At 39.5% G+C, this 72,089-nt stretch overlaps 1 protein-coding gene and 1 non-coding gene across 2 annotated transcripts; both read right to left on the bottom strand.

Moving 5' to 3' along the window:
• Window positions 1–43,275: 43,275 nt before the first annotated feature.
• Window positions 43,276–66,660, bottom strand: LOC113890517 (putative selection and upkeep of intraepithelial T-cells protein 1 homolog). Its single transcript, XM_027538365.1, has 7 exons — window positions 66,580–66,660; window positions 56,847–57,194; window positions 52,796–53,074; window positions 49,993–50,103; window positions 47,463–47,570; window positions 43,608–43,730; window positions 43,276–43,325 (listed from the first exon to the last, which is right to left on the bottom strand). Exons 1-7 carry the CDS (start codon window positions 66,653–66,655, stop codon window positions 43,306–43,308), a joined length of 1,065 nt encoding a protein of 354 aa, XP_027394166.1. The 5' UTR covers window positions 66,656–66,660; the 3' UTR covers window positions 43,276–43,305.
• Window positions 57,420–57,491, bottom strand: TRNAR-ACG. Its single transcript has one exon. It is a non-coding gene; the product is annotated as a tRNA-Arg (tRNA).
• Window positions 66,661–72,089: the final 5,429 nt, after the last annotated feature.

The raw sequence follows: 72,089 nt of genomic DNA, 5'->3' as shown, positions 1-72,089 counted from the left end.
TAGATGGCAGCCCACCAGGCTCCCCTGTCCCTGGGATTCTCCAGGCAAGAACACTGGAGTGGGTTGCCATTTCCTTCTCCAGTGCATGAAAGTGAAAAGTGAAAGTGAAGTCACTGAGTCATGTCCGACTCTTCGCGACCCCATGGACTGCAGCCTACCAGGCTCCTCCATCCATGGGATTTTCCAGGCAAGAGTACTGGAGTGGGTCGCCAGTGCCTTCTCCTTCATAGATAGTTTAAATTGATCCAGATGACATGTTACATAATAAACATTGTTTCATGCTTTACTTTCAAGGGGAGGCAAGTCAAGTTGAAACCTGTGCTTGCTTGAGAATTGTTGCATCCTAATGGTAAAAATGAGTTTGAACAAGCAGCCGTACACATTGGGTGAGACCGCCACTTTCGCACTTCTTTTGTGAGGGGAATATACATTTTAGGCTGGAAAACTAAGCTGTTGCACACAGGCATCCACTGGGGTTCTTACAGAAAGCCCTGTGGGTTCCCATGTGACCACAGCACATCTGCTTGCAGTTTCTGTGACAGCAGGAGCCCAGCTGATCCAGGTAGAGATCGGCAGGCATTTGGGTGAGGTCCTTTCTGAAGAGCCTGGAGTCTTTCTTAGATCTGTCTTTTATTTTGGGGAACAAGTAAATGAGAAAATTTGAGATGCTTCTCTTTGGTTTATTTCCTTCATTACTCCTTTGCTTGACTATATAAGCTGCATAGGAAGCTACCCAGTATTTTTGATTTTAGGTCCTTTTTATTCTGTCTGGGTTTTGTTTTGATGTTTATTTGTCTTTGTTTTTGTTTTTGCTCCTTTTTCACTTCTTTTCTTCAGAGTAATTTGCTTTAGAGGTTAAGAAAAGTTGTATGTCCAGTAGGTCTCTATTATTTTAAAGAGTAAACTTATTTCAACTTCCATTAGAAATGAGCTTAGAAATAACTCTATGTATACTGAGTACCAACAAGTATGTGCTACTCATTCCTTTGGATTGATGATAATAATAAAAAAACATAGATCTGTTCAAGGTATCTCTAAAATAGACTAAACTAATTGTTCCATTTCTAGATAGAGTAGAAGCCAAAATTGTGCCTTAAGTAACTAAGTCTCTGAAAATTAAAAAAAAGTTGTAATGAGGTGATTCACTTTATATATACATATTTGCATATATATTAATATGCTTCATGTCTTTTTATAAATCATAAATATAAATCTCCCACACACATAAGATATAATTTCAGTGATTCTTAGCCTGCATGTGTGTTTAAGAGTGGGTGAGATACATTCAAAGTATCTGGAAGGAAAGTAGGTCTTTAAGCAATTTTGGTAAGCTGGCTCACCAGTCTTGAAATGCTTGCCTTTGGTCTTTCATTTTAAGAAAACTTTAAAGATAAATATTTAATTTGTATAAATATTATTTATAATATATTTGCATTATACAGAATAACAGTAAACTGAACAACCATGTAACTGCAATCCATTTAAGTAAAAAGACATGTTTCATCATTAAATGAGGTAAAAAAAGACCCAAGTTAGTTTCCAAGAGACAGCTTCCTAAAGTTAAGGACCAGGCTTATATTTTACTTTCTGCTCCATCTTCAGCCTGTGGCTTTCACCTCAAGGTCCAGGTTCTATCTTAGGTATAGCCAAAGGATGGGCTTCAGTCTGGCTGTAAAGAGGAAGGGAAGGTTTCTCTTCTGAATTTAGGGATTAAAGTAAGTTCTTTATAGTTCTGTTTACATCACACTGACCAGAAATCAGTCCTATAGCTCACCTGGCTGCAAGGAATCTGAAAAGTGTAGTCTTTGAGTTGTCCCAGTTACTCAATGAACATTGGATAGTCTGTCTAAGTAAGGAAAGATTTGTCTTTTTTAAAAGACAACAGGCGATTTGAATGGCAAGGATTAATTAATATATTTTAGATATTGAGCCTTTTGAGCTCTAGTTGTTGTAAATGTTTTCTTTATCAGGACTTGTCATTTTGCTTTCTTTATATCTTTTGATATAAACACACTTAAAGTTAATGACGTTGAATTTAACATTTGCCATCATTTTATTCGGTCTGAGGAATTTGTTCATATCCCAATTACATGAAGAGTCTGTTGTTACCAAGTGGTCTAATATTTGCATAGATTTGGTTTTCACGTCCATGTCTTTGATCTGTGTGTGGTGTGAATGGAGATTCCAAGGCTCTGCTTCTCTGTGCATTGTCTCTTGTCTCAGCACCATTCACAGAACAGCAATTCTTTCTTCAGTTTGCAGTCCTAGTGTTATCCTGGATCAGGTTTCCACATGTTTGAGTATAATATTGGAAGAAGAAAAAAAAATCTTACTTCTTATTTCTTGTATCTGATTGAGCCAAGATTTTCTGCCAGGCAGTTAGCACACTTTTATAGCTGAGCTTTTTTCTGCAGGCCCTCTGGGAAGCTAATGGGGAGTCCAGCTCCCACCTCTCTGATGTGGCGTTTCCTTTGAATGTGGAAGTAGTGGATGGAGCCAGAAGTTCGTAGATCCAGGCAGACCCTGCCTGTAATAGAGGAATTATGAATGTTTTGCCAAAACTGGCCTGTTGCCCATAGTAGAAGGCACACGAGTGTTTCCATTAGGAAGTGAGGCAACATCAGAGGCAGCAGACGGGGCTCCGAGTGAATGGCTTAAGCCAAGATGCAGTTGAGGCCAAGTGAATCTGGGATGTGCGTAGCTGAGTTCTGTACACTGTTCACGCTCTTGTCTACCACAGCTGCCCTCCACAGTAGTCATTTAATGAAGGCATGAGCCACGGTAAAGGCACAGGGAAGAGGGAGGAAAAGACCTAATCTCAGTGGGTCTGACACCTGTGGTTTGCTAAGTTATTCAGTGGCACATCAAAGAAAATTCCCTCAAAAGGCAGGATTTCAAAATTGTCTCTGTTTATCATTTTCCTATGTTACCCACAATTGCTATTTCATTTTCCAGGTGTGATGGAGCCTGCATTTTCCTATGTAACTGGATACTCTGTAGCCATTCTCTTACAAATGGTAGTACTCCCCTCAGGTAGGGTTATCTACTTCTTTTTCATGGTAAGTTAGGTCTATAAGGGAAAATAATGAAGATAAAGGACATGGAAGGAAATGAGGAAGCTTTTCCATTGCTGTTCTCAGATTCTACCTTTTCTGTTCTAGTCTTGAGGATAAAAAATGAGTGTTAAAACAACTTATAAGACATTATTTTAATTTCTGTGTCTTCCTGAGCCCCAGCTCCATGCCACAGTGCTGCTATGATGTACCAACAAGGGAGACTTCCCTCGCCGGCTGTCCAATGGTTAAGAATCTACACTTCCACTGCAGGGGCCGCAAGTCTGATCGCTGGTCAAGAAACTACGGTCCCACATGCCATGTGCTGTGGCCAAAAGAAAAACAAAACAAAATAAAACTAGCCATATGTTTAAAAAAATAGTGATGTGCTAAGGAGAAGAGACAGATACCTGTCCAACATCCACCTTTGGGAGCCTCAAATTCTCACTGGCAAATCATAATAAATAGATCCCTTATGTTTAAGAACAAACCATGGTCATTTATGTGGTAATATGAATTGTAAGTTTAGTAGGACCTCAGATAAAGAAGTTGGTATGAACTGGAGCTGTTCACAAATTTTCTTAGAACAATAGGCCTTAAGTCTGATAAATCAGATACCTTATAGTGAAAAGGATAAACATTGGTGGCAGAGAAATGAACGAATCTGGTATACTTGAAAGGAGGGAAAAGTAAGATTATAGGAAGAGCTGTGTGATAGCTTCATAGCAAATTATCTCCAAGATTAGTGATTTGGAGTAACCATTTTATTATACCTCATATCTTGTTGGTCAGGAATTCAAGTCAGTGCTCAGCTGGGTGAATCCTCTGAGGTCTCTTTGTATATTCAGCTTGTGGGCAGAGTGGTGCAAAGAGTTCAAGGCGGCTTCATTTATATGTCTAGCATTTTGGCAGAGTAGGCTGGAAGGCTGGGGTCCCTTGGCACTGTCAACTGGCATGTTAACACATGGCCTTTCTGTTATGATGGTTTCAGGGTCATCAGACTTTGTATATGGCTACTGATGGCTTCCAGAAAGAATGAAAAAAAAAAAAAAAAGGAATGAGACCTGCTCATTTCTAAGACAGACCCAGGAACGATTACAGGTAGTCTTCCGCCATATTCTATTGAGCAAAACAGTATCAGAGGACAGTTTTAAAAGGAGGGGAAACGGGCACTTTCTGTTCATGGATGGAGCATCAGAAAATTTGTGGCCATCTTTAATGCACCAAAAACTGATATTGAAAAAAGAAGCTGGTGTATTTGATAAGCAAAGGCTGTTATTCAGCCATAGTGGTCCACATCCCTCCTCCCAATGGTGTGAGCTATTCACATTCCTTTATTAAATATTTATGGAGTACCTCCCATCTTCAGGCAATGTTTTATGCCCTGGGGATAATACAGAGCATTTTTTAAAAGACAGAGACTCTGTTGTTGTACAACTTACATATTAGTTGGTTATAAGAGAAAATAAAGATAGGAATTTAAAATATCAGCAATAATAAGTGCTATGAAGATATGACTAGGGGAAATGTTAAGTGGGTGGTGATAAAATTTTTCCCTAAGAAGTTGACATTGAAGCTGGGACCTGAGAAGGAAGAAGGGAGCAGGGATGGGAGAGTGTGAAAGAAGAGCACTGCTGTCAGGGGGAAGGTGTCTTTGAGAGCAAAGTTGAAAAATCAGAAAGGACTTGGCATCAAGAGCTAGGAATTAGGCCAATGTGTCCAGAGCAGACCTAGGTAAAGCTTTCTCCTGTGGCCTTCAGAATAAACCCTTGACCTCCGACTTCCTCCACAGAGCAGTTCACTGTGAGCAGCTCCAGGAGCCACCAGGTGGCCTGGGGGGTGGCCATGCTGAGCTCAGCTGCCAGCTGTCCCCACCACAGAGTGCAGAGCACATGCAGGTGGGCTGGTTTCAGGAGTACTATTCCCAGCTGGTTTACCTGTACAAGGACAGGGAAGAAGTCTCTGGAAAAAGCACTTACAACTATGTGAATCGCACAGTACTCCTGAAGGACACCCTAGGAGAAGGCAGAGTCACCCTCAGGATCCATAATGTCAGTGTTCTCGATGGGGGACAGTACCACTCTTTCTTTAAAGATGGTGACACCTCTGAAGAGGCCATCATGGATCTGAGGGTAGCAGGTTAGGACAAAAAAAGTAATCTCCATGTTTCCTTGGTAACACTACCCTGAACCACTTCCGGAGATAGTTTGCTTATTTATATATGTGCATAATGTACGTATACATACATATGTGTATGTCCTTGCAAACATATAGACATACAAGTATTTATCCTTATATAAATATTTATATATCCATAACTTCTTTCCAAATGCTAATACAGTATATACTTGTCTTGCAACTTGTTTTTTTAACCTAATAGTGTAAACTGAAGTCATATCAGTGTATTGATTTTTTTTCCTAGCCCTTTCATGGTTGCAAAGTTTTCCATTGCGTGGACGATTCAGAATTATTTTACCCATATCCTGTTAAAGGACATATAGGTTGCTTTCAACCTTTTGATAAGCAAGCAATACTCTATTTAATTATTTAAATAAATTACTACATATGTAATTTCACACATGTCCAAGTGTATGTCTGTGTTTAAAACTTTAGCATCAGTTTGTCAAATCACACATATACTCACACAAACACGTGGACACACACTCACTCATATTGTTTGGGCTTTTAATTCAGTTCAGTTCAGTCACTCAGTTGTGTCCAACTCTTTGCAACCCCATGGACTGCAGCATGCCAGGCTTCCCTGTCCATAACCAGATCCCAGAACTTACTCAAATTCATGTCCACTGAGTCTGTGATGCCATCCAACCATCTCATCCTCTGTCATCCCCTTTTCCTCCTGCCTCAATCTTTCCCAGCATCAGGGTCTTTTCCATGGCATCAGTTCTTCCCATTAAGTGGCCAAAGTATTGGAGTTTCAGCTTCAGCATCAGTCCTTCCAATGAATATTCAGGACTGATTTCCTTTAGGATTGACTGGTTTGGTTCCCTTGCAATCCAAGGGACTCTCAAGAGTCTTCTCCAAAACCACAGTTCAAAAGCATCAATTCTTTGGCACTCAGCTTTCTTTATGGTCCAATTCTCACAGCCATAGATGATTACTGGAAAAACCATAGCTTTGACTAGATAGACCTTTGTCAGCAAAGTAATGCCTCTGCTTTTTAATATGCTGTCTAGGTTGGTCATAGCTTTTCTTTCAAGGAGCAAGTGTCTTTTAATTTCATGGCTGTCGTCACCATCTGCAGTGATTTTGGAGCCCAAGAAAATAAAGTCTGTGACTGTTTCCATTATTTCCCCATCTATTTGCCATGAAGTGATGGGACCAGATGCCATGATCTTAGTTTTCTGAATGTTAAGTTTTAAGCCAGCTTTTTCACTCTTCTCTTTCACTTCCACTAAGAGGCTCTTCAGTTCCTCTTTGCTTTCTGCCATAAGGGTGATGTCATCTGCGTATCTGGGGTTATTGATATTTCACTCAGCAATCTTGATTCCACCTTGTGCTTCATCCAGCCCGGTATTTCGCATAATGTACTCTGTATATAAGTTAAATAAGCAGGGTTATTTAATATATATAGCCTCAACATACTCTTTTCCCGGTTTGGAACCAGTCTGTTGTTCCATGTCTGGTTCTAATTGTTGCTTCTTGACTTGCATCCATGTTTTTCAGGAGTCAGGTAAGGTGGTCTGGTATTCCCATCTCAGAATTTTCCAGTTTGTTGTGATTTACACAGTCAAAGGCTTTGGCCTTGACTCAATAAAGCAGTAGTATTACTCAATCAATAAAGCAGAAGTAGATGTTTTTCTGGAATTCTCTTGCTTTTTCTATGGTCCAATGAAAGTTGGAAATTTCATCACTGGTTCCTCAGCCTTTTCTAAATCCAATTTGGATGTCTGGAAGTTCACAGTTCACATACTATTGAAGCCTGGCTTGGAGAATCTTGAGCATTACTTTGCTAGCATGTGAAATGAATGCAATCGTGCAGTAGTTTGAGCGTTCTTTGGCATTGCCCTTCTTTAGGATTGGAATGAAAACTGACCTTTCCCAGTCCTGTGGCCACTGCTGAGTTTTCCAAATTTGTTGGCATATTGAGTGCAGCATTTTCACAGCATCAACTTTTAGAATTTGAAAGAGCTCAACTGGAATTCCATCACCTCCACTAACTTTGTTCATGGTGATGCTAAGGCCCACTTGACTTCGCATTCCAGGATGTCTGGCTCTAGGTGAGTGATCATACCATTGTGGTTATCTGGGTCATTAAGATATTTTTTGTATAGTTATGTGTATTCTTGCCACTTCTTCTTAATATCTTCTGCTTCTGCTAGGTCCATACCATTTCTGTCCTTTATTGTGCCCATCTTTGGATCAAATCTTCCCTTGGTATCTCTAATTTTCTTGAAGAGATCTCTAGTCTTTCCCTTTCTATTGTTTTCCTCTATTTCTTTGCACTGATCATTTAGGAAGGCTTTCTTATCTCTCCTTCCTATCCTTTGGAACTTTGTATTCACATGGATATATCTTTCCTTTTCTCCTTTGCCTTTAGCTTCTCTTTTTTTTCTCAGCTATTTGTAAGGTCTCCTCAGAAAATCATTTTGCCTTTTTGCATTTCTTCTTCTGGGGTGTGGTTTTGATCACTGCCTCCTGTACAGTGTTACAAACCTCCATCCATAGTTTTCAGTCACTCTCTATCAGATTTAATCCCTTGAATCTATTTCTCACTTCCACTGTATAATTGTAAGGGATTTGATTTAGGTCATACCTGAATGGTCTAGTTCTTTTCCCCACTTTCTTCAATTTAAGTCTGAATTTGGCAATGAGGCATTCATGATCTGAGCCACAGTCAGTTCCTGGTCTTGTTTTTGCTGACTGTATAGAGCTTCTCCATCTTTGGCTGCAAAGAATATAATCAATCTGATTTTGGTATGACTATCTGGTGAAGTCCATGTGTAGAGTCTTCTCTTGTGTTGTTGGAAGAAGGCGTTTGCTATGACCAGTGCATTCTCTCACCAAAACTCTGTTAGCCTTTGCCTTGCTTCATTCTGTACTCCAGGGCCAAATTTGCCTGTTACTCCAGGTATCTCTTGACTTCCTACTTTTGCATTCCAGTCCTATATGATGAAAAGGGCTTTTAATTAGACTTCATTAAATTGACAGAGAAATTTAGAGAGAACTGATATTTCTTTCTGCACCTGGTACAATTTATTCTCCTGCATCGGTATGAACTCTACAGGATCCTAATCCATAGCATCACTTTCTATGTTGAAATTTCTGTGTTGATAGGTGCCAAACTCCTTTAATGAAGGGTCTCTTCTACTTTTAGGGAACTCCAAGCTGCTCATTATTTTCAAATTGCCTCTAGGTGATCAGAAAAGGTCTCCCGGGGGAAAGGCCAATAACTGTCTGGTATCTATACGGGTATGGAGTGGGGTTGATGTACCAAGATCTTCACCCTCCTGGGCCTCTAGTTTCCAGTCCTTTCTCTTCTACCCCCAGAAGTTCTCTTAAAAAAAAAAAAAAAAAAAAAAACACGGTCATGAGTTACCTTCCTGACAAGCTATGACCAAAGGCAGAAATGGCTACACCCTCCCTGAATTCCAATCCATTACCTCTCCATGGACTGTAGTCCGCCAAGCTCTCTGTCCATGGGGATTTTCCAGGCAAGAATACTGGAGTGGGTTGCTATGCCTTCCTCCAGGGGATCTTCCCAACCCAGAGATTGAACCCTGGTCTCCTGCATTGCAGGTGGATTCTTTACCATTTGAGCAACCAGGAAAGCCCAAAAATACTGGAATGGATAGCCTATCCTTTCTCCAGGAGATCTTTCCTACCCAGGAATCAAACCAGAGTCTGCTGCATTGCAGGAGGATTCTTCACCAGCTGAGCTACCAGGGAAGCCCTATACCTCTCCAAGTCCTGTAATTTCTCTGTCTTGTTAGACATTCGAGAAAATCTTAGGGGATGAGTTTTTGTTATTTCCTTCACCAATCTTCAGCAGAAAGATTGGTTCAAAATACTACATCATCATCACTACTCTAAAGACACCATTGATATTTTTTAAGTTGTATTTATTATTTGTATACTTGTCTACTCCCCCAAATAAATTGATTCCATTTCTGTGCTCAAAGAGTGATGCGAATTTCAAAATAACCACTATAAAGACGGGGATACCTAGTGGAATTTGGTTTTAGCTTTGGATTAAAAAATTTTTTTCATTTTGTATTGAGGTATGCTTTATATACAGTAGAGTGCACAAATCTTAAAGTACAGCTCAGTGAATTTTTACATATTGGGATACCCATGAACTTGCCCTTCAGATGAAGATATTACCCAGATGGTTCCATCTTGCTCCTTTGTAGTCAATACCATTCTCTTCCTACTGAGGGAAACAGTCCTTTAACTTCTATCACCATAGATGAGTTTGCCTCTTCTAGAACTTGATATAAGTGAAAACATATGTTTAATATTTGTGATTACCATTACCTGCTCATCATTATTCATTTATGTTGTGACTAGCAAAAGTTTGTTCTTCTGTATTTCTTGTAGTATTCTATGTTATGACTGAACATTTGGGTTACTTTCAGTTTGGGGCTATTAATGAATAACACTGCCATGAATATTCTTGAAAATCCTTTTAGATGGACATTAGTACTCATTTCTCTTACATTGTTAAGTAGGAGTGAAATTGCTGGGTCATAAGTATATGCTTAATGTCCGTAGATACTAATAATTTTCCACAGAGATTGGACCCATTTACCTCCCTGGAGCCAACCGTGTAGAAGACCTCTGCCATCCCCCTGTCCCTTGGTAATGCTGGTCCCAGTCCTGTGCATCGTAAACATGTTTACCCCAGACATTCTGTTGGGGGTAAAGTGGTATCTCATTGAGATCTTACTTCGCCTTTCTCTGAGAGCTGGTGATATTGAGCATCTTTGCATGTATGTGTTGACCATCTGAAGATATATATATGCCGGAGTCCAGCTCCAGCAGCCAGGGATTCAACCTGAAGTGGTGAGTGGTGTTGGCGAGAAACTGAGGCAGTCCCTCAGTTTTCTTGGACTGCCTGTTTATTTCAAGCTTATGATTCTCTTTTATACTTTTACAAAAGCATTAGGTCAGAGGTTTGATATTTTTAGTTCCCACTGACCCAGATTTGTTGTCTCCATAAATCATTGTTGCCCCTCAAAAGGAGTTTTTGCCTCAGCGATTCTCTTATCTACTTTTTCTCATGTATCCTTGTGAATACACTGTAACTCATGCTAATGTCTGGGCTGCATACCACATTCCTCAGTTTATTTCTTATCTTTCTAAATCCTGTTTGCCCCTAGAATCCTAAGCTCACTATTTCTTAGAAAGGGCTTCTAGCTAATAATATCTCTAAAGTCCCTAATTTTTATAAGCTATAGTAGAATATGCTAACATTACAGCATCCCTTAAATTTTTAGCTTCTAACTATTTTAATTATTCCTAAGCCCTAAATTCAGCAAACTCCTTTGCCATAAACACTTTCCTCACAAATAGGCTTCAGATAGCAATCCCTCCCATGGTCTCAAGCTATGGCCTGTGTGTTCACCCTGGAACACTTTTTTGTAAAAGTCCTTGAACAAATGTCAGTGTTAACTTTATGAATTATTCTCTGAGCAGAGCGGCAGAAGGCTTTGTGCCTTCTCATGCTCCTCTCAAAAACAATAAGCACCTTAATATTCCTTTTCAGTCAACTCAGCTGAGGAGAGGAAAAGACAAGTCAGAATTACAAGGCCTAACTCCTTCATCCCAGGACCATGCCTGCAGAATGAGGAGAGGGGTCTGGGGCCATGCCTCCATTTTGTCAGTAATGCCTAATGCAGTTCCCGACATATATACATACATATATATATATGTATGTGTATATATATATATATATATATATATATATATATATATATATAATCAAATGCTTCAAATCTTTGCTAATTTTAACAACCAGGTTTGCTGTCTTATTGATTTATAGTATTTTAAAAATATATTTTAGATTCAGATTCTTTCTCAAATGTATCATGAACATCTTCTCCTAGTCTATAGCTTGCTTTTTCACCTTCTACCTGTTGTCTTTGGATAAACAGAAATTATTAACCACTGTAAAGTCTAATTTATGAATTATAAACATAATGATAATCTTTTTGTCTATGGTTCATACCTTTAGTGTCCTGCTATCCTGGATTTGGATTGGAGTATTCAGTTCAGTTCAGTTGCTCAGTCGTGTCTGACTCTTTGTGACCCCATGAATTGCAGCATGCCAGGCCTCCCTGTCCATCACCAACTCCCGGAGTCTACCCAAACCCATGTCCATTGAGTCGGTGATGCCATCCAACCATCTCATCTTCTGTTGTCCCCTTCTCCTCCTGCCCTCAATCTTTCCCAGCATCAGGGTCTTTTCAAATGAGTCAGCTCTTCTCATCAGGTGGCCAAAGTATTGAAGTTTCAGCTTCAACATCAGTCCTTCCAATGAACACCCAGGACTGATCTCCTTTAGGATGGACTGGTTGAATCTCCTTGCAGTCCAAGGGACTCTCAATAATCTTCTCCAACACCACAGTTCAAAAGCATCAATTCTTCAGCACTCAGCTCTCTTTATAGTTCAACTCTCACATCCATACATGACCACTGGAAAAACCATCGCCTTGACTAGATGGACCTTTGTTGGCAAAGTAATGTTTCTGCTTTTCAATATGCTGTCTAGGTTGGTCATAACTTTCCTTCCAAGGAGTAAGCATCTTTTAATTTCCTGGCTTCAGTGATTTTGCAATGATCTGCAATGATTTTGGAGCCCCCCAAAATAAAGTCAGCCAATGTTTCCACTGTTTCCCCATCTATTTGCCATGAAGTGATGGGACTAGATGCCATGATCTTCGTTTTCTGAATGTTGAGCTTTAAGCCATCAAGAGGCTCTTTAGTTCTTCTTTACTTTCTGCCATAAGGGTGGTGTCATTTGCATATCTGAGGTTATTGATATACTCCCGGATTGGAGTACTACCCTTGCCCTAATCTGCCCATCTGTATTAAACTTACGCATATAGCGGACCACAGAGAATCAGAGGAAACATTTATGTTTCAGCTTTTGAGTCTACAACAATAATTATAATGGCATTTCTGTCTTCTCCTTCAGCTCTAGGCTTGGATATACAGATTAATGTTCAAATTCCTGATGCAAAAGGGCTCATGCTGGAGTGTAACTCGGGAGGGTGGTTCCCATCACCCCAGATGGAGTGGAGAGACAGCAGGGGAAACGTAATTCCACACTCATCAAAGTCCTCCTCAGTGGATGGAGCTGGATTATTGCACCTGAAGATGAGTGTTCTTCTCAAAAACAGCACCCACAGTCCTGTCACTTGCTGCGTTTGTAATCCAGTCACTGGTCAAGAGAAAAGGGCAGGTGTTATCCTACCAGGTGAGTGCTTGTGGCTTGGCTCTATCAAGGAGAAACTATTTTCATCTATGTGACAGATGAAAGATAAAGCTGACTGAAATAAATAAACGTGAAATTGCTTTATAAACTACAAACTGCTCTAGACATGTAATATTTAAACCTTATTAAGTTCCCAGGAGCAGGGAAAACATAGGATGTGAAAGGGGATATTTCTTTAAATGGAAATAATTACATTAATTAGATAAAGAGCCCTTACTCTGTTTAGCATGTTAAGGTTTCAAAAATTATATGTCATTCAAATGCTAGATCCACTATTCTCTAGCTTTGTGAACTTTGTTCTTTGAGTGCAATATTCACTCTTTCTAGATTTCTAGATCCACTTAACCTTTAAGACCATTCATTTTTCTCGTTTGGAAATGATAGCATAGATAGATGGCATTTTGAATTTGAAATAAAACATTGCAAATGAAATGGCTTTACAAGACATAAAGCAAAATGCAGAACTAAGAGTGACTTAACAATTACGGATGCCACAAGTGGTCTTTATTACCACCTTATGCATAGATATACAGAACAGTTAGTAGATATCCAGCAACCAGGAAGTGACAAATCCAAGATTTGGGCCCAGTTCACACGGTGAGTACCTACAATCTGAGCAAGGCTGTTTTTTTTTCTGACAAAGGGTAAGTGTGACCAGGGAAGTCAGAGGTGAACACAATAAACTGTGTCCTTTGTTCTTCGGCCAGTGACCAGGAATAGTCCCCAAAGAAGTCAAGGTGGATGGAAATGACAGGAGGTGAGAAAAGGCCCATTTAGTTAGAACAACAGTTCAACTGTTACACAGGAAGATTACTATCCCCAGCAGTAGTTCAAACACAACAGAAATAGCCAAATAATTTACGAGGCTCTCGGTACTCCTTGACATACTCAGATACCTGGGTTCTTTCTACCTTACTGCTCTGCAACCTCAAGGGTTCTAGTCCTCCTTGCATGGTTAGGTCTGATTTTCATCATTACAACTTTATCCCAAGTCTTGGGGATGTAGAAAGGGAAGAAGCAGAAAAAAAGCAATTTTCTTTCACATTTGGAAGTTGCATAATCACTCCAGTTGTATCCCATTGACTTAATATTAATTGCCACAGCTAACTGCCAAAGAGACTGACGTATAATCTTTCACTTGGTGACCACATGTCACTGTAGTAGCTAGAATTGGGGTTTCTGTCCATGGGGTTGCAAAAGAGTCAGACACAACTTAGCAATTAAATGACAATTACAGGTCACTGGCAATTGATAGTAGTGTTGGGCAAATGCTGGCATTACACTTTTCTGCACTTTGGGGAGTATGAGGACTTCCTTGATTTATTTCCACTGAGAAATTCGTAGCTTTACAAAATATTTTGAGAAGGATATTGGGTTTTCTTTCCTAGGAGAAGTTTTATCATGTCAGTCCTAAACTAGAGAGAATTTAAACTGTGAATTTAAACTCTGAATTTAAACTCCTTGATTTATTTCCACTGAGAAATTCGTAGCTTTACAAAATATTTTGAGAAGGATATTGGGTTTTCTTTCCTAGGGGAAGTTTTATCATGTCAGTCCTAAACTAGAGAGAATTTAAACTCTGAATTTAAACTCTGAATTTAAACTCCTTGATTTATTTCCACTGAGAAATTCGTAGCTTTACAAAATATTTTGAGAAGGATATTGGGTTTTCTTTCCTAGGGGAAGTTTTATCATGTCAGTCCTAAACTAGAGAGAATTTAAACTCTGAGAATTTAAACTTTAAATAGGTAACTCAGTTTTATTTCTAGAATTTCAGAGATTTTGTATTTTTGAAAACTTTCTAAAATTCATTGAGGCACATCCTGATCCAGTTCCATGGCCATTGGCAGCCCCAAATGTTACATGTATTGTGGTGCCCGGGTCCCTGTCCTGTAATTTTTTTCATTTCATGGATTTGTCCCCTAGAATTAAAAGGAGAAAAGTAGGAAGTTATTCCCCCATCCAATCCAAGCCTGTCCCATCCTTGGCCCCCAAATTCCCTGATTTTAGTCTGTCCCCCAGTCCAGCTTCATAGGACAGTAGCCTTCATCTGAGCCCGGTACATAGTGCAGAGTGTAATGGGGGCCTTGAGAGTGGGTCCTGCTTCCTTAGCAGCAGTAGTCTATGCCCAGGGGAGCCTTGTGATACCACTGCCCTGCTTATCACGTCTTTCTCTCTCTTTCAGATATCCTGTTCAAATCAAAGTCTGTGGGGATGTTATGTGAGAACTTATATCTCCTGATATATCTGATCATTTTACTTGTTGTTTCATGTATTTTACTCGGGACAGGTAAAAAGCTCTGAAGTCACCCCATTATTTACCTGATATCAAATGCCTAGGGAAGGCTCATACAAAACTGTAAGCCCACTCCTCAATGTATCCCACTCCTCTTTGTCAAAGAAGGTCTCAGTGCCTTGAGTTACGTCAGGTTAGGCTGCCAGCTTCTCTCCTCGTGATTCTCCAGCACTGCTGCTGCTAGAGGGTCTATCACTACCAAGACCTCCTGGTCCTTTCAGATACTGTTGCCCATCACTTGGGCCATTTTCTGAAATCTTAATAATCTGTCCTTTCCCATAGACAGCCATGGATCTTTAAACTTATCACTAGAATGGTTCAGAATACTTTACCTGATAACAAGAATAAAAGGAAAACATATGGACTAATGCCCAGATTTCTGGCCCTTCTCAGTTTGCTCTCAACGCCACTTTTTCTCTTCCTATCAATTAACCTGAACATGCACTCTTTTTCCCCATTAGAAGTAGGAAACAGGCTTAATTTAAGTGAACTGAAAACAGAGGGCAGTTGAAGTTATCAGATATGTTGGAGAATGACTTTGGCCTTAGGAACTTCAGACCATGCAAGATGAGTAACAGAAGTGACTGCTTATGACATCAAATACTTTAGACTTTCTGAGAGAAAGAGGCCGTCATACATTCTAGGCTTTTCTGAAAGGAGGAAGAGATGGATCAGGAGACTTTGGGAGATTACCTGATATATGGTGAAAAAATGACAGAAACACAATTCACAAGACAGGTTCCTTTTGAGAGCTGTCATGAAAATGAGACTTATCTATGATTCAGGAAATATAAGGCTAAAAAAGAGCATGGGATTCAACTTGTCCAGCCTTCTACCCAATTCATAAATCCCTCTATAACCTTGAATGAGTATTTATCATATGTCAACTGATGAGACAAACAATAAGTAGTAAACCACTTACTAACTCACCCAAACGTTCCTACAAGTTAGGCTCTATTTATTATCATCATTCTTTAGATGAAGAAATTAAGGAGCAGAGTTTTTAAGCGACTTGGTCAGGCTCAAACAACCTATAAATACAGAGGCAAAATTGGAACCCAGATGTTTCAAACGTCAAACACTTTGCTCCAGCCACCATGCTCTTCTTCATGTTGACTTTGTGTCTTATCAAGACTATGCTTTGCTTATTTTACAATGATGGGGAGGTCACTGGCTTATTAAAAAATTGACTTATTTATTCAGCATATTTATATTAAACCTCTCTTAGATACTAGGTACTGTTCTAGATATTGACAATAAAGTACAAGAAAAAGCGAGAAAACTCTTCCTTTTGGAAATTTCTTTTTGGTAATTTCTGCTATTTGTGGTTTAAAAAACAAAACAAAGAACTAAGACAAAAATAAAAGCAAACACTTTCTGGGCCTTCTCTATTCTAAGCCAAGCATTCATAGTTATTTGTTCCTTGCATAGTATATTTCAGGATTACCCAATAATCTTGTCATTTTCCTCTAGAAATGTTAAGAATCAATAAATGAATCTTTTTCATCTTGCTTGCTGTAGGAACTCATGGCTTAATAAGAAGAGTTGTCTAGTCTTGAAATGATCTTTCTTACATTGTAATAAGCTTCTTAGTATATGAATATTCAAGAAAAGATTAAATAGCTAAATGACAGAGATGCTGTGGGGGAGAGGCTTTCATTTTACCTTAAGGCTCTTACATCTGTTAAATTCTTGGCTTCCAAGGTACTTTTGTCCTGTTAGCTAATTCACAGTTTCTGCAAACTACCACTTTGTTGGTTCTATAAACTTTAGACCCTTAAGCATTTACAAGGTTATAGTGACCAGGCCCCTCCTCTTTCTAGATCTTTTTCCAAGGCTGATCATGTGCTGCATTGTGCAGAGGGAGGTAATTCTTCCTAACCCTTCTCTATCTTCAATGTAAATGCCTGTAATCCCAAACTTCAGCCCAGCTCCTAATTTTTATGCCTGAGCTCTGACATAGGTTAAACACACGTGAATAGAAATAGCAATGAGAACTTTCCAAAGCTTCCTGTAACCAGAATATTTGTTGTTATTCCAATGTATCCCCAAAGACCTATCTTCCTAACTCTCTTTCTTGTTTTTTTTTTCAGTTTCACAGAATAGATGGTTTGTTCTCTTTTCATTCTGTATCCCTTTCGTGATATATGCTGGCATCTCACCTGTCTACTTGAAATTCAAGATTGGAGGTAAATGGGACTATGAAAATGGATCTCTCTCGCCTGGTACCCTTGTGATTAGTAGTATTTAAATAAAGCTGGGTGATCTTTGTAGCATCAACAGGATAAGGAGTTGGGGTTTAGGTGACTTGCCAGAGGCTTTAGATTCTGCTCCCTGAACTGATTGAGGCCCAGAGTTTTAGGCTGTATAAATAGCTGTATCTCTGCCTCCACTTATGATCATATTTGCTTGTGCTCCAAGGGAAAGTATATATTCCTTCAGGCCTTATAGCCATTTCATCCAAATTTATCAAATCCAGGCACTTATTTAAAAAACCCAATTATTATTTCTTTGAAGTGTCACTGATATACAGTATTGTGTTAGCTTCAGGTATATAGCTAAGTAATTAGCTTCAGTTCAGTTCAGTTCAGTCGCTCAGTCGCTCAGTCGTGTCCGACCCCATGAACTCCATGAACTGCAGCACTATGCAAAGTCGTGTCTTTGTGACCCCGTGAACTGCAGCACTCCAGGCCTCCCTGTCCATCACCAACTCCCGGAGTCCACCCAAACCCATGTCCATTGAGTCGGTGATGCCATCCAGCCATCTCATCCTCTGTTGTTCCCTTCTCCTCCTGCCCCCAATCTTTCCCAGCATCAGGGTTGTAATTAGCTTATATATATATATATATATATTTCAAAATTATTTTTCATTGTAGGTTATTATAAGATATTGAGTATTTTAATAACTCCCTGTGGTGTAGACTAAATCCATGTTGATTATTTATTTTATGTATAGTAGTTTGTATCTGTTAATCCCATACACCTAAGTTATCCCTTTCCTGCCTCCTTTTTACCCTTTGGTAACCACATTTGTTCTCTATGTCTTTGTTTCTATTTTATATATAGATTCATTTGTATTTTTTTAGGTTCTACATATATCACATAGTATTTGTCTTTGTCTGATTTCACTTTATATGATATTCTGTAGGTCTATCCATATTGCTGCAAGTGACAATATTTAATTCTTTTTTATGGCTGAGTAATTTTCCTGTGTGTGTGTGTGTGTGTGTGTATCTCACATCTTCTTAAACCAATCATCTGTGGAGGGGCACTTGGACAAAACCCAATTATTTTTTTTAATTTCTTTTATTGAACTATAGGTTATTTACAGTGTTAAGTTACTTTTTGCTGTAAAGTGATTCAGTTACATGTTTATATATATCTTTCTGTTGTAAAACCCGATTATTGATGTTACCTATAGACTGACTCCAAGTCATGATTCATAAGCACTTTTGGGTTAGAGATCGTCTTTGAAAAATTAATGAAAAAATTAAAATGTAAAATTTTGCTTATTTTTATTATATATTCAGTTTCAAGACTGTTGAAAGCTATCTCTTAACCCGCTTTACTATATATTTAGGTGTCATTTAGAAGTGCAATTATACTATGCCATATGCCTTGTGATGCTAACATCTGAGAATTTAGCAATACTTTTCATTAGTTTGCAATTACTGGGAAATATTTACATAGAACAATGACTGTCAAAGTAAACAAAAGAATCCATTTATTATTTGCTAGGGCATTTTCCAATCTATTACATATTTCTTAATTGCCCACAAATTAAGGACATTTTCATCTCCAGTTTGCATCTCCAGTTATATATAAACTATTTGCATGTCCAGGTATATATAAACCATTTGCACCTCCATTTACAAACCCAAGTCTCAAATCCTTACAAAGATGAACACAAAGGCCAACCCTATGAAGTTAATTAGAAAGTAGTAAAACTATGTAAGACTGTACAAGATGAAATTCTAACAGTATGGGAAGTCTGAGTACCCTAAACAATGTCAGACTACAATATACATGCTCCAATACCTGTCTATGTATCTACCTATTTATCTAACCTTCTGCTGCTGCTGCTGCTAGGTCGCTTCAGTCATGTCCAACCCTGTGTGACCCCATAGACGGCAGCCACCAGGCTCCCCCGTCCCTGGGATTCTCTAGGCAAGAACACTGGAGTGGGTTGCCATTTCCTTCTCCAATGCATGAAAGTGAAAAGTGAAAGTGAAGTCGCTCAGTCGCGTCCAACTCTCAGTGACCCCATGGACTGCAGCCTACCAGGTTCCTCCATTATCTAACTTTCTAACAGCTACATATTTATCTATCATCTATCTAACATGTACCTACCCACCATTGGTTTCAGGTTAGCTATTGAGAAGCATTGCTAAAAGAACATTTTCAAACAGAAGGAAATATGAACATTAGGAATTAAGGAAGAAAAATAGAAATGGTGGGCTTCCTGTGTAGCTCAGCTGGTAAAGAATCCACCTGCAATGCAGGAGACCCTGGCTTGGGAAAATCCCATGGAGGAGAGCATGGCAACCCACTCCAATATTCTTGCCTGGAGGATCCCCATGGACAGCAGAGCCTGATGGGCTACAATCCGTGGGGTCACAAAGAGTCGGCCACGACTGAGCGACTAAGCAGAGCACAAGAAAAATGGTAAATAGTTGGATAAACCTATTAGAATGTCCTTCTTATCTTGAGTTCTTGAAAAACCATTGGCTATTTCTCTCCATGTTGTCCTACGAATTGACTCTGGACAAAGTACCATCACTGGAAGTGTATAACAAATGGCTTGGTCTTAGTCCACTGAGGCTACTATAACAAAATGCCACAGATCTGGTAGCTTATAAACAATAGAAATTAATTTCTTACAGTTCTGGAAGCTGAAATGTCCGAGATTAAAGTGCCAGGAAGATCATATTCTAGTGAGGGCCTTCTTCCTGTTTCATAGCTGGCACTTTCTCACTATGTCCTAACATGGCAGAAGGGACCCGAGGAACTCAGTGTGGTCTCCTTTATAATAACACTAATCCTATTCATGAGGGTTCCAACCTCATGACCTCCCAAAGGCTATACTTCCTAACACCATCACATTTGGTGTTAGGATTTTGACATATAAATTTTGATAGGGACACAAAAATTCAGACCATAGCAATGGAACTAAGTAAAAAACAAACATACAAAAACAACCTTCAAAAATGTTTGATGGTAGAAAACAAAAATCAATATTGTCCCACTGGATTTTAATGTATCTAGATATAGATGTAATATATAAGACAACTACAACATAAAGTAGTGACAATTAAAGGGACCTAATTGTAGTGGTAAAATTGTGATTCCAAGTAGGTTGTAGAAAGTTGAATATGTATATTTTAATGTATATTTTAGTGCAATCATCAAAACAAACAAACAAAAAAACCCCAAAACTGTGTAAAATGATAGAATTTCAAAACACAAAAGATAAATTAAAATACAATAATAAAAAGTTCAAAGTATCTCAAAAATTCAGTAAAGGGGAAACAGAAATAAGAAATAGGGAAAATATAGAAAGTAAATTTAAAAAATGAAGAAAACTTAAATCCAAAATATCAATAATTGCATTGAATATAAATGATTTAATTTGTCAATTTTTCTTTACACTTCTTTAATTTGAAGCCATATTAAGTATACACATTTAAAATTGATAAATGTTACTGATGAAAGAGAATATTAATCATTACAGTGTAGGTAATAATGCTTTCTTGCCTTAGTATCTACTTTGTTAAATGTAGTATAGCTACACTGGTAAACTTTTGTTTGCCTTGTGTATCTTTTTTTAAACCTCAATCTAATAAAAATCTTTATTTAAATTTGTCTGTGTGCTCATGCTTTTATATTCTTCTTGCAAAAAATCATATAATTAAATTTTAATTTTTAAATCGATATTGATGATAATTGCCATTTAAATGGATCATGTATCCCTTTTGCTTATTGATGTTTCAAATCTCTAACAACATTTTGTGTTATTAATATTTTGTGACCTTCTTCTTTTATGTATGTTTCCATTCTTGCATTCACTTTTGTTGTATATTTTTTGTAATTACATTCTTATTTTTATAATTTCAAACAATTCCATCTGTTTGCACTTATAATTGGCATATAATTTATACAGCATTTCTATTATCTAAGTGATTCCCTTAGAAATTGTTAACATGTACACTTAACTTACCAAGTTCAAAGTGAATTAATACTTTAAACACCATTAGAAGATAAAATGACTTTAGAGTAATTCAATAGCATTTAGCCTTGTTGAGTTACATACTGTGGTTGCTGGGAATTTTAATGCTGTATATAGCTAAGCCTCAGAAGAGGTTATTATAACCATTGCTTTATATATCATTGTTTATTTAAGTTTATCTATATATTTACAGTTTTTTAAAAACATTCATTCTTTCTTGCATCTCAGACTTTACAAATACTAACATTCTGAGTGGCAACATTTACCTCAACTTTATTTCAATAGTTACAGAATTTTAGGTTGGAAGTTATTTTCTTCCAGTGCATTGAATATATTATGTCAGTATTTTGGCTTCTATTCTATTGAGAAATCTGCTGTCAGTTTGACTGTGACTCTTGAAAGTGAACTTTATCCTCTGGCTGATTAAAGAAATTTTACTTGGCTCTGTGTGTGTGTGTGTGCACGCGTGTGTGCATGCGTGTGCACACGTGTACTGTGGGATTTAAAATTTTTTTCATAATAGACATTTGTTGGGCTCCCTGATTTTCTAGATTAGTATTTTTTATGAGGTCTCAACAATTGTCAACTACCATTGTTTCAAATTCTTCCCTTTTTCCATTCTTTAACTCTTCTTTTTTTACAGCTGTAGATAACTATCAATCAGAACTTTCTACTCCATGGTATGTGTCTCCTCCTTCTCTTTTTTGTTTTCTGTTTTCTCTTCATGTTCATATCTTCCCATTTATTATTTAGTTTATTAGTTACCTCCTGAAATATGACTACTCTGTTTCGAAACCCACCTTCGAATTCTCTATTTTAGATATTATGTTTCAATTCCATCTATTTACTACTTTCCACAGGTACCATGTCTCTATCTGTACTGCATATATTTCTTACATTTCTAATATTTTTTGTTTATTTCAAGTTTTTAAATATAATATGCATAGTGTTTTATAAGATTCTGTCTTATAATTGAAATATCTAAAATTATTTTGAATCTGTTTTGGATTTATGCTTAATATTGTCTTTGTACTTCTAATTCATTCAACAAATATTTAATAAGGGCCAGACATATTTCTCGGAGAAGGCAATGGCACCACCCCACTCCAGTACTCTTGCCTGGAAAATCCCATGGATGGAGGAGCCTGGTAGGCTGCAGTCCATGGGGTTGCGAAGAACCGGATACCACTGAGTGACTTCACTTTCACTTTTCACTTTCATGCATTGGAGAAGTAAATGGCAACCTGCTCCAGTGTTCTTGCCTGGAGAATCCCAGGGACGGGGGTGCCTGATGGGCTGCTGTCTACGGGGTCGCACAGAGTTGGACACGACTGAAGTGATTTAGCAGACATATTTCTAAGAACAGGAGATTCAGCAATTAACAAAAAATTAGAAGACCCTGATCTCCTAGAGTGCAGATTTTAGTGACATTTGGAATTAATGAAATGAAGACTACTATCTCTAACTTTTCGGTTGGTTCTTCCAGGGTTTTATCACTGTAACAGACTTTAAAGATTTGAATTAAGTGATCATGACTCCCTTTTATCACTGTTTGTCCATTTGTTATTTAAATAGATTGAGCTCCTTAGATATTGTGATCATACCAGTGCATATTCAAATTTTGCCTTCCGCCACTGAGCTGCAGTTACAAATAATTCTGTTTTAGCCACTTGCACAGAGGCCCACTGTATTATATCTATGACATTTCTGGAACATTTTGCGTCTGCATCTCCTAACCAAGCATATAAAAACAAATAAGAGTCTGTCTTCAGTTATCTGTGGATGAGTGAATAGAGATGGAACTTCACAGTTTGCATTCAAGACTCAGTTCAAACTGCATGCGCACCCTGGTTCATCCAAACCAGCAAGTTGTATCTTGTCATAAAGCCTGGAGGTGCTGTCACAACCTGGGCTCAGAAAATACATGTAAATGAAGGCCAGAAGGCAGATTTTCCTTTATCAATGCTCCATCTTCTTATCAAATGGGCTCTACACAGGTTTCCCTTATTTGTGCATCTTTTCCAATTCTATTTCATTTTGTTTAAAAAAATACCTTTTTTAAAAAAAAATCCTCCCTCTTTTCCAGTCTCTGATTCAGATGACCTATTCCCATTGTATAGTACTTGGATACGTGATATATGTGTGATCCTGACTGTGCTGATGATATTTTTTCCCGTACTCATTTCTTGTCTACTGCAGACCCTGGAAGGTAAGTGAGGCAGCAATGGGAGGATCTCTGAGACTGTTATCTCCTATACCCCTAGCTGAATCGCTTGAGTGTTAAACCTGCACTCTTGAAAATTCTCTTACATGGTTAAATAAGCACAAGGAAAAAAAAAAGTAGCTTGGGTTATTCATATGTTTTCTTATACATTAGCAAGCAGAACAAGGGCATTTTAGGGTTTAACCTCATGCCTTGTTAAGTGCTCATTCCATTAAATTCTAAAATTCCCCTTCCCTGATAAAAGAACACAGAAGTGTGAGAATAGGGGTTTTACCATTTATATTAAATAAAGAGTTAGTGTCACCAGAGAAAGACCTCAGCCCAACCACACTTAACTGTTGACCAATTAATTATTGAAGATTTTCTTTTCACAGGGAAGGCCCGCAGGGAAGGTCCTCTTTGACATCTGCATGGAACTCTTCCTTCACCTGAAGCTTATGACATGGTGTTGAAGGCACTCATCCAGGGAGGAGTAGCATATAATCCAAATAATGAGCAATCTCCGTGTAAGAGTCACATGTTAGCAAAAAGAAAGAGCAGATTCAATAGCATAAGAGCCAGAGCAACAAAAGCAGATTCATTTCATACCCTTCTGAATGCCATAGTTCCAAACCTGAATTAATTACTCAGTCATTATATTTCTCTGGGACTAATAAACAAGTGTAGTTTCTTTGAGGATTTGGGGGTTACATAGTGAAGAAGAATGGGGATCACATTAATCTTCCTATTCTGCACTTTCAAGTTCATGAATAAAATGTCCAAAAAATCCTACTTACTTAAACTTTTTCTCATTTTGCTTAAAGTTTGACATTTTAATTCTAGAGGCTTTTCTATTCATGTGGGCCATAGATACCTAAACATTAGTCTCTTTTATAATAATTCCTTCCAATAACAGATATAGGAAATAGAAAAGAAGTAGAGATATTTAGGCAAGATTACAGAGTCTGTATCCTCTATTCTTGTTATTTACTATCCACTGATTACACAGACAGTATTCCCAAGGCAAGTAATAAGCAGAGACATGGCCAGGAAAGTTGCCACTCCATAGCACTGAGAACTTTCTACAAAAGAGTTAAACTTCAATAAGAGGAGACTGAGCCTGCTGCTGCTGCTGCTAAGTCGCTTCAGTTGTGTCCGACTCTGCGCAACCCCATAGATGGCAGCCTACCAGGCTCCTCCATCCCTGGGATTGTCCAGGCAAGAACACTGGAGTGGGTTGCCATTTCCTTCTCCAATGCATGAAAGTGAAAAGTGTATGTGAAGTCTCTCAGTCATGTTCGACTCTTAGCGACCCCATGGAATGCAGCCTACCAGGCTCCTCCATCCATGGGATTTTCCAGGCAAGAGTACTGGAGTGGGGTGCCATTGCCTTCTCCGAGACTGAGCCTACTGCCACTTAAATTTGAGTTGAGCTTCATACCATGAAGTAAAGTCGCACCAAATGTTTTAGACCCATAAACCCAAAAATGATCTACCCTGTTGACTTTCCCACTACAATAGTGGAGGAAGGCCAATCCAACAGGGCACAGCAGTCAGGCAAAACAAATCAGGACAAGGGAAAAAAAGACAGGACAAAGTGTGTTTGTTTGAGTTTCCTGAGCCATACAGCAAATGTAAGTTTCCATGTTATTCTTTCCATACATCTCACCTTCTCCTCCCCTCTCCCCATGTCCATAAGTGTATTCTCTATGTCTGTTTCTCCATTGCTGCCCTGTAAATAAATTCTTCAGTACAGAGGGAGTTTCAAAAGAGAGGGGATATATGCATACCTATGGCTGATTCATGTTGAGGTTTCTCAGAAAACAGCAAAATTCTATAAAGCAATTATCCTTTGATAAAAAATAAATTAATTTTTAAAAGAAATAAAGCAGGGGATTATAAATTTGATGACATTTAAAAAAGTGACTCTCTAATTGACCAGGTATATTAAAAGAAGAACAAAATAAAACTTTTAGAAATGACAAAAAAAAAAAAAAAAGCATGTTTGTCCCAGTGGAGACTTACATTAAGGCTCTGCTTCCTGCCAGAGATGAAAATGAAAGTCCACATGGAGGCGGAGGTAGCACACCATCCATATACTAAACAATGTCTCTGGAGGAATAGCATGCCAACCAAAGAAAGAACAAAGTAAGAGCGTGAGAGCCAGAAAAGGTCTGTGCTCGCTCTAACATAAGCTCCCTTTGTCCCTTTCTTGCTACTGTTCAAGGGTTTTCCCTTCTGTCGAAAGAGGATTGGATAGATTCCAAATTGGTCCTAATTTGCTGATGTCCAAAATACCCATCAGTTCCCCAAGCTTGTGAATCAGGAATTTCCTTTTCTGAGAGGTGTCAGAGTGTGTCTTGTCCTGACTTGTTCCTAAGTCAAGCAGTTTCAGAAGTATCAGGCTTCCTTTACCTGGACTGCAATTGCCAAAGAAATGGGTCATAGCTATGATATTTGAGTCAATGTTCTACTTTCAAATAATACCACTTAATGTTTTCCCTGAAAAATATATTTCAAATATTCCAACATGGAATTAGAACTGTATCTGTCTTAGGAGAGACTCTATTCTCTTTTCAAAATTGTATATTCCAAGTTTATTGTAGGCAGTTCTCAGATTTTGTGGCTTGCATGATACTTAAAGCATTATCTTTATTTGTCTCTATGTATCTCTCTATCTTTCAAGCCTTCTTGAATGACCCTTGTAATTTAAAAATGATTGCTAATATTGGTTTATGCACTAGAACTTAACTGTATAGAACATTACAATCAAAGGGGTTCTTCTTTCTCCAATTTTGTTTTATCTAGAAAATGTAGACCTTTATCTTATCTCCACTGTTTTGTGGATGTCATAGAGTACCAACGTAGCCTCTGGTGTACACTCCGCCCATATCTAACTAATTAGACTTAAACTTATATACCTTCAATATTACTCACTGCTTCTGTAACAAGTTTTCTATAATGATGGACATTCAACTTCTCATACAAAACATAGGATACTTGAAGACCATAGAACCAGCAGTATAAAACTTAGAGGAAAAAGCATTTTGGACCAAGAGCCTATACTTTTGTGTAAACCCAAATAATTGCCAATGTATGAGAGCAAATTAAAATTTCTATATATAGTCTAAGAACTCCTAAAATATATCACCTATGTATCTTCCTTGCAAATTTATGTGAGAAATTACCTAAGGCAAGTGCAATTGTACCATAATTAAGATCTCAAGCTAGGAGACTATATCATATATAGGAAAAGTGGTATGTTAAGAAACAACTAAATGTATCATAAAATCTAAATGTTTCCCTTAAATAATCCAAACATACCATAGTCAGAGATATAAAAGGACTAAAGTCTTTGACTTACAAACTGAGACTTAAATTAGATGAAGTTACAAAATAGAAGATGGTTGGTTTTCAGGACATATGCTTTGATGGTTAATTATATGTGTCAACTTGACTGGGCTAAGGGACCCCCAGATAAGTGACAAAACACTTCTGGGTATGTCTATGAGTGTGTTGCCCAAAGAGTTTAAGATCTTAATCAGTAGACTGAATAAAGCAGTTAGCTCTCTCCAAGATGGAAAGACATCAGCCAATGTGTTGAAGGTCTGAATAAATCAAAGAGGTGGAGGAAGGGCAAATTCTGTCTCTTCTTAAGCTGAGAGGTCCACATTCTCTTGACCTCGGACATCAGAGGTCCTGGTTCTCAGGCCTTCAGACTCCAGAACGTAACACCAATGACCCTTGATTCTTAGGCCTTAGATTGGGAGTTACACCTTCAGTTCCCCTGGTTCTCAGGTCTTGAATTTGGACTGAATTATACCACCAGCTTTCCTGGTTCTCCAGCTTGCAGTTGGAAGACTGTGGTACTTCTACTGGTATCTGCAACCATGTGATCCAATTCCTATAACGTATGTCCTATTATGTATCTCTACATATATCCTATTGGTTCTGTTTTTCTGGAGAATAATGACTAGTATATATGCTTAAAATGTGATGATGAAAGCAGTTTCAGTGTAAAGGGATTAAAAAAACCTGGAAAATAATAGCTGTATACTGATATTAGGACTTCCCAGGTAGCACAAGTGGTAGAGAATCCCCTGGTGATGCAGGAGACTTCAGAGATGTGAGTTTGATCCCTGGGTCAGGAAGATCCCCTGGAGGAGAGCAGGGCAACCCACTCCAGCTTTCTTGCCTGGAAAATTCCATGGATGGAGGAGCCTGGCAGGCCACAGGACATAGGATCATAAAGATCCAGACATGACAGTAGTGACTTAGCATGCACATGCATGCATACTGATATTAGTACTTGTAATTATAAAGAAAATATAATTAATATAGATAAAGAGGATTACTATTGCTGTTGTTTAGTGGCTCAGCTGTGTCTGACTCTTTGCGACCCCATGGACTGCAGCACACCAGGCTTCCCTGTCCTTCTCCAACCCTTGGAGCTTGCTCAAACCCATGTCCATTAAGTTGGTGATGCCATCCAACCTTCTCATCCTCTGTTGTCCCCTTCTTCTCCTGCCTTCAATCTTTCCTAGATTCAAGGTCTTTTCCAATGAGTCGACTTCACATCAGGTGGCTGAAGTATTGGAGCTTCAGCTTCAGCATCAGTCATTCCAATGAATATTCAGGGTTGATTTCCTTTAGGATCGACTGTTTTGATCTCCAGGATTACTACATAGCATTTTAAACTTTAGCCATTTTGGTTGGCATGTGGTACTATTTCACTGGGTCTTAATTTATATTTATGTGATAACTACAAATGTCACTTAGTGAAATGTATTGGGAAAAGGAACACATTTAAACATGTTATACTTGTCTTTCACAGTACAAAAATGAATCCAAGGCAATGCATAAGTGTCTACATGAGACTTTAAGAGAGTGAACTGTTATACTGTAATCAAAAATGCTAGATTACAGAAGGAAAATTTGATGGGGACCTAAAACCTCAAAGAAAGATTTCTGGAGGTGGAGTTTGAATTGGACTTTTAAGATTATTAATGTTTTGGGCTCAGAAATTAGGAGAAATAAAGCAAGAGGAGAAGACAATTAGTGATGCTGAGGAATAGGACTGTTGTAAGGATGGCTTGTTTTTAAGCAGTCTTGCTTCTCTCTTAGGTTCCCGGTGATTTGAAAAGTTTCTCTGTGAGATCTGCATGGTGGATGGGAATTAGGAACATGTTAATACAGTTCTCTGATGACAGAATTAAATGAGTCATAGAGTCTGAGTTCAGCATCTTTCTGAGAATATGTTGTATCTGGAAATCCTTCACTTTCCTGCAGGACTGAATTTTTATAATAGGAATATTTTGTTCAATATAGTTAGGTCTGAAGAGTAAATTGAAAAGGACATTTTTTCCTAGGGTTGTACAGGTACACAGATTATTCATTTCTTTTTCTCTAAGCCTGAAACCATCATGGTATGTATTGCAATTCATATATTGATTTTAAAATATACATATTATTACACTATTTTAAGTTGTTATACTTAAATTTTAGAGTCACAAACACTATATGTAAGTTAAGGACAATACTTAAAATGACCTAGGAAAATGTTTGTTACTGCCTCTTCCTTGGTCAGATCTATAAATGTTTCCAACTTTTAAATAAACATCACTGTTGCTTCTTGGAGAAAAAAACTTCACTTGATTGAAATGCAATGTTGTTTTTCACAATTAAGATGTGTGACAAGAAAGTAAACGAGTCATTAAAATCACATTTCCTCATTGGTCATTACTGGGTTTTGACAAGCTAATTTGTATTGAAGTGTCAGCATTTTATTTGTCATCCTTGAAATATGAGATTCTACCACAATGCCACATTACATTTTAGTAGTAGCCTCAGGTTAGATAAAGCACTAGTATAAAATTCAGTGATCTGAATTTTCAAGTATTATAGCCAGCACAACTAGTCATAAGGAGCGGATTTTTTCACTCTTTAGCAGTTAGCAAAGACACAACATGAGATTTAGCTAGCAAAGCTTCTGATAAAAGCAGTAATGGCTTCAATAACCTTGTATCTATCAGGTATTTATCCCCATAACCCTCTGTTTTGATGGTTCTCAAAAAATATTTGTATTACAGAGAGCTGTTTTACCTTTACTACCCCCATATGTTTATTTTCTTGTATCATCTAATTTTATGCTTTCATATATTTCTGTTAAGTTGATAATTTCATTATCTCACTAGTCATGACCTGAGAACAGATCATGATACACTTGCCAGCTAGCTGTCTTCACCATAGACATGTCAAAATCAGTACTCAGAATTGATATACATTTCCCTTCAGTGCTCTTAATTCTGTTTTCCCACCTCCTGTATTTCTGTGCTGATTATCAGTATCTCCATGTTTATGATCTCTCAAAAAATACATCTGGGCATGGTTATTAACTTCTCTATTCTTCTCAGACTCTTTTCCTGCCCAACACATCCTCTTGTTTCATCAATACTGTTCACTTCTCCTTTAATATATGCCTTTTAGAAGTACTTCTCACTAATGAGAAATTGGAAAATCACATTGGGAACTCTGAGGAGGGCAAGTGTATTAGAAATTTTGGAACAGGGAGAGGATAGGAATTGATACCATCTACAGCAGCAGCATATGAAAAATCTGCAGATGATAGCCCTGCTGCTGCTGCTGCTGCTAAGTCGCTTTAGTCGTGTCCAACTCTGTGCGACCCCATAGACGGCAGCCCACCAGGCTCCCCTGTCCCTGGGATTCTCCAGGCAAGAACACTGGAGTGGGTTGCCATTTCCTGCTCCAAAGCATGAAAGTGAAAAGTGAAAGTGAAGTCTCTCAGTCGTGTCCGACTCTTTGCGACCCCATGGACTGCAGCCTACCAGGCTTTTCCTCCCATAGGATTTTCCAGGCAAGAGTACTGGAGTGGGGTGCCATTGCCTTCCCCGATGATAGCCCTACATGTGTTTAAAAATGGAGTAAATTACATGAAGAAGACAAAATAGAAGAAAATGATTAATAATGTATTATTACAAACCTTTATTCTGATGATAGAGACTGTTTAGGGACAAAATTACTGAAAATCATATCAATGACACTGTATCATGGATAGTTCTTAGAAAAGTAAGGGATGCAGATTGTTGCCAAAATCCTATTCCTGGAGTTTGGGGTAGCGTAGGCATTAAATATTAGTGACAGTATATTCTGAATCACAGACTAAAATAAATATATCTCTTGATACCTCAAGTTTATTTAAAAACAGAGTGGGTTAGAGATGAGCTATTTTTAAATAACCTTTTCCCCAAAACTTTCATAACATATTTTCATTGGTGTACTTTTTATTTTTGAAGGAAAGTGGGAAAAAAGGAACAATTTTTCCTAATTATTTGACAAAGTTAGTGAATATTGATATGCACACTGTAAAAGAGCACAAAAAACCTCATATAACCTTTGAATTTATGCAAGAATCATTCACATAATTCTTGTAAGTGAAATTAAACATTAAATGAAAACTAACTTCTAACTCAACCAAGAAGAGGATCAAAAATCCTTTACTATTAAGAAATTTATTAGCATAATATAATGCATCAATTATTCCAATGAGAAATATGATAATAATATAGTTGATGTCATTAGAGTTATTACATTTTGAAATAGTTTCTAACTCAAGCTAATCAAAAGAAAATGTCTATTTTAACGTTCTATATATTAACCTTCAAAAACAGAGTATTGGAAATATCAAGTATTATTATTATTAAGTAGCTGGATATGAACTTGGGCAAACTCCAGGAGATGGTGAGGGACAAGGAGGCCTGGTGTGCTGCAGTCCATGAGGTCGCAAGGAGTCAGACACAACTTAGCAACTGAAAACAACAAAAGCTGGACAGAATGCTTCTTGTAGCCTGCATTAGCTTATTTAGGTGATGGGCTGAGATACAGAGTTTTAAAATGAGCTCAAGATCAAAGAGTTAAAAGTCCCTGTATTTTTGAGGTGTTGTTTATACCACTGGTAAAAATTTTGGAAGGTCTGAGTATCCTGTGGCTTGACTGGTGCTACACTTCTAGTACAGCCTGAGATGAAGAGCTCTGATTCTATACACCCCTGACAGGGGCCATGTTTCATTTGAAAGTAAACCTTTACCAAATCAAGAAGTTAGATATAAACCAAAAAGCTAGAAAATGAATTTCAGAAAGTAAAATATAGAATAAAATAACATAAAAGCATAAATAAAAAATGTTCAGATTACCAACAAAAATAAACTTGATTTTTCCTCTAGTAAAATAGACACATACCATAGTTAAACTTTTTTATGAAAAAAAGGGACAGGTCATATGTAAAAATATAACAAGAAGAAGTAGATAGTTCTGCCTCAAGCCATGATGAAACAAGATGTTCCTAAACTCTTCTTTGTGAACTGTTTAAAAAGATGAGTAAAACATGTGTTTATAAAGTGCTTGAATATGTCAGTGAGAATGGTGAAGTAAGAAACTTCAAAAATCCTCCTCTGATACAGACTGTTTGTGGTCCACCCCCACACCCAAAATTCATGGGTTCATACCCTAGCCTAATTTACTTGGAGATAGGACCTTTACAGAAATAATTAAGGTTAAATGAGGTCATAAAGATAGGGCCATGATCCAATAGGATTAGTTTCTGTGTAAGAAGGAACATGAGAACTAATGCACTCTCTCTCTCTCCACTTGTACACAAAGAGGTCATGTGAGCACACAGCAAGGTGGTGGTCACCTACAAGTCAGGGAGAGAGGTCTCACCAGACACGAGACTGGCACCCTGATCCTGGACTTCAAGTCCCCAGGACTAGGAGAAAATACACATCTGTTGTTTCAGCTGCCCAGTTTATGGTATTTTGTTATGGATGCCTGAGCAGGTTGATGATTTTCCTTTATGAGATAGTAAGTACACTAGGAAAAAAAAAATGCCAGAAATCAACTTTTTTCAGAATTCTGGAAAGTAACCACAAATTTGCAGTCAGGGGAACAATTAGAAAAGATAGCTGAATTTCACTAAGAATCGTGAGCTTCGTGGCATTCTAACTTAACCTGTTCTTATCCCCTGCTTCCCATCTCAGTGGTAACCTTGAAAAGAATAGCCTTAATTCACCTACTAGTGTTGGAAGAGGTAATAGAATGGACTTCAATAGCAAAGATACAAACAGGATGGAACCCACATGCATGGACTAGACCCTCATTTGTTGCTGTTATTCAGTCCCTCAGGCTTGTCTGATTCTTTGAGAGCCTGTGGACTGTAGCACACCAGTCTTCCCTGTCCTTCACTATCTCCCTGAGTTTGCTCAAACTCATGCCCATTGAATTGATGACACCATCAAACCATCTCATCTTGTGTTGCCCCCTTCTCCTCTTGCACTTAATCTTTCCCAGCATCAAGGTATTTTCCAATAACAGCTCTTTGCATCACGTGGTCAAAATATTGGAGCTTCAGCTTCAGCATCAGTCCTTCCAATGAATATTCAAGGTTGATTTCCTTTACAATTGACTGGTTTGATCTCCTTGCTGTCCAAGGGATTCTCAAGTGTCTTCTCCTGCACCACAGTTCTAAAGAATCAATTCTTTGGTGCTCAGCCGTCTTTATGGTCCAACTCCCACATCAGTACATGACTACTGGAAAAACCATAGCTTTGACTATATGGACCTTTGTTGGCAAAGTGATGTCTCTGACTTTTAACATGCTGTCTAGGTTGGTCATAGCTTTTCTTCCTAGGAACAACTGTCTTTTAATTTCATGGCTGCAGTCACTGTCCACAGTGATTTTGGAACCCAAGAAAATAAAGTCTCTCACTTTCCATCTTTTCCCCATCTATTTGTCATGAAGTGATGGGACTAGATGCCATGATCTTAGTTTTTTGAATCTTGAGTTTTTAAAAATTTATTTTTTTAATTGAAGGATAATTGCATTACAGAATTTTGTTGTTTTCTGTCAAACCTCAACATGAATCAGCCATAGGTATACATATATACCCTCCCTTTTGAACCTCCCTCCTGCCTCCCTCCCCATCCCACCTCTCTGGGTTGATTCAGAGCCCCCGTTTGCGTTTCCTGAGCCATACAGCCAATTCCTGTTGGCTATTTTACATATGGTAAGTTTCCATGTTACTCTCTCCATACATCTCACCCTCTCCTCCCCTCTCCCCATGTCCATAAGTCTATTCTCTATGTCTGTTTCTCCATTGCTGCCCTGAAAATAAATTCTTCAGAACCATTTTTCTAGATTTTGTATACATGCATTAGAATACGATATTTATCTTTCTCTTTCTGACTTACTTCACCCTGTATAATAGGCTCTAGGTTCATCCACCTCATTAGAACTGATTCAAATGCATTCCTTTCTATGGCTGAGTAATATTCCATTGTGTATATGTACCACAACTTCTTTATCCATTTATCTGTTGATGGACATCTAGCTTGCTTCCATGTTTGAGCTATTATAAATAGTGCGGCAATGAACAATGGGATACATGTGTCTTTTTCAATTTTGGTTTCCTCAGGGTATGTGCCTAGGAGTGGGATTGCTGGGTCACACGGTGGTTTTATTCTTAGTTTTTTAAGGAATCTCCATACCATCTTCCATAGTGGTTGTATCAATTTACATTCCCACCAACAGTGCAAGGGTGGGACTTTTCTCCACACCCTCTCCAGCACTTGTTTGTAGACTTTTTGATGATGCCAATTCTGACAGGTGTGAGGTGATATCTCATTGTAGTTTTGATTTGCATTTTCTAATACCATCACTTCATGGCAAATAGATGGGGAAACAGTGGAAACAATGGCTGACCTTATTTTTCTGGGCTCCAAAATCACTGTGGATGGTGATTGCAGCCATGAAATTAAAAGACGCCTGCTCCTTGGAAGGAAGTTTATGACCAACCTAGACAGCATTTAAAAAGCAAAGACATTACTTTGTCAACAAAGGTCTGTGTAGTCAAGGCTATGGTTTTTCAAGTAGTCATGTACTTATGTGAGAGTTGGACTATAAAGAAAGCTGAACGCATAAGAATTGATGCTTTTGAACTGTGGTGTTGGAGAAGACTCTTGAGAGTCCCTTGTACTGCAAGGAGATCCAACCAGTCCATTGTAAAGGAGATCAGTCCTGGGTGTTCATTGGAAGGACTGATACTGAAGCTGAAACTCCAATACTTTTGCCACCTGATGCGAACAGCTGACTCATTTGAAAGGACCCTGATGCTGGGAAAGATTGAGGGCAGGAAGAGATGGGGACGACAGAGGATGAGACGGTTAGATGGCATCACCGACTCAATGGACATGAGTTTGGGTAAACTCCAGGGAGGCCTCACGTGCTGCGGTATCATGGGGTCACAAAGAGTCGGACACGACTGAGGGACTGAACTGAACTGAACTGGGCAGTGTATGGCAACTAGTATTGGCCAATACATTCCAGTATCTTGCCTGGAGAACCCCCTTGACAGAGAAGCTTGGCGGGCCACAGTCCACAAGGCTGCAAAGAGCTGGACACAACTGAAGACTTTTTTTTGCCTGTGGCAGCTCTGCCCCAGTGAGGGTTGAGCATGAAGGTGGTGCAGCTGCTTGGTTTGCAGGGACCCTGGAGGTGCCAAGTGTGCAGGAACACCAACTGCCTCTGCCACAGGCATTATGGCCCTATCAGAGTCTTTTTTTGAGCCTCTTATAGCTGGTGATCAGAAGGCCTCTTTGGCCAGTCTTTCTCTGTAGCTCCACCTATTCATGCACTTAGAGGGCTCCCTTGACTGGAGCCCTTCTCTGCTGTTTGGTGCATCAGACACATAGAGGGTCCCCTGGCTGGGGTCTTTCAGCATGTCAGGCACTTAAAAGGGGCATGCTGGGCGGGGTCTTACTCTGTAGATCAGCATGTCAGGCACTTAAAAGGGGCATGCTGGGTGGGGTCTTACTCTTTAGTTCACTGTGTCAGGCGTTTGATGTGCCAGCCTTTCTACTGTTCAGGTGCTGATGCTAGCATGTGGGGAGAGAGGGGCTATGGTGATGGCTCCACCCCCTACACATGACTCAGCAGTATCGCCTTGCTTCTATGGCTGCCTGGCTTTCCTCCACAAGCATTCCCCACCACAGTCTCTTCCCTCACATCCCCTAGATCCGTCTCTTTGCAGTCAACAGCAGCCCTTGACCTGGGATTGCTCCACAATCACTAAACAGCTCCCAGCTTCTGGGCCTTCTAGGGGACCTGCATCACTGTCCAGGGTATGTATGGCTGTGGCAAGGACTGTTTGATTCTGATTCCATTTAGGCTGCCACAGATCAGCTGTTTCACTCTTAGCCTTAAATATATCTCCTCTGACTCAGACAATTGCCCCAGTGTGGGCAGGTCCAGTCCTACTAACACTCCTGTTTTTCCCTCTAGTTCCTTTGTCCTACCAAGTTTTGAGTGGTTATATATATTCTTTTCTGCTGGTCAGGTACTCCTGTCTGCTCTCAGCTGGTGTTCTTCATGCACTTTTGTGTCTAAAGGTGTATTCCTGATGTATCCATGGAGAGAGATGTACTCCACATCCACTTACTCCTCTGCCATCTTGTTCTCCTCAAATGTTGTATTTTAAGCCAGCTTTTTCACTCTCCTCTTTCATCTTCATCAAGAGACTCTTTAGTTCTTTTTCACTTTCTTCCATAAGGGTGGTGTCATCTGCATATCTGAGATTATTGATATTTCTCCTGACATCTTGATTCCAGCTTGTGATTCACCCAACATGGCATTTCACATGATGTACTCTGCATAGAAGTTAGATAAGCAGGGTGACAAAATACAGCCTTGATGTACTCCTTTCCCAATTTTAAACCAGTCCATTGTTCCATGTCTGGTTCTAACTGTTGCTTCTTGACCTGCATACATGTTTCTCAGGAGGCAGGTAAGGTGGTCTGATATTTCCATCTCTTAAGAATTTTCTACAGTTCATTGTGATACACATAGTAAAAGGCTTTAGCATAGTCAGTGAAGCAGAAATATGTATTATTATTTCTGATCTTGTTGAAGAGGACCCCCCAGGTGGCTCAGTGTTAAAGAATCTGTCTGCTGATGCAGGAGATGCAGGAGACATGGGTTGATCTCTGAGTCAGGAAGATCCCCTGGAGGGGGAAAGGGCAACCTACTCCGGTATTCTTGCCTGGAGAATACTTTGGCCAGGTGATACAGAGCTGACTTCTTTGAAATGACCCTGATGCTAGGAAGGATTGAAGGCCAAAGGAAAAGGGGGTGGCAGAGGTTGAGATGGTTAGATAGCATCATTGACTCAATAGACATGAATTTGAGCAAACTCCAAGAGATAGTGAAGGACAAGGGAGTTTGGTGCTGCATTCCGTGTGGTCACAGAGTCAGACATGACTTAACAACTGAACAACAACAACTTGTTGAAGAAAATATATTGCAGAAGCTAGAGCCCTTCATCAGAGTTGACATATACATTTGACTTAGGGCTCAGAGAAGTCAAAGAAGGATTCATGGGAAAGTAGAGCAGTTTCAGATCTAGCTTCTGCATCATGCCAATGAAAGGAATCAGCAGATCAGCAGCAACATATATAATACAAGCTGCAATGGCTGCTGCTTCCTTTTCACTCTCCATCCCCCAAGAATTTTCCTTATGGCCTACCCTAACTGGAAACACAAAAGAAAGGACTTTCTGAAAAATATAGTCAAGTTGACACACATTTAATGATACCATCACAATGTCCTTAAATCAATATTTATTTTTACATAAGAGAAAGGACAGAATCATCTGAACATAAACCAATGGGAGAAATGGACAGGAGAAACAGACCGAATAGACCAAAGCTGCCTGAGATAGTGAAATTAGCTGATAAGCTTAAAATAACTTTAATTGATTTGTCCTGGCATGTCGAGGAAAAGATATTTAATAGATAGCATTACCATAGAAGTGGAGTCTATAGTAGGAAAATACTTGGGCTTCCCAGAAGGAGAAATATAACTTCTGAAATAAAAACTCATTAAAAAGAGTTTAGCAGCTTATTCAGCTGAAATAACATGGGATTAGTGAATTGGGAGACTATTTAATGGTAAATATCCAAACTGAAAAACAGAGAAGAAAAAGAATATAAAATAAAGAAAAAAGCATAGGGACATGAGAGACACAGTGAAGGATCTAACAGACATATAACTAGACACCCAAAAGCAGAAGACATATTTGAAGAAACAATGACTGAAACATTATCATTTTTTTGGAATGTTATTTTTAAACCCATGTATTAATGGAGGTACATTAACCTCAAGCAGTATCAATATAAATTAAACCATATCAAACACATTGTAGTCAAGCTATGAAAACCAAATTGAAGCAAATCTGTTTAAAGCAATCAGAGAATAAGAGACACATTGTCTTCAAAGAAGCAACAATAAGACAAATAGTTGACTTTTCAACAGGTAATACAAAAGGCAGAAAATAATGGAATGATTTACTTGACACGTTGGAAGGAAATAAGTTTCAACCAGGATTTTGTTCCAGATAAAACTATCCTTTAAAAATGCAGGTTAAATAAAGATGATTCCATAGAGGCCTTGGAGAATTATTCTACTTTTTTAAAGAGAAGTTTATAGCAACCAAATCTCTTGGTTCTTAAATCAAATTAAACAAGGTTATATGTCTATTTTTTTGTTGTTTAGTCGCTCAGTCACGTCCAGCTCTTTGCAACCACATGGACCATAGCCCTCCAGCCTCCTCTATCCATGGTATTTCCCAGGTAAGAATACTGAAGTGGGTTGCCATTTCCTTCTCCAGGGGATCTTCCTGACCCAGGGATCAAATCTGAGTCTCCTGCTTTGGCAGGTGGATTCTTTACCACTGAGCCATCAGGAAAGCATTATATCCTGGCATGAAAACCACAGTCAGTGCCTGTATTTCTGTAAGTCAGTGTCTTTACTGGAAGGTTTCTAGTTTTTCAGAAAGGTTATTACCCTGATGAGCTTCCCAGGTAGTGCTGGTGGTAAAGAACCCACCTACCAATGCAGGAGAGGTTAGACACAGGTTCCTACTCCAGTATTTTGCCTGGAGAATCCCACGGACAGAGGACCCTGGCGGGCTGCAGTCCATAGGGTCACAAAGTGTTGGACGTGACTGAAGTGTCTTAGCACACACACACATCTTCCTGATACCTACCATGTGGGTTACCCACTGAATGGAAATTTTTTCCAAGTTTCTTCTAGATTATAACTTGAACTTGTTTCTACCCCCATGGCCTTTGTTACTTCAGTCATTATGAAAGCCAATCCTGAAATAAATTTATATACTAAAATTTTCCTTGTGTCCCTTATCAGAGTAAGCATTCTGGCTTCACTTGAAAACTTTATCCCTCTTACATTTAATTTAATGTACAAAATCATTCTTTTAGCCCTATGTACAGAAGATGTGTTATCTGTTTATTTAATTTTTATTATGGACTCTCGTGCTAAGAGCCTTCTGATGCATTTCCCTGATTGATGTCCCAGATATGTTTAATTGCTGATAGATATGACATTTAATTCTGATAAGTATAGATTTATTTCTACTTTCAGAGTTACTCTCATTTTCCCATGTATATTATTGACTTTACTTCAGTCATTACCCTAATTTGTTATCTTCTGTCTTCTGATTACTTTTCTATCCATTTTAACTTTAACATAGTTTGTACAAGAGCTACAAATGAAATGCAAATTTGAGTGTATATTTTATTTGCTCTCCACCTGGCAATTATTTGACTTTATATAAAATTGCAAGGGAAAAATTAAACTGTGAGGGCATAGCTACTTTTCTTGGAGATCTTAGCCTACTGATCTTCCGTAGTCTATCCATTGTTCCAGATGAAATGTTCGGTGCTCTTTTAATCCCTTAATTTTGTAGGCAACCTGTTGAGGAAATAAAATGTATTCAAGTTATTGTAAATTCACATTTTACTAAAGGCAACTAGTTGAAATAAAAACACATTTGAGAACATATTGATCTCTTCCAAGATGCCAAAGTCATCTTTGGAAAAGCCATGAGGAAACAACTTTTATTTAGAAGTCATTAACTTGACTTCTCTGGCTTAAATCAATGAGAGGAAAATCTCTGCTGGGAGGATGTGTGTAAGGAATAAAGGTATTCTAGAAAGGAGTCTGATTTAATTTGCACAGTATCTCTTAGCAACTGAAGTAAATGGATACGCTGGTGAAACTATAATCAATAATATATATTCACACACATACATTATCTCTTCCTGTCTTTTTTCTCTTTTTCTCTATTCTCCTTCACTCTCATAACTCAAACAGCAGTAAATCACTCTATGTTGTGGGAATTTGCTTGGAAAAGGCTATCATTGCACAATATCATCTGATGCTTAATATCACAAGGCACATCAGAAACTACAGTGAATCTGTGGATTTGCTTTTTAAATTTTTCTAAATATTCTTTATGTATTCTTTTAACCTTCTGGAACTTGAAAAGTTGTGAAACATAAGAGACAGAATTGGAATAATTAAGTTTTCAGATAAGAGAAGAGCTAACTCATTCAGTGAAAGGGAGCAGAGAAAGTTGTTACTGAAAAAGCAATGAGATTCATCCTAAACCCTAATACAAACTTGGTAGAACTGGAGAAAACATTAAGAAAAATTGCTGAAAAAGTATTTGGGGCAATTATTTTTTATTTGTAAAACAAAATTGACTTGATTATGAGAAATGGCTAATTTTCTTTTCTTTTTTTGGCCACACCCCACGGGATGCAGGATCTTGGCTCCTCAGAGCAGCGATCGAACTTCAGCCACCCTGCGGTGGAAGTGTGGAGTCCTCACCACTAGAATTACCGATTTTTAAAAATTTAAAAATCTAGTAGCTAATGTAGAGCATTTCAATTTATGGTCAAGTTTGATCTTGTCCAATTTTGGCCTATTGTGAAGTTGCTGCTATAGATTCTATAATATTAGCAACGTGAGATATATTAATATTCAGTTCAGTTCAGTCGCTCAGTCGTCTCTGACTCTTTGCGACCCCATGAATTGCAGCACTCCAGGCCTCCCTGTCCATCACCATCTCCCGGAGTTCACTCAAACTCATGTCCATTGAGTCGGTGATGCCATCCAGCCATCTCATCCTCTGTCGTCCCCTTCTCTTGCCCCCAATCCCTCCCAGCATCAGGGTCTTTTCCAATGAGTCAACACTTCGCCTGAGGTGGCCAAAGTACTGGAGTTTCAGCATTAGCATCATTCCTTCCAAAGAACACACAGAGCTGATTTCCTTTAGAATGAACTGGTTGTATTAATAGACTGTCAATGGTGATAAGTAGAATGAATTGGGTCTTTTCAGTCAATTGCACAATCTCTCTTTCAAATCAATTAATATATTTTCTGGATTTATTCATAAACATCTGGGAAAGCAAAAAAGGTAACTGACAAAATCTTTGAGTGGCTGAAGCAACTCCTTCATTGGTCTCCATGGGACAAAGAGGAGCAGTGCTGAGAAATGGCCTTATGATACCACGTGGTTGAAAACAGGATTCATTTTTCAATAACGCTGGTCTCCAGTGTGAAAGACAATAAAACCTCTCCTTGATTCTAACTCTTCTTTTAATCCCACTTGGTCAGCTGGTAAGCCTTGCTTTTGAGTGGATGAATACTGGCTACGGGCTCCTTCCTGCTCTCCGCTATCACTAATCTGTGCCTCATAGGATGCAAGGATAGTGATTGAGTTGCTTTCCTCAGTGGTAGAAACCAGGCCTGAGAAGCATAAATCTGTACTGTGGGAAGCACACATTTGTCCTTGCAATTGTTTAATCTCAAAGGGTGGAATGTTTCTCAACATTGGAGAGGTAAGGAAGGGTCTGACTCCAGTCCAGGTTACTATTCGTGATTCCTTATGTCAGACCATAGGACATGACAAAGGATTTGCCCTGCAGGCTCCTCACACCAGACTTGGTGCACAGCCAGCACCTTGCAGTTTCTGGAGGGAGGTGCAGTCCAGGACTAGGCCCTTCACTCCCAGCAGCCATGTTCATATGCATACCTGCATTCCTAGCCCAGCTACCTCTTTTTGGAGGCTTCCTTACTTTAGCTGAGGGTCCTCAGCTAAAACGCTTTTTTTATTTTTAGTACCCTCTGCTGAGACCTTTTATTGGGGAAGAGCATCTTGATTAAATTATTCTTCTCCACTTTGACTCAGGATTGTTCCATTCTAATTCTCTGTTTCTCCTTCCCTTCCATTCTCCCCAAGTTAATAAAATGGCAGGAGTCTTTTGTGCAGTGTTCTTTATAGTGAGACACTATTTCAAACCCAGGTCTCCCACATTGCAGGTGCATTCTTTACTGACTGAGCCACCAGGAAACCCAAGAATACTGGAGTGGGTAGCCTATCCCTTCTCCAGGGCATCTTCCTGACCCAGGAATTAAACTGGGGTCTCCTGCATTGCAGGCGGTTTCTTTATCTCCAGAGCTACAAGGGAAGCCCTAGTGTTCTTCATAGTGAGACACCATTTCCCCAGCCTGTGCTGCAGGTCACCTGACCCTTGTCCAGCACTGGAACTATGAGGAGCCAGACTATTTTCCTTTGTGGCCTCTTACACACCCACAATAAGGGGATAAAAGCATGACTGTTGCCTTTAGTTTCTCTTGTCATCCTAATTGGCCACTTCAATATCTAGTGGCTCTCGACAGGTAGTCCAGAGAGACCTAAGAGTCAATGCCTGCAAAGATGAGAGAGCAAAGTACCCATTCTTTGTGGCTCTAGGCCTTTTTAAGCTTAAGTAAAAAGCTTGTATGTATTGTCCATAATAACTCATGATAGATTTGCACTGTATTTAGGGGAAAGAGCCTGCTAGTAATTAAGAGTATATATTTTCATAACCCTGCATTCATTTTTAATGGAACATTTCAGGATTGTAGGTGGAACACAAGAATGAAGTATTAAAATGTTTCTTCTCACATGACTAGTTTTACATTTCCTTCCATTGATTTCATAAGCAGATTATATTTTGCACATAAAGCCAGGACTTTCAATGTTGGATGTTATGGAATTTCAAAAATACACACTCTACTCTGAACATAGCTTCAGAAATGTTCCTGGTTCAGCCTTTGTAGATGCCTACAAGTTTCTATAATGTTCAATTATCAACTATAATATTACATTTTTAATTCTGTCTTTGAGATCAAAATAGAAGAAAATGCAGAGCATTGAATGTTTCTGGATGAAACACTTGGACCTTCCGGTTCTACTAGAATTATCACAAGTGTGAAGTCAGAACTGAGACTGTCATTGGAATCTGAGGCACTAACATTGCCCTTATAGAAACCTCGGCGAGCCTCAAGATGGCTACAATCAGAGAGCCCTTATACAGGGCACAGTCTTCCTCCTTTCCCTCTGACATTCCTTCCTTCTTTCTTTCCTCTCTTCCTTCTGTCCTCCTTTTCTTTCTTTCTTCCCTTTTTTTGTGAAGAGACTATATTGTGTTCATTTCTTTTCAGTGATATCAGCTGATACCTCAGTAAGATTTTGAGCGAACAGGCAGAGACAGTGAGAGGTAGTAGTGGTAGATGTTTCAAGAGATGTAGAAGCAGAGAGGAGAAGACAGACTTCACTGGGGTAGAATCTGACCGCTTCTGGTCTTCCTCCCCTCTGGTTGCCTCTCTGATGTGCGTGTATGAGAAGGTATATGCACGTGTGTGCATGTGATATTTATTTGAGTACACAATGTTAGATCTTTACATCAAAATTCCTCAGCTGAATAATCTCATGAGGTATGACTTATCTTCCCCATTTTGTGGAGGAAATAAATTAGATCAGCAGAGAAAAGCCATTTACCCAAGGTCAGTCAGCATGGTTAACCCAGGATAAAACCCAAGGTTATTGGATTAAAAAAACTGTGTTCTTTTCATTAAGCAACTATCCTTCTCTAGCCTGAGTATAACCTTGTCTCAAAATTACCTTCTTTCTGCCCCCGTCCCCGCCACTTTTGTTTATTAAACAGGGTACTCCCCTCACCTCTTTTTTCTTTATTCCAAATTCTATTTAGTTGAGTTTAGAGTTATCCTGAGTTATCCTGACTTATTCTGAGTTATCCTATTACTATTACAGTTATCCTGAGTTATCCTATTACTATCTTGCTTGGGCAGCTTCAATGAACGTGTAGTTTCACTACATGTACCAAACACATCATGTTAGAAAGGTATAAATTCTGGCAAGAAAATCTCTAAAGTATTATTCTTATATCAAATTCACTGAGAGCTTCGTACACTAACAGATCAAAAGAAAATGCACAGGTCTTTGTTTTCCCCCCAGCTATTAATGCGCAAGGACTGGAAAGGTCACTTTTGTAGAAACCCCAGGAGACTCAAGAAGCTACAGTCAGAGACTATATCTGGAGATCAGTTAGAAGAATGATGCCTTCTGAGTTACCACCCTTCCCATTCCATTTACCTCTGAGTCTAAAGTAAGCAGAGGAAATGATCATGGTGATGAAGACCATCAGAACACACAGGATCACAGTCATATCCTCCAGCCACATGACATCCAACTCGAAATGTGGATCTGAAATGGGGACTGTAGAGAGATGCAAGTGTTAGAAGAGTCACAGCAGGGAAAGGAGGACTGGATTACAGACTAACAATAGTTTCGCTTTTCACATTCCTATTGCTCCATACTTCTGGGCTTGTATGAGGGTGAAGGAAATGTAGGCTGGGTTGTGTAGACGATCCTGGAGATGAGCACATTTGGGCTAAGTGTGGAAGAAGGCTGTGAAGAGGCAGATATTGTTTCTTCCACCCAAGCATCATGACATTTGCTCTGGTTGGCCATTATACCCTTGTCTACTTCACGAGGTGCTGCAGGCCCTCAAGAACTCTAGACCTCTTGAGAAATATGATGAAATAAAATAATCTGGAATGAGCAGAATCTATGAGATGAAAAGGATATTATAATTCTCAAAGGTTATCCTCTTACCTATAGCAGACAGCTTCTGGAAAGTATGTTTTCAGGGTGATTATAAAAGTGGAGAATATTCCCACCTCATAATACTGATTAATATGTCTTGTGATGGAAGCACCATTACCAACAGTTAGGGTATCTGTTTCATTGCTGGTCAGCTATGCCTATACAAAATTACTTTCCTATGTTAACTCTAGTTTGTTTCACTGACATGATTGTTCACTGATTCATTCTGTCTTGTAGAGAAGGACAACCAAGAGAGTAAGGATGGGGAAACAGGAGTCAGGAGTCTTAAATCCATGTCCTTGAAATAATGGTTGAAATAACTGACAATATTCTTCTTGGAGAAGAGAAAACTCAAAAGTCACCAAAATTGTTGCCCTCACAATATATTCCATATGGTCGTAGACTGTACAAATGGAGGGTAAACTGTTTCCCTAATAAATATCTACTTTACCCTATAATTTGATATAAATTCTCAGCCCTTGACTAAATTGGAGGTCCCTTTATAAGGGTGATAGCTTGAATTTTTTTTAAATAGAAAAATTACTCTGGGGGCATGTGCAAAATGATCAGAGAGTGAAGTCAACAAGTCTCTCTCTTGGTCACACATCTCTATTTTTCTCAGATTAACATTAAGGAGAACTTCAAAGCTCTTCTCCTAAGGGGTAGAACAAAATTTAAAATAAAATTGAAAGAAAAGCTTGGAGATAAAATAGCTCTAGGATGCTAAGAGTACCAGAAAATTGTGTGTGTGTGTGTTTAAATCTATGCTGACTTTTTGGTTTTCTTTCCTTCCTACTTGGCTAGGGATGTCCATGCTTCGAAGGAAAGTTAAGGTCATGGTGGGGTGTGAGTGAAGAAAGACATGCCATGAGCTTAGGAGAAAAGGGAAGAAGAATGATGGCAAACACATGTAACCCAATCTTCCCACCAGCTGAGACCCCAGACAGGGAATTGTGACAGAATCCATAGATAATGCTAATAATAATGATAGTAATAATAATATCAAACATTAGTGTGGTTTGCACTATGTGTGAACCCAGACTAAATGACTTCAATATATTGACTAATTTAACCTAAAATAACCTTATGAAATAGGCATTATCATCAATATTTTAAGGATGAAGAAACTACAGTTCAGAGACTTTAAATAAGTCCCTCAAGTTCACACAGTTAGTGGTATAGCCAAGAAAGTCTGACTCTACTCTGGCACTGATTCTTGGGAATAAATAGTATACATCTCTTGCAGGTTTCTCTGTGCATGACCTCCACAGAAAGCAGGAAGAGCAGAATATGTCTGTTGGAGACTCAAATGCTGGCTATTTCTTGAGAAGAAACATTTACCTGCATTTAGAAAGACAATCTGATTTATTGTAAAATATTCAGAACAAGGGACACATGATTTGAACCCCAGTAATAATTTTATTATTTGCTGGGTCAACTGATGTAAGTTGATCAAATTTTACATTCTGCTGTATCTGAAGTTCCAAAGTGCAGATAATAATAAACACTGCATAAAGATGTTAAGAATTAAAATATACAATGTTTGTGGAATTTCCTGAAAATTCATATCTGTTAAATGAATTGACAAGTGCTTTCTGAATAGATAAACATCAAGAAGGAAAATCAGTCCAGAAAGTCACGACAAACAGAAAGTTGCCTAAATAAGGAATGAGGCCGCTAAATGAGATAGTTACAGAGGAACCAATATCCATGGAGGAAAGTCCATTTTAAGTAAGGAGAAGAAAGTTCAGTAGCAATTAGAAAAGAGATTAGTGGATGGGTGTTCCTTGCCTAATTACCAGGAGTTGTGAGCACTGTGGGTGAAGGCCTCTGTGATCAATGACTTAGTTTTAGGTCTTCAAGTTAGAGTAAGCAAAAATAAAATTTTAATTTCCAGATTCACTATTAAGGATTCCAGATCTGCTTTGACAATGACAGTGACCTGCAAACTATTCTTGGGGTTTTCTGTTTTATCCAATGGAAGCCTCATAAATCATTAAGTACCCAGGCAATATTTCCCTGTAATGACCAATTCCTTTTCACAAGACTGCTGACTAAATATCTCTTTCTTTTTAATTTTATTTTTAGTCTTTCCATAGAGGATCAGTACACTACAGTTATTGAAACAGAGGTTTAAGTGCATGGTTGGGGTCCAGGCATTGCCATTACTTAGCTGTGTGAATAGCTATTCAACTTCTTTGTATTCCAGATTTTATCACATATAAAATCTAGTTCACTGAAGAGTAAATGTATTAATATTATAAAATCCATACAGCACATAATAAATATTTAATATGTACTAGCTATTACCATAGTATCTTGCTCCTTTCCTCTAGCACAAATGGAGAGAGTATTTAGTTTGCTAACATGCAAAGCAAGATTCAGGTATGGCTTTTCTTAAAGTGAAATATAAAAGCAGTTTCCAGTCTAGTATTATTTAAGACTATTTGGTCTTTATTGCATAGGAGAAAATTAATAAATAAAATCCTCTGAATAGTTCAGCCCCACTTTGTGCATGGGGACCTCAAAGATAGAGCTGAGGACCCATTTTAAAATATGCTGGGTTCAGCTATCCCCAAACTTTTACAATTGCCCTTTCCACTTCACCTTCAAAGAGAGTCAAAGAGAGCCAAAGGGAAGGATCAGTTTCAGTTGTCCATACAGACCATGAGTAGTAGTAGTGTTAATCTGGCTCTTGGTGACCCCATGGACTGTAGCCTGCCAGGCTCCTCTGTCCATGGAATTCACCAGGGAAGAATACTGGAGTGGGTAGCCATTCCTTTCTCCAGGTGATTTTCCTGACCCAGGGATCAAACCCAGGTTTCCTGCATTGCAGGCAGATTCTTTACCATCTGAGCCACCAGGGAAACCTGAGAGCAAACCATAAACTTAAGCAAAATATCTGTGGACATATAAATCATTTTGAGAAGAAGACTTTTTACTTTGTATCAGTCTCTTAGAATAATCTATAACCCCCAACGTTTAAGATATACTGAATTATTATCTCGTCTAAGCTAAGCTAAAAGTACAGGAAGAATTGGCTGGATTTTTGGCAGAATATAGTTATTTTACTGAAGAAAATATTTTCTTTTGCTAAGGAGAAGAGATATCAGCAGTTTGTATCATTAAACTCACAAAATTCTGGAGGCTGGAATCCAAATCCAGTGACCTGAGGTCCAAAAATTTATTGTTCATGGAATTCAAACAAATATTTGAGGTACAAGAAGAAATCAAGCTTTCAGATAAACAGCATTGTTACTTTTCTTTGGCTAAGTGTTTTACCAGATACTGAGCACTTGGAGATAATTTTCACAAAGTTTTCATCTTTTTGGTCCCACATACCTCTTTTTCTGTAATGCAAATAGAAAATGAGGGAGACAATCATACTGAATGAAGTCAAGAATATTAGTATGCCCACTAACCAAGGAGGTAGTGCATTGCAGGAGCAACCTGAAAAAAAAAAAAAAATACAGGGAGCTCACCATCAGTTATTGGTGTGGAGATACTTCAGATTGGGGGAAATGCACCAGAAAAACAAGATTTATAGTTTAATGCCATCCCTTTGTATATATTTAGAACAGGACTAAGGGTGGAGGGGCAGGAAATATAAGGCTAAGGCTTAGGACTAGCAGATCCCGAGTATCTAAAGGCTTAGGTCTAAAGCTGTTGGTCACTGGGACAAAAGCAGAGCTGTTTCTAGGATGGGAGTGGTTTGGGGCTGAGGCTAAACAGACCCAGAAGAAAGTAACTCATTTTTCTTTTTCTTCCTCTAGCCCATCAATCAGTGTGCTGCATTAGGGAGAGATATAAGCACTAGTCCTTATTATATCTAGATTCAAAATAGGCCAGAGTAGGATAGGTCTGGAGACCTCTGAACTGCCTAAGAGATCATAAGAGCTCTGAAAGTAAGAATCTCATGAAAGGTTGTTAGACAACATACTGCTTAAAATCTTATTTAGCACACATCACTGTGGTGTCATTTGGCTCTCTAGTCTTTCCATGAAAATATTCTATTACATGGGGGGAGGGGGGTGGCTCGGATGGTAAAGTGTCTGCCTGCAGTGAGGGAGACCCAGGTTCGATCCCTGGGTTGGGAAGATCCCCTGGAGAAGGAAATGGCAACCCACTCCAGTACTCTTGCCTGATGAATTCCATGGACAGAGGAGCCTGGTAGGCTATAGTCCATGGGGTCACAAAGAGTCAGACATGGCTGAGAGACTTCACTTTTTCTTTTAACAACACAAGTGGTGTCCATTCCTCCATTGTGGAGTATTATGCATAGTCTAGGGTTTCCCAGATGGCTCGCTGGGTAAAGAACCTGTTTGCCATTGCAGGAGATGTGGGTTTGATCCCTGGATTGGGAAGATCCCCTGGAGGAGGGCAAGGCAACCCACTCCAGTATTATTGCCTGGAGAATCCCATGGACAGATAAGACTGGTGAGCTACAGTCCATAGGGTCACAAAGAGTTGGACATGACTGAAGCAACTTAGCAGACACACATGCACAGTCTAACTTAATGTTTAAAATCTGGGATGCAAAGATTCATGAGCATCATGGTGGCATAGATGGCTCTCATTTTTGTCTCCCCATCAACATCAAAAATGTGGCATCTGTCCATAAAGAGAAGTACCTCTACAAGACACACAACCATACACCAAGGGACCTGGGAAGAGTTCTGCTCACCTGTGTGTCGGGTAACAGGAAGACAGTACCCAGTACAGGCTCTCAAACATAGTGGAGATTGTAAACTGCTTCTGGCTCCTCTTATCTGTGCTCCTAGAGAACATGCAGAACACTGAGCTACTAAAGAGAGAGGCTTTGTGGAAGTCCAGGTTTTCAGCTAGAAAGAGACCTCAGAAGAATGTAGTCTTGAAAGATAGAGCTATACCAGAAAGGATCTGTGAATTTGAAGGTTTAATTCATTAAATTATTTATTTTAATTGGAGGATAATTACAATATTGTGGTGGTTTTTGCCATACATCAGCATGAATGGGCCACAGGTATACATGTGTCCCCCCCATCCTGAACCCCCTGCCCACCTCCCTTCCCACCCTATCCCTCTGGGTTGTCCCAGAGCACTGGCTTTGGGTGCCCAGCTTCATGCATCAAACTTGCCCTGGTCATCTATTTTACATATGATAATGGACATGTTGAATTTGAAGGTTTTAAAACAGTACACCTTCGAGTCATGAACAGCTATTTTTTGTGTGTCTTAAAATTTCCCCCTAAATCCTCCAAGTCCATTTCCCCTGAAGCAGCTTGGTTGAGATGGACAAAACTTTCCCCTTGGGAAAGGTAAGCTACCTGGAGTACCTCTCCCTGTATGCTCTATTTTCCTGATACTGGGTACTATTTAAGTGACTATGCAGCTGTTTCTGCCCTGTGCATTCAGGACTTTATTTCCTGCCCTGATGGAGTCACTGTACTATTTAAGCAGTCAAGTGAGAGATACGTGTAAACTGTGTTAAGTGTTAAATGCTAAATGTTTAAAAGCTCGGGGGAGGAGCCAAGATGGCGGAGGAGTAGGACGGGGAGAACACTTTCTCCCCCACAAATTCATCAAAAGAGCATTTAAACGTCGAGCAAATTCCACAAAACAACTTCTGAATGCCGGTAAATGTTTAAAAGCTCTCCCAGTTTGTTGGGAAAGCTATCACCATAGGAAAAAATAATAATTTGAATTTGATTGAGGTACAAGAAAGCCCAGCCTTTCAGACACACAGCATTGTCAGAAGGTCAAGGAATGGTGAGCATCTAGTAACAACCTAAGAACTTGGAACTTTCTGAGGCACACAGGCTTGGAAATCAGGGGTCATGCAGCTTTAGCTCCCCCTTCCCCTTTACATCTCCCGTCCTTCAAACCCACTTACTTTGCAATCTATGATGTAGAGCAATACTGGATGCCATGGTAAAGGTCAGTGGTAGAGCCAGAATTAAGCCCAGAATCAACTTCCAAACTGTATTCCATAGAAACGGTTTATCTGAAATAGATTCATTCAAACCATTGAGGATCCCACAATGCTGAGATATTGGACCTAAGCTAGTCTGGGGAGGTGGTTATAATTGGGTGAGCAGAAAGCGACCAAGAGTCTGAAGTAGGACTAAGCCAAACGTGATTTAGTTTGAGACTAGAGCAAAGGTGAGTGAAGACTGCTCATTCCAATTCTTCCCATCCATTCTATCTCATGTTCCCCTTGAAGTAGGGCTGGTTTCTTCCCACTAAGCCTCAGACCAACTCAGTTCTTTAGTCCTTTTGTTTAAGCAACCAGTATATGTGTAGTCCTGAGTTCTCCAATGTGTTCCTGGGTCTGGCATTTTTCTTCTTGAATACATTTAAAGATTATGTAAACTTTCCTCCTCTCCTATTCAGATGAACAAACATCTGCTTTTGTTTGCCGATTTGCACATACTGTACATAGATACCTGTCATTTCACTGGGAATCTGATATTTTTCTCCCCAGAGAAATAAACACAAAGTATTCTAAAAGTAGTAAGTTGCTAAACCTGTTGGGGACTTATTCCTATTATAATAATCTTGAATTGGGATTATTCAATTTCAATTCTCTTGAATTGAGATTATCCCTCGCAGTATTTGGCTCCAATATTAATTTCACAGACATATACAAATACTAATACATGTACAGTTACTTAGCAGTTTCCAAGGCACTCATTTTGTTTTATTTCAATCTTTCAAGTATCTATTATTTTTTTGCTTATCAACTGCGTGCCATGAAATATTTGAAGAGGCTGGGGTATATCAAATACAACCAAGATCTCTACCTCTGACAAAAAAAAACATAATAAATAATCTATATAGTAGGTTAAAAGGTGATAATGCTATATAAAAGAGAAAAATTAAAAGAGGGTAAGGTGATAGGAAATCCCAGGAAGAGGGAGTGGTACAAGTTGCGTTTTTTAAAAAATTGGTTTGTCAAAGTGGTCTTTATTTCAAAGGTGAGATGAGTACAGACTTGAAGGAGACAGGTAATTTATTGGAATTATAGCATTCTGGCAAGAGGGAACAACTGGAGCAAAGACCCCAAAGCAGGGGCAGTTCTGTCTTAGTTGGGGAACAGCAAGGAGGCCCGTGTGATTGGACTAGAGGAGGCACGAGGGAACATTAAGGGGTAGGTTAGGTAGAACAGGAGCACAGGTAGTGCAAGGGTGTCGTGGGTCATTCCACTCACAATACAATGGGGAATCATTGCAGGGTTTTAAACAAAGGGTCACATATGTTTCACGTTTTAAATGTGTCCTGATATCCAAAAGAGGAGACTACACTATTGTGAACAGGAGAAGAAGTAGGGAGAACTTTATAGGTGCTATTGCCAGTATTCAGACCATGGACAATAGTGTCTTTGACTTAGATAGCAGCAAAGGTCGTAAGAAGTGGTGAGACTCTGGGTATATTTTATAAGTAAAACTAGTATTATCTCTTGACATATGTGATATCGAATATAAGAGAAAAATGGGAGTCAAGGATGACTTCAAGGATTTTTTTCTAAGAAACTAAAAATATGAAGTGTGACTGGGAAGGCAATAAATCACACAAGTTAACAGGTAATTAAGAGTTTAATTATAGATCTGTTTCATTCATAATACACACTAGATGTCAGTATTGAGATTTTGAGTTTAAAGATGAAATTAGGGTTTGGGAGAGAGGTCTGGATAAACGATATCATTTGAGGAATTATTATGATTTTGTGTTAAACTATGAGATGGAATTAAGTCACATTAGAGAAAAGTGAAAGTCGCTCAGTCATGTCTGACTCTTAGCGACCCCATGGTCTATACAGTCCATGGAATTCTCCAGGGCAGAATACTGGAGTGGGTAGCCTTTCCTTTCTCCAGGGGATCTTCCCAACCCAGGGATTGGACCCAGGTCTCCCACATTGCAGGTGGATTATTTACCAGCTGAGCCACAAAGGAAGCCCAAGAATATTGGAGAGGGTAGCCTATCCCTTCTCCAGCAGATCTTCCTGACCCGGGAATTGAATTGGTGTCTCCTGTATTTCGGGAGAAGGCAATGGCACCCCACTCCAGTACTCTTGCCTGGACAATCCCATGGATGGAGGAGCCTGGGGGGCTGCAGTCCATGGGGTCGCTAAGAGTCAGACATGACTGAGCGATTTCACTTTCACTTTTCACTTTCATGCATTGGAGAAGGACATGGCAACCCACTCCAGTATTCTTGCCTGGAGAATCCCAGGGATGGCAGAGCCTGGTGGGCTGCCATCTATGGGGTCACACAGAGTCAGACACAACTGAAGTGACTTAGCAGCAGCAGCAGCTCCTGTATTGCAGGCGGGTTCTTTACCAACTGAGCTATCAGGGAAGTCCACAGAAGAGGGGGAAAAAAGAAGACTCAAAGACTATGCCTTGGGAAACTTGTATTATCAAGAACTCAGAGTGAAAAAGATGAAGTAGCAGAAGAGAATAAGGAAGAAAACAAGCAGGTAGGTGAACAAAGCCAAGAGAATCAGATCAGATCAGATCAGATCAGTCACTCAGTCGTGTCCGACTCTTTGCGACCCCATGAATCGCAGCACACCAGGCCTCCCTGTCCATATAGTATCCTAAAAACCAAGTGAAGAGAGTATATTTATTTTTCTCTTCAGTTAATAAATTTGATGACAATGGCCATCATTTGGAGAACAAACACACAGATCTCACTTGATAGTACAATGCTTATCTTCTCCTCTTGACCAGTTACAGGGTTTCGAAGGTAGCAGGTGACATTTCCATGGGTGCTCTGTATTAGAAGGGTCATCTTCATGTTGAACAATTTGTCTGTATCTTGTGAATGGGATTTTGAGGAAGGTGGGATGATCTCTTCTCTGCTGTCTCTCCATTCCATTTGAGGCTGTGGAAACCAACCTCCTGAATTACACTCCACTAAAAGACCTTTGGTATTAGGAGGATGCACCAGAATCTGTGTTTCTAGGCTTGTAGCTGTTGGAAAGAAAAGGGAAAACAAGATTCAGGTGGTGGGTTGGGGAAATATGAGAGTAGGAAAAGCCCCTTTCCACTGTAAATCTTTTTGTTTTTTGTTTTTATTTTATTTTTAAACTTTACATAATTGTATTAGTTTTGCCAAATATCAAAATGAATCCGCCACAGGTATACATGTGTTCCCCATCCCGAACCCTCCTCCCTCCTCCCTCCCCATACCATCCCTCTGGGCCGTCCTAGTGCACCAGCCCCAAGCATCCAGCATCGTGCATCCACTGTAAATCTTATGCCTGTAGGTATACTGACAGCTAAGCACTGTAAGGTTCTGATTGTTCCTACGAGCTAATCAAAAGGGAAACAGGCTAAGCCAGACTGAAGTGTTGTGGTATACAAACTTAACACCCCAGTCCTAAAAAATCAGGACAGTGCATTTGTTTGATCTATTCATTTAGACAGTCAAAAATATTTATTGATTATTTTCTAAACCTAGGAGACTGAGTTAGGTCATGGATGAACAAAAACAATCAAGATCTCAGTCCTCATAGAATTTATAGTGTAACATTTTTCTTATATTTTCACCATTAATCTCATCAGTTCAGTTCAGCTGCTCAGTCATGTCCGACTCTTTGCAACCCCATGAATCACAGCACGCCAGGCCTCCCTGTCCATCATCAACTCCCGGAGTCTACCCAAACCCATGTCCATCAAGTCGGTGATGCCATCCAGCCATCTCATCCTCTGTCGTCCCCTTCTCCTCCTGCCCCCGATCCTTCCCAGCATTAGGGTCTTTTCCAGTGAGTCAACTCTTCCCATGAGGTTACTATAATGTATTATTAAATAGTAAATAGTATAAAGTCTAGTTTGCAGCTTTAATTGAAACTTTAATTTATGTGCTCTTTGGCTAACCCAATATTATCAAAACAAATTCTTATGTATCTGTTTAGAGAAAATAAACAAGTTTTTGAAAAAATTTCAGTATGTTGCTGGGGATGTCAGACTTGCCTAAACTGTGAACAAAGAATGAGCAGAGGTTTAAAAAATTACTCCATTTTACTTTACATTAAAGTTACTTTAAATTAATGTCTGTTAAAATTTCTGCAGTGATGGAAGTATTCCATATATCTGTGGTCCAATCTGTAGTGTTTGCTACATGAGACTTTAGCACCTAAAATGTAATCAATGAGATTAAAGAACTAAATTTTCAATTTTAATTTTTACTTTTAATTTTATTAAATAAAAATTGAAGTAGCCACATGTGGCTAGTGGCTATCACATTGGATAGGTTAGTTCTAGGCAATACAGATGAGTGTCACAATAGCCAATGAAAATGTTATGTGTGAATGGGCCTTGGACCCTACCCTTATGCCCTCACATTTGGGAACCCCTTCAATTAACTTTGAGTCTTCCATTTCCCCACCATTTCTGTGCTATTCAGAAAACTTGAAGACTGAGGTAATTTTGGAGGACATGGAAGATTCTGGATAAGGCTTTTTGAACTAGATTTAGAACGAGTTCAGTTCAGTTCAGTTGCTTAGTCGTGTCTGACTCTTGGTGACCCCATGGATCATGGTACACCAGGCCCCCCTGTCCATCACCAACTCCCGGAGTCTACTGAAACTCATCTCCATTGAGTTGGTGATGTCGTCCAACCATCTCATACTCTGTTGTCCCCTTCTCCTGCCTTCAATCTTTCCCAGCATTAGGGTCTTATTTTCAAATGAGTCAGTTCTTCACATCAGGTGGCCAAAGTGTTGGAGTTTCAGCTTCAGTATTAGTCCTTCCAATGAACACTCAGGACTGATTTCCTTTAGGATGGACTGGCTGGATCTCCTTGCAGTCCAAGGGACTCTCAAGAGTCTTCTCCAACACCATAGTTCAAAAGCATCAATTCTTCTGTGATCAGCTTTCTTTATGGTCCAACTCTCACATCCATACATGACCACTGGAAAAACCATAGCCTTGACTAGATGGACCTTTGTTGGCAAAGTAATGTCTCTGCTTTTGGTTGGTCATAACTTTCCTTCCAAGGAGTAAGTGTCTTCTAATTTCATGGCTGCAGTCACCATCTGCAGTGATTTTGGAGCCCCCCAAAATAAAGTCAGCCACTGTTTCCCCATCTGTTTGCCATGAAGTTATGGGACCACATGCCATGATCTTCGTTTTCTGAATGTTGAGCTTTAAGCCAACTTTTTCACTCTCCTCTTTCACTTTCATCAAGAGGCTTTTGAGTTCCTCTTCACTTTCTGCCATAAGGGTGGTGTCATCTACATATCTCAGGTTACTGATATTTCTCCTGGCAATCTTGATTCCAGCTTGTGCTTCATCCAGCCCAGCGTTTCTCATGATGTACTCTGCATATAAGTTAAATAAGCAGGGTGACAATATATAGCCCTGATGTACTCCTTTTCCTATCTGGAACCAGTCTGTTGTTTCATGTCCAGTTCTAACTGTTGCTTCCTGACCTGCATATAGATTTCTCAAGAGGCAGGTCAGGTGGTCTGGTATTCCCATCTCTTTCAGAATTTTCCACAATTTATATTGACTCACACAGTCAAAGGCTTTCGCATAGTCAATAAAGCAGAAATAGATGCTTTTCTGAACTCTCTTGGATCGATGATCCAGCGGATATTGGCAACTTGATCTCTGGTTTTTCTGCCTTTTCTAAAACCAGCTTGAACATCTGGAAGTTCATGGTTCACGTATTGCCGAAGCCTGGCTTGGAGGATTTTGAGCATTACTTTACTAGCGTGTGAGATGAGTGCAATTGTGTGGTAGTTTGAGCATTCTTTGGCATTGCCTTCCTTTGGGATTGGAATGAAAACTGACCTTTTCCAGTCCTGTGGCCACTGCTGAGTTTTCCAAATTTGCTGGCATATTGAGTGCAGCACTTTCACAGCATCATCTTTTAGAATTTGAAATAGCTCAACTGGAATTCCATCACCTCCACTAGCTTTGTTCGTACTGATGCTTCCTAAGGCCCACTTAACTTCACATTCCAGGATGTCTGGCTCTAGGTGAATGATCACACCATTGTGATTATCTGGGTCATGAAGATCTTTTTTGTACAGTTCTTCTGTGTATTCTTGTCACTTCTTCTTAATATCTTCTGCTTTTGTTAGGTCCATACCATTTCTGTCCTTTATTGAGCCCATCTTTGCATGAAATGTTCCCTTGGTATCTCTATTTTCCTTGAAGAGATCTCTAGTCTTTCCCATTCTGTTGTTTTCCTCTATTTCTTTGCATTGATTGCTGAGGAAGGCTTTCTTATCTCTCCTTGGTATTCTTTGGAACTCTGCATTCAGATGGGTATATCTTTCCTTTTTGCCTTTCCTTTTCCTTAGTTTGATTTAGAACTAAGTAGTCAGTAAATTGAGTCAAGGAGAAATGGGAATAAGAATGATTATTAAAAAGACAATTGTAAAGATTTAGGTCACTTCTAGAGTCAGGTTTTACTAAAGTGTTGCCAAGAAATAATTGAAAAAAATAGTAATAAATCCTGAATGGATTCTGTTGACACTTTACAGATCTAACAGTGCATATGGATGTGGGAAAACAGACAGTTCTTGCTGATAAAGGTAATGTGTGCAGAGATAAAATTTGCATTCTTAATTCTCCACTTTTCCCCATTTAAAGACTAAATATATGAATCTGAACTTGCTAACTAAACCCTGACTATGAAATGGTCAGAAATATTGAGAATATTCTTAATACTCAGCCTCAGATGGACTGAGAATCATGGATGCATAGAAGTCTCAGAGGGATCCATCCTTACCTGTGACCTTTACCTCTGTGATGGCCTCCTCATAGAAATCACCATCTTTGAAGAAACAGTGGTACGTCCCGTCATCATCAGCATTCACACTAAAGATTCTGAGGGTCACCTTACCCTCTCCAATAGCGTCTGTGAGGAGCTCTGTCCGCTCCACATAATTAGAGATGGTTTCTCCATACAAGTCTTTACCATCCTTGTACAGGTGAACAGGTCTTTTGTAGTGGTTCCGGAACCAGCGTATCTCCATGTGTTCTGCAGTCTGTGGTGGGGACAGCTGGCAACTGAGCTCAACTTTTCCACCCAGTGGAGCCAAGATTGGCCCCTCTATACCATTCACTGTGAACTGCTCTGGGAAGGGAGACAGTAACCACAGGGTGAGAGTATGAGCCAGGGCACAGCATTTACTTGGTTCATATATGTACCTCCTGAGTTCCTAGCTTTCTAGGTATCAATGGGCTTTTAGTGTCCCACTCTTTGCAACCCCATGGACTGTAGCTTACAACGCTCCTCCGTCCGTGGGATTATCCAGGCAGGAGTACTGGAGTGGGTTGCCATTTCCTTCTCCAGAGGATCTTCCCAACCCAGGGATCGAACCTGGGTCTCCTGCATCGTAGGCAGATGCTTTACCATCTGAGCCACCAGGGAAGTCCACAAATACCACCTATACGACTGCCTTAATTTTTTAGTGTCTTTCTAGATACTCCCAAATTTTCCCTTTGAATAAGATCGAGACATACATTTCAAGGAAATAGAAAAGCAGAGACCAGCTAAAAGTCCACCAGGCTAGGTACGTAATAATGGTACAGTATTGAGAAGAGTTCCCTGTGCTATACAACAGGTCCTTACTATTTATCTATTTCATACACGTGGTGGTGGTTTAGTCACTAGTCATGTCAGACCCTTGTGACTCCATGAACTGTAGCCTCTGTCCATGGGATTTCTGAAGCAAGAATACTGGAATAGGTTGCCATTTCCTTCTGTAGGGGATCTTTCTGACCCAGAAATCAAACCTGAGTCTCCTGAATTGCAGGTGGATTCTTTACCACCCGAACCAGCAGAGAAGCCCCTATTTCATATATAGTAGTGTGTATACGTCAATCCCAATCTTCCAGTTTATCCTGCACATCCTTTCCTCCCTGGTAACCACAAGCTTGTTTTCTATATCTGTGACTGTTTTGTAAATAAGTTTTAGATTAAAAAATAAGTTTTACCATTTTTTAGAGTCCACATATAAGCAATATCATTTGATATTTGTCTTTATGTCTGACTTACTTCACTCAGGGCCACATTCTGCAGGTCCATTTATGTTGCTGCAAATGGCATCATTTCAACTTTTATGGCTGAGTAATAGTCCCTTGTATATAAGTACCATATCTTCTTTATCCATTCATCAATAGCTACTTAGTTTGTTTCCATGTCTTGACTATTGTAAATAGTGCTGCAATGAATATTGGGTGAATGTATCTTTTTGAATTATGGTTTCTCTGGATATATATCCAGGTGTGGGATTGCCGGAACATATGTTAGTTCTATCCCATCAGGAAGCTTCCATAAGCCTCTTATCCTTCTCTGTCAGAGGGCAAACAGACTGAAAACCACAGTCACAGAAAACTAACCAATATGATCACACGGACCACAGCCTTGTCTAACTCAATGAAAGTATGCATGCCATGTAGGGCCACCCAAGACAGACAGGTCATGGTGGAGAGTTCTGACAAAATGTGGTCCATTGGAGAAGGGAATGGCAAACCACTTCATTATTCTTGCCTTGAGAACCCTATGAACAGTATGAAAAGGCAAAAAGATAGGACACTGAAAGATGAACTCCCTATCTTTAGGTCAGTAGGTGCCCAATATGCTACTGGAGGTCAGTGGAGAAATAACTCCAGAAAGAATGAAGAAACAGAGCCAAAGCAAAAACAAAACTCAGTTGTGGATGTGACTGGTGATAGAAGCAAAGTCCTATGCTATAAAGAGCAATATTGTATAGGAACCTGGAATGTTAGGTCCATGAATCAAGGCAAATTAAACGTGGTCAAACAGGAGATGGCAAGAGTGAACATCGACATTTTAGGAATCAGTGAACTAAAGTGGACTGGAATGGGTGAATTTAACTCAGATGACCATTATACCTACTACTGTGGGCAAGAATTCCTTAGAAGAAATGGAGTAGCCATCATAGTCAACAAAAGAGTCTGAAATACAGTACTTGGATGCAATCTCAAAAACGACAGAATGATCTCTGTTCATTTCCAAGGAAAACCATTCAATATCACAGTAATCCGTCTATGCCTCACCCAGTAATGCTGAAGAAGCTGAAGTTGAACGGTTCTATGAAAACCTACAAGACCTTCTAGAACTAACACGCAAAAAGATATCCTTTTCATTATAGAGGACTGGAATGCAAAATCAGGAAGTCAAGAAGCACCTGGAGTAATAGGCAAATTTAGCCTTGGAGTACACAATGAAGTAGGGCAAAGGCTAACAGAGTTTTGCCAAGAGAACGCACAAGGCATAGCAAACACCCTTTTCCAACAACACAAGAGAAGACTCTACACAGGGACATCACCAGACGGTCAATACCAAAATCAGATTGATCATATTCTTTGCAGGCAAAGAAGGAGAAGCTTTATACAGTCAGCAAAAACAAGGCCAGGAGCTAACTGTGGCTCAGATCATGAACTCCTCAATGCCAAATTCAGACTTAAATTGAAGAAAGTAGGGAAAACCACCAAAAAATTCAGGTATGACCTAAATCAAATACCTTATGATTACACAGTGTAAGTGAGAAACAGATTCAAGGGACTAGATCTGAAAGACAGAGTGCCTGATGAACTATGGATGGAGGTTCATGACATTGTACAGGAGACAGGGATCAAGCCCAATACCAACAAAAAGAAATGCAAAAAAGCAAAATGGCTGTCTGAGGAGGCCTTACAAATAGCTGTGAAAAGAAGAGGAGCAAAAAGCAAGGGAGGAAAGGAAAGATATACCCATCTGAATGCAGAGTTCCAAAGAATAGCAAGGAGAGATAAGAAAGCCTTCCTCAGTGATCAGTGCAAAGAAATAGAGGAAAGCAACAAAATGGGAAAGACTAGAAATCTCTTCAAGAAAATTAGAGATACCAACGGAACATTTCATGCAAAGATGGGTTCAATAAAGGACAGAAATGGTATGGCCCTAACAGAAGAAGAAGATATTAAGAAGAAGTGGCAAGAATACACAGAAGAACTGTACAAAAAAGATGTCCAAAGCCCAGATAATCACGATGGTATGATCACTCACCTAGAGCTAGACATCTGGAATGTGAAGTCAAGTGGGCTTTAGGAAGAATCACTACGAACAAAGCTAGTGGAGGTGATGGAATTCCAATTCAGTTCAGTTCAGTTCAGTCTCTCAGTTATGTCCGACTCTTTGTAACCCCATGAACTGCAGTACGCCAGGCCTCCCTGTCCATCACCAACTCCCAGAGTTTACTCAAACTCATGTCTGTTGAGTCAGTGATACCATCCAACCATCTCATCCTCTGTCATCCTCTTCTCCTCCTGCCCTCAATCTTTCCCAGCATGAAGGTCTTTTCAAATGAGTCAGCTCATCACATCAGGTGGCCAAAGTACTGGAGTTTCAGCTTCAACATCAGTCCTTCCAATGAACACCCAGGACTGATCTCCTTTAGGATGGACTGGTTGGATCCAGTCCAAGAGACTCTCAAGAGTCTCCTCAAACACCACAGTTCAAAAGCATCAATTCTTTGGCGCTCAGCTTTCTTTATAGTCCAATTCTCATATCTATACATAACTACTGGAAAAACCATAGCCTTGACTAGATGGAAAAAGCAAGAGAGTTCCAGAAAAACATCTATTTCTGCTTTATTGACTATGCCAAAGCCTTTGACTGTGTGGATCACATAAACTGTGGAAAATTCTGAAAGAGATGGGAATACCAGACCACCTGATCTGCCACTTGAGAAATTTGTATGCAGGTCAGGAAGCAATAGTTAGAACTGGACATGGAACAACAGACTGGTTCCAAATGGGAAAGGAGTACATCAAAGCTGTATATTGTCACCCTGCTTATTTAACTTATATGCAGAGTACATCATGAGAAATGCTGGGCTGGAAGAAGCACAAGCTGGAATCAAGATTGCCAGGAGAAATATCAATAACCTCAGATATGCAGATGACACCACCCTTATGGCAGAAAGTGAAGAGGAACTCAAAAGCCTCTTGATGAAAGTGAAAGAGGAGAGTGAAAAAGTTGGCTTAAAGCTCAACATTCAGAAAATGAAGATCATGGCATCCGGTCCCATCACTTCATGGGAAATAGATGGGAAAGCAGTGGAAACAGTGTCAGACTTTATTTTTGGGGGCTCCAAAATCACTGCAGATGGTGATTGCAGCCAGGAAATTAAAAGACGCTTACTCCTTGGAAGGAAAGTTATGACCAACCTAGATAGCATATTGAAAAGCAGAGACATTATTTTGCCAACAAAGGTCCGTCTAGTCAGGCTATGGTTTTTCCAGTGGTCATGTATGGATGTGAGAGTTGGACTGTGAAGAAGGCTGAGAGCCGAAGAATTGATGCTTTTGAACTGTGGTGTTGGAGAAGACTCTTGAGAGTCCCTTGGACTGCAAGGAGATCCAACCAGTCCATTCTGAAGGAGATCAGCCCTGGGATTTCTTTGGAAGGAATGATGCTAAAGCTGAAAGTCCAGTACTTCGGCCACCTCATGCGAAGAGTTGACTTATTGGAAAAGACTCTGATGCTGGGAGGGATTGAGGGAAGGAGGAGAAGGGGATGACAGAGGATGAGATGGCTGGATGGCATCACTGACTCGATGGACGTGAGTCTGCATGAACTCCGGGAGTTGGTGATGGACAGGGAAGCCTGGCGTGCTGCGATTCATGGGGTCGCAAAGAGTCGGACACGACTGAGCCCCTGAACTGAACTGAACTGAACTGACTAGACGGACCTTTGTTGACAAAGTAATGTCTCTGCTTTTTAATATGCTGTCTAGGTTGGTCATAACTTCCCTTCAAAGGAGTTATTTCAAATCCTAAAGATGATGCTGTGAAAGTGCTGCACTCAATATGCCAGCAAATTTGGAAAACTCAGCAGTGGCCACAGGACTGGAAAAGGTCCATTTTCATTCCAATCCCAAAGAAAGACAATGCCAAAGAATGCTCAAACTACCACACAACTGCACTCATCTCACACGTTACCAAAGTAATGCTCCAAATTCTCCAAGCCAGGCTTCAACAGTACATGAACTGTGAACTTCCAGATGTTCAAGCTGGATTTAGAAAAGGCAGAAAAACCAGAGATCAAATTGCCAACATCCATAAGATCATTGAAAAAGCAAGAGAATTCCAGAAAAATATCTATTTCTGTTTTATTGACTATGCCAAACCCTTGACTGTGTGGATCACCACAAACTGTGGAAAATTCTGAAAGAGATAGGAATACCAGACTACCTGACCTGCCTCTTGAGAACTCTATATACAGGTCAGGAACCAACAGTTAGAACCAGACATGGAACAACAGACTGTTTCCAAATAAGGAAAGGAGTACATCAAGGCTGTATATTGTCACCCTGCTTATTTAACTTGCATGCAGAGCACATCATGAGAAACGCTGGGCTAGATGAAGCACAAGCTGGAATCAAGATTGCCAGGAGAAATCAGTAACCTGAGATATGCAGATGACACCACCCTTATGACTGAATGTGAATACAAACTAAAGAGCCTCTAGATGAAGGTCAAAGAGGAGAGTGAAAAAGTTGGCTTAAAGCTCAACATTCAGAAAACTAAGATCATGGCATCTGGTCCCATCACTTCATGCCAAATAGATGGGGAAACAGTAGAAACAGTGACAGGCTTTATTTCTTTGGACTCCGAAATCACTGCAGATGGTGACTGCAGCCATGTAATTAAAAGATGCTTACTCCTTGGAAGGAAAGTTACGACCAACCTAGAGAGTATATTAAAAAGCAGAGACATTACTTTGCCACCAAAGGTCTGTCTAGTCAAAGCTATGGTTTTTCCAGTAGTCATGTATGGATGTGAGAATTGGACTATAAAGAGAGCTGAGAGCCAAAGAATTGATGTTTTTGAATTGTGGTTTTTGAGAAAACTCCTGAGAGTCCCTTGGACTGCAAGGAGCTCCATCCAGTCCATCCTAAAGGAAATCGGTCCCGAATATTCCTTGGAAGGACTGATGCTGAAGGTGAAACTCCAACACTTTGGCCACCTGATGTGAAGAACTGACTCATTTGAAAAGACCCTGATACTGGGAAAGACTGAAGGCGGGACGAGAAGGGGATAACAGAGGATGAGATGGTTGGACGGCATCATTGACTCAATGGACATGAGCTAGAGTAAACTCTGGGAGTTGGTGATAGACAGTGAGCCCTGGCATGCTGCAGTCCATGGAGTTGCAAAGAGTCGGACACAACTGAGAACTGAACTGAACTGAAACAAACATATGAAAAGAAGCTTAATATCATGTGTCATTAGTAACTATAAATTAAAGCAATCAGATACTACCAAAAACCTATTAAAATGGCTGAAATTCAAACACTGACAACATCAAATGCTGACAAAGATGTGGAGCAAAAGAAACTCTCATTGTTGGTAGGAATGCAAAATGTTATAGCCACTTAACAGAAGAGTTTGGCAATTCCTTACAAAGCTCAATATGTAATCACTATATGTTCTAGCTCTCCGCCTTCTAGATATGCAACCCAAATGGGGTTGCATCCACACAAAACTACATCCACACAAAAACTCACATCAATGCTCCTAGCATTTTTATTCATAATTGCCCTCAAATTAGAAGCAAACAATATAACCTTCAATAAGTGAATGAATAAACAAACTCTGGTACATCCAGACAGTGTAATATTATTCAGTGGTAAAAGAACTGAGCCGTCAAATCATGAAGATGCATGGAGGAAACGTAAATGCTTACTGCTAAGTAAGGGGGTCATTATGAAAGGCTATGTATGTACTGTATGATCCCAAGTACATGACATTCTGGAAAAAGGCAAAACTAGGGGAAGAGTGAAAACAGCAGTGGTTACTAGGACTTCAGCAGGAGGGAGTGATGAACACAAGGAACATAGGATATTTTTAATACGGGGTAAAATGGTTCTGTTTGATACTGTAATGGTAGACACATGGCATTATGCATGTATTAATATAGCACATTTGAGGATTTAAGAGCTGAGCAACGAAAAAGGTATGACCGCAAGGTGGCAGTAGCACCTGTATTTGAGAAGCAGTTTGACAGAGGCGTTGGTGACAGTCCCCACAGTATGAGAGACCATTTAGAGGCACAGGGAGCACCATGCAAAGGGCGAGAAGGGCAAGGGAGCTCCCAGGGGAGAGACAAGTCAGGGAGAAGTTTTATGTGTCTAGCAGTGTCACCCCACAGCACAGTGAAGAGTCAGGGCTCTGCAGGACAGTAGTGGCTTGGGGTCTCTCTAGCTACAGGGCTTATCTTACCTATGGCTAGCAGATGTTGGGTGCAATTCCAAGGGACATGGAAAGCATAAAGGCATTACATAGTTAAAAGTATGCTCATTTTTTAATATATTTAAAACAATTGGATATGTAAAAATTTGAGTTTGACAATGGCAAGCTTTTGAGTGAGAGGGTCTCAGCCTTACAGAAGTAAGCAGTGTAGGGCCAGTATGCAGAGGCCACTTGCATTCATTTATGTAATAATTTGTTAACACCCAGGGAATTTTATAACACCAAGTACAAACCCTAATGTGAACCTGATTTAATAATATTAATAATTATCAATATTGGTTCATCAATTTCAGTAAATGTATTGATACTGTACTATAGATGTTCGTAGTATGGGAAACTTTGGAAGGGCAGGGAGAAGAAGGGAGAATGGGGTTTTATGGAAATGCTATGTAATTTCTTTTCAACAAATATTTATTTATTTGGCTGTGCCAAGTCTTAGTTGCAGCATATGGGTTCTAGTTCCCTGACCAGAGATCAAAGCTGGGTCTCCTTCATTGGGAGCATGGAGTTCTAGCCCCTGCACCACCAGGAAAATCCCTCTGTGTGGTTCCTACACAATTTTTCTGTAAAGATAAAACTGCTTTAGAAAATAAAGTAGTAAAATTTAAAAAGTCAATGAGGATAAAAAGTAGGACAAGATAAAGGGGGATTTTGGAAACATCATAATTTACAAAATAAAATAAAAATCCAAAGCAAAAAAGCTCTCTGCATATTCAAAATATAATTAATAAATCAATAGACAATTATAAACTGGTAAGAAATAAGTGGGATAGGTACAACAGATAAAAAATTCCCAATATTTAAGAGTTCTTAAACAGCAATGAAGGAAAACCAACAGTACAAAGCAGATGTGGAGTAAAGACCTATGCAGGCAGTTCAGAGAAAATGAAACAATTTTTGTCTGAAAGATATTAAGTCTCACTTATTAACAAAAAGGTAAAATGCAATCACTATGAGAATTTATTTTTCATCTGTAAGTTTGGAAAAGATAAACAGCTCTGGTACCTGTAATATCTGAAATAGTGATATTACCTGTTGGTGGAAATGTAGACTAGTAACGATTTCAGAATGACATATTCAATACCATAATAAAAAAACACATAACCTTTGACAAGCAGGTCTATTCATTGGAATATTTGCTACCTTTGTACTCACAGGTATGCTCAAAAACATATGTATAAAGACATTGGTAGCAGCGCTATTTTATTAGCCAAAGGCTGGATCCCACCTAAATGTGCATCACTTAGATTTCTGTCATTTAATAAGCAGCTTTTTGCTAGAAATGTTTAAATCTTATGCTCCATTTGATGTCTCAGGCTTTCTATTTTTGTTGTTCAGTCACCCAGTTGTGTCCAGCTCTTTGTGATTCCACTGACTGCAGTGGGCAGGCCTCCCTGTCCCTCACCATCTCCCAGAGTTTGCCCAAGTTCATGCTCATTGCATTGGTGATGCCGCCCAGCCATCTCATCCTCTGACACCCTCTTCTCCTTCTGCCCTCAATCTTTTCCAGCATCAGAGACTTTTTCAGTGTGTCATCTGTTCGCATCAGATGACCAAAATTCTGGAGCTTCAGCTTCAGAGTCAGTCCTTCCAGTGAATATTCAGGGCTGATTTCCCTTATGACTGGCTGGTTTGATCTCCTTGATGTCCAAGGGACTTTCAGGAGTCTTCTCAGCACCACAGTTCAAAGGCATCAATTCTTTGGTATTGTGCCAAAGAATAGACAGAATTTTTATTACCTATCTCTAAATGTACTATTATTTCTGCTTTGCATAGATCCCTTTACAAATGTGGATTTTCATCACCTGTCAAGTTTCCACCAGCCTATCCCATCCTTTTTTTTTACTAATAATTCACATGGATTCCAGTATGGATCTGTGACCTAGACCACTTCCTCAAGGTATAAATAGTACTTAAATCTGTCTCCTAAATATGAATATTGGTTCTCAAGGGCAAGTATTAGGTCTTTATTTGCCTCTTCTCCATGGAACCTAACAAAAACCTGGGTACATGATAAAGAAGACTTGCTGATTAGAAATATTTTGTTTTTCTAACCATAAACTGGATCTTATAGTACACATCATCATAACATAACTACATATTAAATCTAGAAACAATGGTCCCTTTTGTTTGGTTCTTGTTTTCCCTAACCTACTTGATACTGGTGTGGCTCAGAAAAGTAGGAGAAAACTTCATACCTGAACTTGGCGTTATCATCTGCAGGAGGAGCGTGGCAACAAAGTATCTAGAGAAAGATTGTCCTGTCATTTCCATTACACCTGATAAGAAATGAGGCCCATTTAGAGACAGTGTTAACAGAAGCAAGAAGTTGCAGAAATCACATATCTCCACATCTTTTTTTCTGCAGTAATGGACTGCCAAATAGTGTTGCCAGACAAATGTAAGACTTCCAGTCTTATTTTAATATCAACAGTGATTTTTTTTGTTGTTGTTGGAAAATTTTCTTTTTTTTTTTTTCTCTAATTTTATTTTATTTTTAAACTTTACATAATTGTATTAGTTTTGCCAAATATCAAAATGAATCCGCCACAGGTATACATGTGTTCCCCATCCCGAACCCTCCTCCCTCCTCCCTCCCCATACCATCCCTCTGGGCCGTCCCAGTGCACCAGCCCCAAGCATCCAGCATCATGCATCGAACCTGGACTGGCAACTCGTTTCCTACAACAGTGATTTTAATAAAACAGTGACAGCTTTTTAGTATACATACTTTTGGTACAACATTTGGCATCCTGTAATTTTTATTTACTAAATCTGGTAACCTTGCTCTTAAGAATGGCCATTGTAATCACCAAGTCCAGCCACTGGCTCCTTTCCCATTAAAAGGTTTCTTTCACTCAGGTTAGATGTCATTTGTCTTCTGGTTTGTAAACTCCATTTGGTGAACTACTTCCGCAGGGAAAGTGTGTTAGTCCCTCAGTCATGACTGACGCTTTGTGACTCTAAGGACTACAGCCCACCAGCCTCCTCTGTCTATGGGATTTTCCAGGAAAGAATACTGGAGTGGGTAGCCATTCCCTTCTCCAGGAGATCTTCTTGACCCAGGGATCGAATCCAGGTCTCCTGAAATGCAAGTGGATTCTTTACTGTCTGAGCCACCAAGGAAGCAGGGAAAGTGGTTGCCTGTTTAGGGAATAGGTCCTAATCTTGAAGGTCCCAGTGTTCTAAACATAGACACAGTCAGTTACATTTAGTTATAAGGGAAAATCTAAAGACAGAGATTTAACCTATCTGGAGGGATGAACCAAGTAGCCATTTTAGAAGGGAATCTGACTTTCTTCTCTTTAGTTGGCACAATCCCTCTGAATTTTCTGCTCCTGGAGGACTCACAATTAGAGACAGATTTGTGGACCTGGTGATTGCAGCCATGAAATTAAAAGACGCTTACTCCTAGGAAGGAAAGTTATGACCAACCTAGATAGCATATTCAAACGCAGAGACATTACTTTGCCAACAAAGGTCCGTCTAGTCAAAGCTATGGTTTTTCCTGTGGTCATATATGGATGTGAGAGTTGGACTGTGAAGAAGGCTGAGGGCCGAAGAATTGATGCTTTTGAACTGTGGTGTTGGAGAAGACTCTTGAGAGTCCCTTGGACTGCAAGGAGATCCAACCAGTCCATTCTGAAGGAGATCAACCCTGGGATTTCTTTGGAAGGAATGATGCTAAAGCTGAAACTCCAGTACTTCGGCCACCTCATGAGAAGAGTTGACTCATTGGAAAAGACTCTGATGCTGGGAGGGATTGGGGGCAGGAGGAGAAGGGGACGACAGAGGATGAGATTGCTGGATGGCATCGCTGACTCGATGGACGTGAGTCTGCATGAACTCCGGGAGTTCGTGATGGACAGGGAGGCGTGGCGTGCTGCGATTCATGGGGTTGCAAAGAGTCGGACACGACTGAGCGACTGATCTGATCTGATCTGATGGCCAGTAAAAGCAAGGGAAGAATGAAATGGTCTTTCTTAGCCAATCATGAAAGCTTTTTGCCAGTTCTGTAATGATTTGGCTTTTGACTCAGCACACAAATGTGATAGTCATCTTTTATGCCCTCAAAAAAAAAAAAAAAAGAGGTTTGTTAAGTGCTAGGAGATTATGGTAAAATGGACAGTGAATGGCTATAATAACGTGAAAATGCCATGCTCTGCGCCTGATATACAGATGTCTGGAAATAGAAAGGAGCCACAGAAGACAGTAGGCTGAATTCAGGGCAGTTTGATTGGTGATCACTCAGGATGACCCTGGGCTGTTCACCCTTTGCACTGACAGTTGGACTCCTCTGAAGGGATGAACCCCTTGGCTTGGACAACGAGAAGCCAAGGAGCTGATGGTCATGAATAAGCCTTCGTGGGGTCAGGATTGGTAGAAAGATATTTGGATTTACTTTCCAGAGCCTGAGGTAGTCCTCACTGTCTTCCATGTCCCTGCCTATAACATGCTGACACCCCTTGGCAACAAGCAGCTGATGCCCTAGCTTGGGTACGTGACCTGGCAACTGATCTTTCAGTAAATATAGCAGATTGGGTGCACAGAAGGAGTGGTCAGGTGGGATGGCACATTGCCAAAAATGGTGGATTTCCCTTGAAATACAGTGACATTGTTAATGTAGTAATTTTATATCCTGTATATTCTAAATAATATCCAACGCAACTGCCAAGGAGTCTGGGGTATTCCAGCAGACTTTCCAACTGGTAAGAGCTTGGTAAATTGATTATATTGGCTCCCACCCTCCAGATGAGGGTTCTAAGTTTGCCCTGGTATGTGCAGCTACTGTATTTGGCCTAACACAAGCTTTCCTCTGTCCCTGTGCAAGCCAGGCTGTCACCATTAGGGCATTATGAAAACAGTACCATGCAGGATACCCTTATTGAACAAACAGTGATCAGGGATCATGTTTCAGATGTCATGATGTACAAGACTAGGCAAAAGTCCATAACATTGAATGGAGATTCCACCTTCCCTAAACCCCACAAACAGTAGGGTTAGTAAAAAGAAAAAATGGAATATTAAAGCAACAGATTAAATGTCTAGCAGGTAAAACCACCTCAGCCAGGTGCACTGAAGTACTGTCTCAGGCTTTAACACTTTTGAATGGTCAACCAGGAGAGCTTGTTGCTCCATATGCCAGACTGGAGACCCTTGCCAAGACAATCAATCCTTTAAGTGCACGCTGAATGTGCACTTAAAAATGACTAAAATGGTCAATGTTATGTTATGTAATAGTTTACTAACATAAAAATATTTTTAAATGTTCAAACAAAAAGCAAATAGGCCAACAGAAGACTATAAAATCTAACACAAATCATGTTTAACCTGCCAGGAAAGTGAATCAGATCACAGAAAAAGAGATCTTTAAGCCAGAGGGATCACAGGAAAATTTCCTATATAATAGAAGCAGTAAAATTCACCCCTGTTCTGCTAGTTTTTTTTTTAAGCTATATCAAGTGTTTCTGATATATGTTCCTTACCTGTTTAGGGTGACTGAGTGAAAATGTTTTTATGAAGGTCATTCCTGTTACATTTTGTAAGCCAATAATTCTGCAGATATAATTTTTTTAAAGTCACCATAAATATTCCGTAGTGAGGTATTTCTGTTTATCTTTATTTTTCTTCATCCTAACTAGTAACATTAGAGAAGAGGAATCCTAGTTGCAAAGAATACTATGCAATGGGGACTGCTCACACTACTACTGTATGACTAAGAAATGACATGCGTAAGAATAATATTTTATTTGCTCCTGATCAAAACAGACAGCAATTGAGCCCAGCATTTGCTGTGGTGCATGCGCGCGCGTGCGCTAACACACACACACACACACACACACACACACACAATTAAGGGAAAATAGAGACAAACAAAAATACCTCACTGTGGAATATTTATGTTGACTTTTAAAAACTGAAAAAAGATTTTCCCTAGAGGTGACTGAGACGTCTCAGTTCACCTCATCCTTTAGAAGCCCAAAATCTCATAGTCTTCAAATATAGGTCTGTCAAGACTTTAGAAATGCAGGGACCGGAGACTTCCCAAAAAGCACAAGGAAGAAGAAGAGATGGAAGAAGTGATAACCATCTGCGAAGAGAGGATCTTGTCCCTGAATCTTCCACTTACTTGAGCCTGGAGATCCTGAGTCAGCCCTTCGTTGTCCTTAGAGAAAGTTCCGGGTCACCACCTGGGCTTCCCCCAGTGTGGAGGCTGATGGGCACCAGGCAAACTACCTACCAAAGTCCCTTCTCGCTGTGCCCATCCCACTCCCAGCACCTGATGCTGTCAGCCTGATCCTTACGTTCCTTTCCAAGGGAAATTCCGAGGACTCTGGCTACCTCCCTCTGTGGGTAGCAGTCTTTGTTCACATTCCGTGACTGCACCTGGCATCACTGTGCTAGCATTGCAAGTACTAACATGACCTGCCTCGCTCTGAAAGGAGGCAACGCATGATCTGATTTAGACATTCCCAGTAATTCGTGCCTGGAAAATCCCATGGATGGAGGAGCCTGGTGGGCTGCAGTCCACGGGGTCACTAAGAGTCGGACACGACTGAGCGACTTCACTTTCGCTTTTCACTTTCATGCATTGGAGAAGGAAATGGCAACCCACTCCAGTGTTCTTGCCTGGAGAATCCCAGGGACGGGGGAGCCTGGTGGGCTGCCATCTATGGGGTCGCACAGAGTCGGACACGACTGAAGCGACTTAGCAGCAGCAGCAGCAGCAGTAATTCGTGCTGAGTAAAATGGCCATGATAGAGACATTTATTCTGAATGCTGTACCTGCACCCAGAGGGGAAAGGAAGGGAGCTGTGGAAGTGCAAGTAAGAGACACAAAATTCAGATTAGGCATTGGGGAAGCTTCAGTGAGCTGACAAAGGTTCAGAGAAGATTCTTGAAACAAGATGGACAGTTAGCCATGTGAAAAAAAGGAGCAGAGCAGGTTTTCCAGGCTGAGGGAGCAGCAGAAATGGTAAATTCAGAAAACTTGAAGTGGTTTGCTGTGGCCATAATGGGAGATATGATGTGAAAATGATGGGAAATGAACTGTAGAGAGAAACAAAGGTAAAATTATACAGGTTGTCATTTTAAGAAATATCTATAATACATACTTAAGTGTATATACACACACATATATATACTTAAGTCTCATATAATATAGGAAACACACATATTTAGGTATTATAATACATAGCTATATACATAAACATATACATGTGTGCTGCCCTGGTGACTCAGATGGTAAAGACTCTGCCTGAAATGTGGGAGACATAGGTTCAATCCTTGGGTTGGAAAGATCCCCTGGAGAAGGAAATGGCTACGCACTCCAGTATTCTTGCCTGGAGAATCCTATGGACAGAGGAGCCTGGTGGGCTACAGTCCATGGGGTCACAAAAAGTTAGATATGACCAAAAAATGACTTAACACATACATTTGTGCACAAATATATGGATATATTTATTCTTTATTACACATATTTGAGAATATATGCTTCTAGACATATAAATACACTTACATATGCATGCATATCCTAATGATGCATATCTGTACATGTGTATGTGTGAGTGATGATATATGCACATATGACTAAATCTATGTGACTATATTTATGCACAAACACATAGACTTATGTATATATGTTAATATAAAAATATAAATGATATGTACATGAGATCAGGAAGAGGGCAATGAGAACTTAAAGTAG

Source organism: Bos indicus x Bos taurus, chromosome 3 (genome assembly GCF_003369695.1).
Source record: "Bos indicus x Bos taurus breed Angus x Brahman F1 hybrid chromosome 3, Bos_hybrid_MaternalHap_v2.0, whole genome shotgun sequence".
Lineage (NCBI taxonomy): Eukaryota > Metazoa > Chordata > Mammalia > Artiodactyla > Bovidae > Bos > Bos indicus x Bos taurus.
Note: the sequence above shows the minus strand (reverse complement) of the source record. Positions and strands in the feature narration are given on the sequence as shown.

What these genes read in the sequence shown, in the direction of transcription:
- LOC113890517 (XM_027538365.1), bottom strand. Translation starts at nt 66,655, where the DNA reads ATGGAAATGACAGGACAATCTTTCTCTAGATACTTTGTTGCCACGCTC. An exon ending in TCTACATCATAGATTGCAAA is followed by an intron (nt 47,571 to 49,992) that starts GTAAGTGGGTTT and finishes TTTTTTTTTCAG; the next exon opens with GTTGCTCCTGCAATGCACTA. An exon ending in TTTGCATTACAGAAAAAGAG is followed by an intron (nt 43,731 to 47,462) that starts GTATGTGGGACC and finishes ATCTCTCTACAG; the next exon opens with TCCCCATTTCAGATCCACAT.